Source organism: Aegilops tauschii, chromosome 7, assembly GCF_002575655.3.
Source record: "Aegilops tauschii subsp. strangulata cultivar AL8/78 chromosome 7, Aet v6.0, whole genome shotgun sequence".
Lineage (NCBI taxonomy): Eukaryota > Viridiplantae > Streptophyta > Magnoliopsida > Poales > Poaceae > Aegilops > Aegilops tauschii.
Genome location: NC_053041.3, coordinates 28,583,266 through 28,655,354, shown reverse-complemented (window position 1 = coordinate 28,655,354; position 72,089 = coordinate 28,583,266). Strand labels below are relative to the sequence as shown.

Sequence of the window (72,089 nt, the reverse complement as noted above, 5' to 3'; positions counted from 1 at the left end):
GGAACCGGGTTATCATTCCCTCCAACGACCCGGGGTTCCCGAGTCATGTCACTGTAGCCCCCGAGTCTCAAGATGACTCGAGGAGTTGGCTTGAGATTCTCCATATTTAACCGTGATATAAACCGACATAACTTGTATATCACTGGTGTTGATAACACGATGTGTATCCACAGAAGGTTGAGGTGACTGCGGCGGGTTATAAATGATCCCGTATGAGCCGTGTCAGCAACTCGGCCAATGGTTCCTTCCAACTGGCTGTTTGAAGTTTAACCAAACTGTAGCGATGGCGACTTGTGCGCATGTCCATTGAGCCATCCAGGTGCAGGCGACGGCTGATAACATATGATAATTTGCCTCCAATTTGTTGAAAGAAAACCGGGCTTCCCAAGTAGTGACCTGCTCATACTCAATACGCAGCTCATGCAGATAGGTGCGGCTCGGTGTGTTGATGTAGACCAGGCCGCGAGAGGCGGACGGAAAAGACGACCTCAGCATCAGAGGCGGCTCAGACAGATGAACCGGCCACGGTGTTATAAACCGGCGCGGTCGGGCGAGTTAACCACGTCGTTTTGATGTAGTGAACAATTGTCCTGCATCAACAATATTGCAGACCAAGACAAAGATAAACTGCTCTTTGACAAAATAATATGTACCAAGAAAATATATTTTAGATGGATATCACCTGATGTGCCAGGCCGGAAATAATCCGCCATGAAGTTGATGATCGCTAGGTGAAGTTGAAGTCGCTCATGGGTGAACCGGCCACGGCATGGTAAACCGGTGTGGACGGGTGAGTCGGCCGTGACCTTTGTAAGCCGGCGCGGACAGCGAGTCGGCCACGGCGTTGTAAGCTGGCGCAGACACGTGAACCGGCCACGAGGGCGGACGGGCGAGTCGTCCGTGACATTTGTAAGCCGGCGCGGACACGTGAACCGGCCGCGAGGGCGGACGAGTGAGTCGTCCGTGGCGTTGTAAGATGGAGCGGACGGGCGAGTCGGCCGACGCGTTTGATGTAAACCGGACCGCGATACGCGTGTCCGTGAAGCTGCGCGGCACAACCGAACATGCCTCCGTGGTGTAATACCACCCCTTTTTCTTTTAAAAGCCGTTCTGCATAAAAATATTACAGGCCAGCGTAATTTGTTCTTTTAAAGAATAAAAAACGTATCAATAAAAAATTGATTGTACAGATTTCACCTGATTCGCCTCGACGATCCGTATATAACGTCTATATATATCCTCCAGTAATTTCAATGGTGATTTAAGCCCTTTCTAGCCGGCTTGTCCATACTGGAATATTTGCATTGATGCTTCTAATGTAACACTAGCCGCACCTTTTCTTTTTCTTTTCCTCAGGAGATGAGATGTGGGCCTTGAATACACGCACACGCAATCCTGGTGCTACTGGCTTCTGGCCGATTCGCCGGTGACTACTGACCTCATGCACCAAGGCCACATGCACTGACGCGGGCCCAAAATTGATTTCTTTTCGGATTCGATCGTCTGCCAGGTAACATACGACGGCGTACAAGAGCCGGAGCCAGCGAGGGGCTTGGCGACTTGAAGGTCGAAGCGGACTTGGTGTCGAGTCCAAGGTCGTTGAATCATGGGTAATCCGGCAACAGCAGCGAAACCCACGGGGTGGAAACAGAGGCGCCTCAAGGCCGGGCGGCTCACAAGACTTGAAGCGGGCCGACCGTAGCAGCGACTCGGCACACCGGCGAGGGCGACTTGGAGGCCGCAAGGGTTGCAACGGCTCACAATCCGGCCACAGCAGAGGCGGACTCGTTCAGACGGCGACGGCAACTCAGAGGCGGGAGCAAGGCCGTGACCTAGCGGGTCGAGGCACAGCTGCAGTAGGGACGGAAACCGCAGAGATGTCAGAATCCGAGTCCAATCTGAGTCTTCCTCCACATCGTGGTTGGTTTAATTAATCCGTGTCCGGGTCGTCGCTGGTCTGGAGACCCATGTTGATCTGATCCTGTATCTGTAGTAGTCCTTGATCTCTGTGTTGGGATCGGCACACGCCTTGACGTGATGGCTTGATGGAGCAGTAGATGTAGTGCTCAACAGCCATTGAAGGATTTATAAATATGAAATATAGTACTCTAGTAGGTACTGCCTCCACGTGAGTAGTACTAGTAGATGAACATGCCTTTGGTTTTCACACGATGGGAATATCACAAACATCCACGAATCGATTCCTCGGGACCTGTGGCATGTCCGATCAGCAAAATAGATGTATAGTAGAAACCGTCTCGGCGACTTGATGGTCGATAGTGTTGCAGCGGAAATTAATTAGTTTAGATGGATCGCCTCGTCGCGCATGGCAGTGCACACAGATGCAATCCTAACTCTCATCTTGATCCAATCTCGTATATGACGTCCCGACTTTTCGTCAACAACATGGATCCTTCCATGCCAGCGGCAGAAAATTTCACAGAAACCACATGGAATCTGTTTGCTTGATGTGGAGCTTTCAGTTCCGGCTGTTCATGATCCGGATGACCGCGAACTTCTCGAACCCTAGGAGAGATCCCTCCAAGAACTCATCACCACCGTGCGCCACAGCCCCACGGTGGGCGCCAACTGTCGTGGAATTAACACGTCAGATGTCCTAGGTGTAAGGACTTAGTCGTGAGGCCAGCGCATCTATGTAGTAGCTTGAGAGGGGTTGATTGGGATGAGAGACGCAGGGCGGTCCAACGCACGAGACAAGGGTTTAGACAGCTTCGGGCCCCGGGAAACATCATCCGGTAACAACCCTACATGTTGTTTGTGGCTAGGTCTCATTATGCTTATGAGAGAGTCGCCGGTAAGCCGGCTCTGTGAGTCTAGCCCTAGAGATTGTTTCTTGTTGCTCGTCCCTCTTTGGGGTGCCCTGCCCCTCCTTATATAAGTTAGAGGGGCGGGTTACATGTGGAGTCCTAGTAGGACTAGGACTAGTCTATCTTCTCTTACAAGTTAATTACAAGTTCGGGTCTTGCTTCCTCGTAAAGGAAATATTCGTCATCCCTTTCCTTTTAATCCAGCCCATCATAACGTGAGCCGGCCTTCTGGGCTTTAGGCCTTGTTGTCCATCTGACCCGCCCGGCGGGTTACTAGTGAGCCGCCAATTCCGGCCGGGTCATACCGCGGGGTATATCCCCGACAGTACTCCTAGTGCCTCGACTTAGATAGGTAGGGTTTTGCTTCTCGCAAGGGCAGTGCTCGGATGGATGGCGGCGCTTCTTCTTCAAGTCTGTCTTCCGGACTCTGATCCTCTCAAGTTTGCTCGTCAGGGCGTATTAGACAGAGCACCGACGTAGATTCCTGCCAGCTCCTCGGAGCTGCGAGGTTAGTGTTTCTTATCGTGCGTACGCCACAACAAGATTTGGTGTCAGGTTCTTCAGATAGATTGAAAGATTCAATGGCGATGATTGCAGCCCCTGAACGCTCGCCCTTAGTGCACACGCACGGATACTTCCCGGCTGTCATCGACAAGGTCTAGCCGGCTCCGGTATGGGAGCGGCAACATCAGCGCGTCGGCGGCTCGTTCTAGCCGGCTCTGGTATGGGAGCGGCGCGTCGGCGGAGCAGTTTTCCCTTTCTCTCTCTCCCATGTCATTTTTTCTCCTACGTGGCTGATGTTACTGTTGGAAATGTGAGCAATTTACCGAATGATTTTATTAACAGAAATACTAGATAAAGCATGACCAGAATAGTAGTGATAAAACAAGCCATGCGATTTGACAAAGAGAAGGTAAACAACATCTTCATATATGAACTGTAACTAAACATATCTAGAGCAGACAGTATAGCAAGTTGCATATATGAAATAGAGTGTAACATATCTAAGGCAAATACTAGAACAAGGAACTGTAGCAGGACCTCTAATAGAAAGGAGAAGAACACGTAAGGGACAGCAGCAGCAGAAGCGCTGGACTTGGGGTCGGTGTCGTCGCCTGCCATGTCGTCGAGGAGGTCGTGGACATCGGGGAAGAAGCCTTCGTCGGGGAAATAGTCGTCGGAGTTTGTGATGGAAAAGTCAGTAGTCGCGCGGAGCGCTCCCAAAAACCTTATCATCCTTCTCCCGTACAGGACTCAAAGTGGTGCGGTTTCGGAGGCCTACTGTCCTGACTCGCGGTACACGCTGCAAGCCGGGATGAGGAAGACAGCAGCAGCGCAGAGATTGGTACCGGTGGCGAGAGAAAGAAGAAGTTCTGGTGCGTCTCTCTGGGAGGAGCGACCTCCCTTTTATAGGCGCAAGAGAAGGAGGCGAGAGGGCAGCGACGGGAGGCGGAACGAAGAGAAGGAGACGAAGAAACGAGGCGTGGCGAGGCGGGCGGCGGAGGAGGAGCGCACATGGATGTCCCTCTTGTTCTCATGCTCATACAAGTGGGGAAAGAACCTCTCTTATAAAGAGGTCCAACTCCCTCTAAACTAGCAATGTGGGACTAAACTTTAGTTCCACCTCTTGCCTTGCACGAATGGGCTGCGTGGGCCTCTAGGATTTATTAAGAATTTCTGAAACTGCTATTGGGCTAGGCCCAAAATAGATAAAATTTCAGCAATCCCCCACCAGATCCCAGAGGCACACAAAATTTGCCTTTGGTTCCAAAACACTGTTTTATATACCGGTACTGCAGTGGAGACTATTAAGTTGAACTTCCACCTAGAACTCTATGCTACAGTAGTAAGCAACTTGAACAGTGGACTGGGCCTTGAACTGCAAGTTTTCTACGAATCTAGCTTCACATAAAGCCTTGATCGATACGTGGCTACCATGGGTTTTCCCCGCGGGTGGAGCTTACGCGTCATACTCCATGACCTTTCATGAGTTTACTAGAGAGAACCCTACTCTCATAGATTGCGACGTTTGACAATCAGACTCATATAGGTGTGTTCTTCAAAAGATGTTCTGCAGGATAACATCTCTACTTAAATGAGCCACTTAGAACACATTAAGATATACATCAACCGACCATGCAGATTAGGAGAGTATTGCATCAAATGGAGTGGTATTGTGAATAGTAAGGATACTCTCCTCTCAGTTGACCAACAGCTTGTCTTCCACATCTAATTCATGGGATCTCCGATCACAAAGAATAGGTTACCACTGTGAAGAACTCATATTGTGGGTCTCATACCTATCTCCCTTGATGCATTATCTATCACATTACGTGATAGACCCTTAGTAAAAGGATCTGCCAGATTTTTAGACGTTTGGATATAATCCAATGCAATAACTCCGGAGTTTTTCATTTTCCTGACAGACTTTAACCTTCTGAACGTGTCTTGATGACTTCATGTTATCCTTTGAGCTGCTCACTTTCGTGGTCACAGTTTGATTGTCGCAGTTCATAAGGATACCCGGTACAGTTTTCTCAACAACTGACAAGTCATTCAAGAGTCGGCGAAGCCAATCTGCTTCGACCGTAGCTGTATCTAGTGCTGTGAGTTCTGCTTCCATTGTTGACCTCGTTAAGATGGTCTGCTTGCAAGACTTCCAAGAAACAGCGCCACCTCCATGAATGAATACATAACCGCTTGTGGCCTTTATCTCATCAGCATCTGAGATCCAGTTTGAGTCACTATACCCTTCAAGCATCTCTGGGTGCCCGGTGTAGTGAATTCCATAATTCGCAGTGCCTTTCAAATAACGCAAAACTCTCTCTAGAGCTTTCCAAGGCACATCTCCTGGTTTTGAGACAAACCGAGTCAGTTTGCTAACAGCAAAAGAGATGTCAGGTCTTGTAGCACTGGCTAAGTACATAAGCGAGCCAATAATCTGAGAATATTTCAATTGGTCTCTAGCAATTCTTCGATTCTTTCGAAGCAACACACTAGCATCATATGGTGTTGGAGAGGGCTTGCAGTCACTGTAGCCAAAGAGACTCAAGATCTTTTCCACATAGTGAGATTGAAGCAATGTGATCCCACCATCATCGTCTCTTAACAACTTGATGTTCAAAATGACATCAGCCACTCCTAAATCTTTCATCTCAAAACAGCGAGATAGAAAATCCTTGACCTCCTTAATAACACTTAGATTTGTTCCGAAAATCAGTATGTCGTCAACATACAAGCAAAGGATAACTCCCTCGCCCCCACCATGGCGATAGTAGACACATTTGTCAGCTTCGTTTACAACAAAGCCTGCAGCTGTTAAAGTTCTTTTAAACTTCTCATGCCACTGTTTGGGTGGTTGCTTGAGTCCATACAAAGACTTCAGCAACTTGCACACTTTTCTTTCCTGACCATCTAGTACAAACCCATCTGGTTGTTCCTTTTGGGGAACGTAGTAATTTCAAAAAAATTCCTACGCACACGCAAGATCATGGTGATGCATAGCAACGAGAGGGGAGAGTGTTGTCTACGTACCCTCGTAGACCGACAGCGGAAGCGTTATCACAACGCGGTTGATGTAGTCGTACGTCTTCATGATCCGACCGATCAAGTACCGAACGTACGGCACCTCCAAGTTCTACACACGTTCAGCTCGATGACGTCCCTCGAACTCCGATCCAGCCGAGTGTTGAGGGAGAGTTTCGTCAGCACGACGGCGTGGTGACGATGATGATGTTCCACCAACGCAGGGCTTCGCCTAAGCTCCGCAACGGTATTATCGAGGTGTAATATGGTGGAGGGGGGCACCGCACACGGCTAAAATATCGTATATCAAGTGTGTCTAGAGGTGCCCCCCTGCCCCCGTATATAAAGGAGCAAGGGGGAGGCCGGCTGCCCTTGGCGCGCCAAAGAGAGGGGGGAGTCCTCCTCCTAGTAGGAGTAGGACTCCCCTTTCCTAGTCCTACTAGGAAAAGAAGGGGGGAAGGAAAGAGAGGGAGAGGGAGAGGGAAAGGGGGCTGCACCCCCCTCTCCTAGTCCAACTAGGACTCCTCCTGGGAGGGGGCGCGCCACCTCCTGGCTGCTGCCCTCTCTCTCCCCTCAAGGCCCACTAAGGCCCAATACTTCCCCGGGGGGTTCCGGTAACCCTCCGGCACTCCGGTTTAATCCAAAACTTCTCCGGAACACTTCCGGTGTCCGAATATAGTCGTCCAATATATCAATCTTTATGTCTCGACCATTTCGAGACTCCTTGTCATGTCCGTGATCACATCCGGGACTCCGAACAACCTTCGGTACATCAAAACATATAAACTCATAATATAACTGTCATCGTAACTTTAAGCGTGCGGACCCTTCGGGTTCGAGAACTATGTAGACATGACCGAGACACCTCTCCGGTCAATAACCAATAGCGGGACATGGATGCCCATATTGGCTCCCACATATCCTACGAAGATCTTTATCGGTCAGACCGCATAACAACATACGTTGTTCCTTTTGTCATCGGTATGTTACTTGCCTGAGATTCGATCGTCGGTATCTCGATACCTAGTTCAATCTCGTTACCGGCAAGTCTCTTTACTCGTTCCGTAATACATCATCCCGTAACTAACTCATTAGTCACAATGCTTGCTAGGCTTATAGTGATGTGCATTACCGAGTGGGCCTAGAGATACCTCTCCGACAATCGGAGTGACAAATCCTAATCTCGAAATACGCCAACCCAACAAGTACCTCTGGAGACACCTGTAGAGCACCTTTATAATCACCCATTTACGTTGTGACGTTTGGTAGCACACAAAGTGTTCCTCCGGTAAACAGGAGTTGCATAATCTCATAGTCATAGGAACATGTATAAGTCATGAAGAAAGCAATAGCAACATACTAAACGATCGGGTGCTAAGCTAACGTAATGGGTCATGTAAATCACGTCATTCTCCTAATGAGGTGATCCCGTTAATCAAATGACAACTCATGTCTATGGCTAGGAAACATAACCATCTTTGATTAACGAGCTAGTCCGGTTGAGGCATACTAGTGACACTCTGTTTGTCTATGTATTCACACATGTATTATGTTTCCGGTTAATACAATTCTAGCCTGAATAATAAACATTTATCATGATATAAAGAAATATATAATACTTTATTATTGCCTCTAGGGCATATTTCCTTCAGTCTCCCACTTGCACTAGAGTCAATAATCTAGATTACATAGTAATGATTCTCACACCCATGGACTCTTGGTGCTGATCATGTTTTGCTCATGGAAGAGGCTTAGTCAACGGGTCTGCAACATTCAGATCCGTATGTATCTTGCAAACTTCTATGTCTCCCACCTGGACTAAATCCCGGATGTAATTGAAGCGTCTTCTGATGTGCTTGGTTCTCTTGTGAAATCTGGATTCCTTTGCTAATGCAATTGCACTAGTATTGTCACAAAAGATTTTTATTGGTCCCGATGTACTAGGTATGACACCTAGATCGGATATGAACTCCTTCATCCAGACTCCTTTATTTGCTACTTCTGAAGCAGCTATGTATTCCGCTTCACACGTAGATCCCGCCACGACACTTTGCTTAGAACTGCACCAACTGACAGCTCCACCGTTCAATGTAAATACGTATCCGGTTTGCGATTTCGAATCGTCCGGATCAGTGTCAAAGCTTGCATCAACGTAACCTCTTACGATGAGCTCTTTGTCACCTCCATAAATGAGAAACATATCCTTAGTCCTTTTCAGGTATTTCAGGATGTTCTTGACCGCTGTCCAGTGATCCACTCCTGGATTACTTTGGTACCTCCCTGCTAAACTTATAGCAAGGGACACATCAGGTCTGGTACACAGCATTGCATACATGATAGAGCCTATGGCTGAAGCATAGGGAACATCTTTCATGTTCTCTCTATCTTCTGCAGTGGTCGGGCATTGAGTCTTACTCAATCTCACACCTTGTAGTACAGGCAAGAACCCTTTCTTTGCTTGATCCATTTTGAACTTCTTCAAAACTTTGTCAAGGTATGTGCTTTGTGAAAGTCCAATTAAGCGTCTTGATCTATCTCTATAGATCTTAATGCCTAATATATATGCAGCTTCACCGAGGTCTTTCATTAAAAAACTCTTATTCAAGTATCCCTTTATGCTATCCAGAAATTCTATATTATTTCCAATCAGTAATATGTCATCCACATATAATATCAGAAATGCTATCGAGCTCCCACTCACTTTCTTGTAAATACAGGCTTCTCCAAAAGTCTGTATAAAACCAAATGCTTTGATCACACTATCAAAGCGTTTATTCCAACTCCGAGAGGCTTGCACCAGTCCATAAATGGATCGCTGGAGCTTGCACACTTTGTTAGCTCCCTTTGGATCGACAAAACCTTCCGGTTGCATCATATACAACTCTTCTTCCAGAAATTCATTCAGGAATGCAGTTTTGACATCCATTTGCCAAATTTCATAATCATAAAATGCAGCAATTGCTAACATGATTCGGACAGACTTAAGCATCGCTACGGGTGAGAAGGTCTCATCGTAGTCAATCCCTTGAACTTGTCGAAAACCTTTCGCAACAAGTCGAGCTTTATAGACAGTAACATTACCATCAGCGTCAGTCTTCTTCTTGAAGATCCATTTATATTCAATGGCTTGCCGACCATCGGGCAAGTCAACCAAAGTCCATACTTTGTTCTCATACATGGATCCCATCTCGGATTTCATGGCTTCAAGCCATTTTGCGGAATCTGGGCTCGCCATCGCTTCTTCATAGTTCGTAGGTTCGTCATGGTCTAGTAACATGACCTCCAGAACAGGATTACCGTACCACTCTGGTGCGGATCTTGATCTAGTTGACCTACGAGGTTCAGTAATAACTTGATCTGAAGTTTCATGATCATTATCATTAACTTCCTCACTACTTGGTGTAGGTGTCGCAGAAACTGATTTCTGCGATGATCTACTTTCCAATAAGGGAGCAGGTACAGTTACCTCATCAAGTTCTACTTTCCTCCCACTCACATCTTTCGAGAGAAACTCCTTCTCTAGAAAGGATCCATTCCTAGCAACGAATATCTTGCGTTCGGATCTGTGATAGAAGGTATACCCAGCAGTCTCTTTTGGGTATCCTATGAAGACACATTTCTCCGATTTAGGTTCGAGCTTATCAGGTTGAAGTTTCTTCACATAAGCATCGCAACCTCAAACTTTAAGATACGACAACTTTGGTTTCTTGCCAAACCATAGTTCATAAGGCGTCGTCTCAACGGATTTCGATGGTGTCCTATTTAGAGTGAATGCAGCCGTCTCTAAAGCATAACCCCAAAACGATAGCGGTAAATCAGTAAGAGACATCATAGATCGCACCATATCTAATAAAGTACGATTACGACGTTCGGACACACCATTACGCTGTGGTGTTCCGGGTGGCGTGAGTTGCGAAACTATTCCGCATTGTTTCAAATGTAGACCAAACTCGTAACTCAAATATTCTCCTCCACGATCAAATCGTAGGAATTTTATTTTCTTGTTACGATGATTTTCAACTTCACTCTGAAATTCTTTGAACTTTTCAAATGTTTCAGACGTATGTTTCATTAAGTAGATATACCCATATCTGCTCAAATCATCTGTGAAGGTGAGAAAATAACGATATCCGCCACGAGCCTCAATATTCATCGGACCACATACATCTGTATGTATGATTTCCAACAAATCTGTTGCTCTCTCCATAGTTCCGGAGAATGGTGTTTTGGTCATCTTGCCCATGAGGCACGGTTCGCAAGTACCAAGTGATTCAAAATCAAGTGATTCCAAATTCCATCAGTATGGAGTTTCTTCATGCGCTTTACACCGATATGACCTAAACGGCAGTGCCACAAATAAGTTGCACTGTCATTATTAACTCTGCATCTTTTGGCTTCGACATTATGAATATGTGTATCACTACTATCGAGATTCATTAAAAATAGACCACTCTTCAAGGGTGCATGACCATAAAAGATATTATTCATATAAATAGAACAACCATTATTCTCTGATTTAAATGAATAACCGTCTCGCATTAAACAAGATCCAGATATAATGTTCATGCTCAACGCTGGCACCAAATAACAATTATTTAGGTCTAAAACTAATCCAGAAGGTAGATGTAGAGGTAGCGTGCCGACGGCGATCACATCGACTTTGGAACCATTTCCCACGCGCATCGTCACCTCGTCCTTAGCCAATCTTCGCTTAATCCGTAGCCCCTGTTTCGAGTTGCAAATATTAGCAACAGAACCAGTATCAAATACCCAGGTGCTACTGCGAGTATTAGTAAGGTACACATCAATAACATGTATATCACATATACCTTTGTTAACCTTGCCATCCTTCTTATCCGCCAAATACTTGGGGCAGTTCCGCTTCCAGTGACCAGTCTGCTTACAGTAGAAGCACTCAGTTTTAGGCTTAGGTCCAGATTTGGATTTCTTCTCCTGAACAGCAACTTGCTTACTGTTCTTCTTGAAGTTCCTTTTCTTCTTTCCTTTGCCCTTTTTCTTGAAACTAGTGGTTTTACTGACCATCAACACTTGATGCTCCTTTTTGATTTCTACCTCCGCTGCTTTTAGCATTGCGAAGAGCTCGGGAATTGTCTTATCCATCCCTTGCATGTTATAGTTCATCACGAAGCTCTTGTAGCTTGGTGGCAGTGATTGAAGAATTCTGTCAATGACGCAATCATCCGGAAGTTGAACTCCCAGTTGAATCAAGTGATTATTATACCCAGACATTCTGAGTATATGCTCACTGACAGAACTATTCTCTTCCATCTTGCAGCTATAGAACTTATTGGAGACGTCATATCTCTCAATCCGGGCATTTGCTTGAAATATTAACTTCAACTCCTGGAACATCTCATATGCTCCATCACGTTCAAAACGTCGTTGAAGACCCGGTTCTAAGCCGTAAAGCATGGCACACTGAACTATTGAGTAGTCATCAGCTTTGCTCTGCCAGACGGTCATACCTTCTGGCGTCGCTCTTGCAGGAGGCCTGGCACCTAGCGGTGCTTCTAGGACGTAATTCTTCTGTGCAGCAATGAGGATAATCCTCAAGTTACGGACCCAGTCCGTGTAATTGCTACCATCATCTTTCAACTTAGCTTTCTCAAGGAACACATTAAAATTTTAGTGAGAGATCATCTTATAATGCTACCGTCAATCAAAGCAAAATAAGATGCATAAAGGATTAACATCACATGCAATCAATATAAGTGATATGATATGGCCATCATCATCTTGTGCTTGTGATCTCCATCTCCGAAGCACCGTGCTTGTGATCTTCATCTCCGAAGCACCGTCATGATCACCATTGTTACCGGTGCACCGTGTTCGTGATCTCCATCTCCGAAGCACCGTGTTCGTGATCTCCATCTCCGAAGCACCGTCATGATCACCATCGTTACCGGCGCGACACCTTGATCTCCATCGTAGTATCGTTGTCGTCTCGCCAACTAATTGCTTTTACAACTATCACTACCGCTTAGTGATAAAGTAAAACTATTACATGGTGATTGCATCTCATACAATAAAGCGACAACCATATGGCTCCTGCCAGTTGCCGATAACTCGGTTACAAAACATGATCATCTCATACAACAAATTATATCACATCATGTCTTGACCATATCACATCACAACATGCCCTGCAAAAACAAGTTAGACGTCCTCTACTTTGTTGTTGCAAGTTTTACGTGGCTGCTACGGGCTTAGCAAGAACCATTCTTACCTACGCATCAAAACCACAACGATAGTTTGTCAAGTTGGTGCTGTTTTAACCTTCGCAAGGACCGGGCGTAGCTACACTCGGTTCAACTAAAGTGAGAGAGACAGACACCCGCCAGTCATCTTTAAGCAACGAGTGCTCCGAACGGTGAAACCAGTCTCGCGTAAGCGTACGCGTAATGTCGGTCCGGGCCGCTTCATCTCACAATACCGCTGAACCAAAGTATGACATGCTGGTAGGCAGTATGACTTATATCGCCCACAACTCACTTGTGTTCTACTCGTGCATAGCATCAACGCATAAAACCAGGCTCGGATGCCACTATTGGGGAACGTAGTAATTTCAAAAAATTTCCTACGCACACGCAAGATCATGGTGATGCATAGCAACGAGAGGGGAGAGTGTTGTCTACGTACCCTCGTAGACCGACAGCAGAAGCATTATCACAACGCGGTTGATGTAGTCGTACGTCTTCACGATCCGACCGATCAAGTACCGAACGTACGTCACCTCCAAGTTCTACACACGTTCAGCTCGATGACGTCCCTCGAACTCCGATCCAGCCGGGTGTTGAGGGAGAGTTTCGTCAGCACGACGGCGTGGTGACGATGATGATGTTCCACCGACGCAGGGCTTCGCCTAAGCTCCGCAACGGTATTATCGAGGTGTAATATGGTGGAGGGGGGCACCGCACACGGCTAAAATATCATATATCAAGTGTGTCTAGAGGTGCCCCCCTGCCCCCGTATATAAAGGAGCAAGGGGGAGGCCGGCTGCCCTTGGCGCGCCAAAGAGAGGGGGGGAGTCCTCCTCCTAGTAGGAGTAGGACTCCCGTTTCCTAGTCCTACTAGGAAAAGAAGGGGGAAGGAAAGAGAGGGAGAGGGAGAGGGAGAGGGAAAGGGGGCTGCGCCGCCTCTCCTAGTCCAACTAGGACTCCTCCTGGGAGGGGGCGCGCCACCTCCTGGCTGCTGCCCTCTCTCTCCCCTCAAGGCCCACTAAGGCCCAATACTTCCCCGGGGGGTTCCGGTAACCCTCCGGCACTCCGGTTTAATCCGAAACTTCTCCGGAACACTTCCGGTGTCCGAATATAGTCATCCAATATATCAATCTTTATGTCTCGACCATTTCGAGACTCCTCGTCATGTCCGTGATCACATCCGGGACTCCGAACAACCTTCGGTACATCAAAACATATAAACTCATAATATAACTGTCATCGTAACTTTAAGCGTGCGGACCATTCGGGTTCGAGAACTATGTAGACATGACCGAGACACCTCTCCGGTCAATAACCAATAGTGGGAACTGGATGCCCATATTGGCTCCCACATATTCTACGAAGATCTTTATCGGTCAGACCGCATAACAACATACGTTGTTCCCTTTGTCATCGGTATGTTACTTGCCTGAGATTCGATCGTCGGTATCTCGATACCTAGTTCAATCTCGTTACCGGCAAGTCTCTTTACTCGTTCCGTAATACATCATCCCGTAACTAACTCATTAGTCACAATGCTTGCAAGGCTTATAGTGATGTGCATTACCGAGTGGGCCCAGAGATACCTCTCCGACAATCGGAGTGACAAATCCTAATCTCGAAATACGCCAACCCAACAAGTACCTTTGGAGACACCTGTAGAGCACCTTTATAATCACCCATTTACGTTGTGACGTTTGGTAGCACACAAAGTGTTCCTCCGGTAAACGGGAGTTGCATAATCTCATAGTCATAGGAACATGTATAAGTCATGAAGAAAGCAATAGCAACATACTAAACGATCGGGTGCTAAGCTAACGTAATGGGTCATGTCAATCACGTCATTCTCCTAATGAGGTGATCCCGTTAATCAAATGACAACTCATGTCTATGGCTAGGAAACATAACCATCTTTGATTAACGAGCTAGTCTGGTAGAGGCATACTAGTGACACTCTGTTTGTCTATGTATTCACACATGTATTATGTTTCCGGTTAATACAATTCTAGCATGAATAATAAACATTTATCATGATATAAGGAAATATATAATACTTTATTATTGCCTCTAGGGCATATTTCCTTCAGTCTCCCACTTGCACTAGAGTCAATAACATAGTAATGATTCTCACACCCATGGACTCTTGGTGCTGATCATGTTTTGCTCGTGGAAGAGGCTTAGTCAACGGGTCTGCAACATTCAGATCCGTATGTATCTTGCAAACTTCTATGTCTCCCACCTGGACTAAATCCCGGATGGAATTGAAGCGTCTTCTGATGTGCTTGGTTCTCTTGTGAAATCTGGATTCCTTTGCTAAGGCAATTGCACCAGTATTGTCACAAAAGATTTTCATTGGTCCCGATGTACTAGGTATGACACCTAGATCGGATATGAACTCCTTCATCCAGACTCCTTTATTTGCTGGTTCCGAAGCAGCTATGTATTCCATCATCCAGACTTCTTAACATCCATTTGATGAACGAGAAGACCATGCGAGGCAGCTAGTGAAAGTAGAACTCGAATAGTGGTTAGTCGAGCCACAGGTGAGTAAGTATCAAAGAAGTCTTCACCTTCCTTTTGGGTATAACCCTTAGCCATGAGCTGAGCCTTGTACTTTTCAATAGTACCATCAGGCCTAAGCTTCTTCTTGAATACCCATTTGCATCCTATAGGTTTGCACCCATAAGGACGATCAGTTATCTCCCAAGTTTCATTCGCCAAGATGGAATCCATCTCGCTACGAACTGCTTCCTTCCAATAGTCAGCATCTTCAGATACATAGGCCTCTGAAATAGAACTGTGAGTGTCATCTATGAGATACACAAGAAAATCATCACCAAAGGACTTTGCAGTCCCCTATCTCTTGCTCCTAGTAGGAACTTCATTGTTCTCCTCCACATGACTTTCAAAGTGTTCCATCGAAATGGCAGGTTTGGTAATTGTAACTGGTTCCTGATTCGATGAACTAGGCATCTCCTGATTAGATGAGGTAGCCATATCGTTCATGGGAAAGATATCTTCAAAAAAGTCGCATCATTCGACTCCATGATCGTACCGACATGCATGTCAGGTACCTCAGATTTTACAACCAAGAATTTATAGCCAATGCTATGAAAAGCATATCCCAGGAAAACACAATCCACAGTCTTTGGTCCAAGCTTCCGCTTCTTTGGAATTGGAACATTGACTTTCGCCAAACAACCCCATGTTCGTAGATAAGAGAGTTTTAACCTTTTCTTCTCCCATTCCTCGAATGGAGTTATCTCTTTGTTCTTTGTGGGAACTCGGTTTAGGACATGACATGCCGTCAATATCGCCTCCCCCCACCATGCCTTGGAGAGACCCGATGTGTCTAAGATGACGTTAACCAAATCAGTTAGAGTACGGTTCTTTCATTCGGCCACCCCATTTGACTGAGGTGAATAGGGAGGCGTCCTCTCATGGATTATACCATGTTCCGCACAAAAAGCATCAAATTCTTTGGAAAAATACTCTACCACGGTCGGACCTAAGCCTCTTGATTTTCCGATCAAGTTGATTTTCCACTTCAGCTTTATTCAAAACCTCATCCTTAGATTTCAGAAGATACACACGGCAGTATCTAGTGGAGTCATCAATTAACGTCATGAAATATTTCTTTCCACCTTTTGTCAAAACACCATTCATTTCACATAGATCTGAATGTGTGAGCTCTAGTGGTGCAAGATTTCTCGTTTTCGCAGTCGTGTGAGACTTACGAGGTTGCTTAGCTTGCACACAAACTTGACACTTAGATCCCTTGACCGTGGTGAAACTAGGGATTAAGTTCAACTTCGCTAGTCGCGACATGCAACCAAAATTAACATGGCAGAGACGTGAATGCCACACATTGGATTCACTATTGTTGCAAATATGATTAACAACTTTATTGCAAACGTCTGATAAGGATAAACGAAACAGACCTCCTGACTCATAGCCTTTACCAACAAAGGTTCCATACTTGGATATTACAAATTTATTCGACTCAAAGACAAGCTTGTAGCCATCTCTACACAGAAGAGATCCGCTAACAAGATTTTTATTGACGGAGGGGACATAATGCACGTTCTTCAGCCGCACGATCTTCCCCGAAGTAAACTTCAGATCGACCGTGCCAACACCACGAACAGAAGCACTTGAACCGTTGCCCATCAGCACGGTTGAAGTCCCTGCGGTCTGATAAGACGAAAAGATGGAAATGTCACCGCATACATGCACATTAGCACACGTGTCAATCAACCAATCAGGAGAATGACATACTGAAAGAATAGTGGGAAATATATCATACCCATCATCCTTCATGTCAGTGTCTCCAATGACAACATTAGCGGTCTTGCCACCTTTCCCAGGGTGATGCTTGTCATAGCAATTAGGGCAACTAGGAGCTCAATGATTAGGATCGCCACACACATGACAAGCACCTTTCTTCTTGTCATTCTTCTTCTTGAAGTTCGTGTGCTGCACAGCCATGTTCTTCCCATCAAACTTGCCCTTGTTCTTGAACTTGTGGGGCTGGAAGTTCTTCTTTTGTACCAGATTGGCACTAGATCCTCCCTCAATGCCTCGAGCACGTGTATCCTTTGCTCTCGCCTTTTCTTCCACATCAAGAGTGCCAATGAGATCCGGGACGGAAAACTCCTGTCTCTTATGCTTCAGTAAGGTAGCAAAGTTCCTCCACGAAGGAGGAAGCTTAGTGATGATACCTCCGACAACAAACTTGTCCGGTAGCATACAACTGAGGTGCTCAAGTTCTCTAGCAAATGACTGTATCTCATGAGCTTGCTCAACCACGGAGCGCTCTTCAGATCCTGTAATCATAGAATTGCTCCATGATGTACAGCTCAGTGCCAGCATCCGAGACCCCAAACTTGGCCTCGAGTGCATCCCACATATCTTTTCCATTATCAATTGACGCATAAGCATCAACTATGTTCTCACCAAAAACACTCAAGAGAGCAGCCTTAAACAAAGTATCCATTTTCTGAAAAGCTTGTGCCTGTTGAGCATCAAGCTCTCCTTCAGGTTTGCCGAGAGTGGCGTCATAGCAACTCATGGTTTGAAACCATAAGACTGCTCTCACGCGCCACCTCTGGATACCCTCAAACATATGAGGTCTCATGGAAGCAGCAAAACCACTCAGGGTAAATTGCCTATAATAAGGTTTTTGGATTGTTGGAAATATGGGCAATTTACCGAATGATTTTATTAACAGAAATACTAGATAAAGCATGACCAGAATAGTAGTGATAAAACAAGTCATGCGATTTAACAAAGAGAAGGTAAACAACATCTTCATATATGAAGATGGCAAATACTAGAACAAGGAACTGTGAGCGGGCGACGTAGGAGGAGCGCGTGGATGTCCCTCTTGTTCTCATGCTCATACAAGTGGGGAAAGAACCTCCCTTATAAAGAGGTCCAACTCCCTCTAAACTAGCAATGTGGGACTAAACTTTAGTTCCACCTCTTGCCTTGCACGAATGGGCTGCGTGGGCCTCTAGGATTTATTAAGAATTTCTGAAACTGCTATTGGGCTAGGCCCAAAATAGATAAAATTCCAGCAGTTACAGACTCCTGACTGTACATCATTGTACATGCCGTGAGAGACGGCGTACGTGTGAGATGCCGGAGGGCCGTGTGAAGCGGCTGCTACAGTCAAAGGCCGTAGAGCATGAGAGTATGTTAGCTGCATGGATTAGTTAGTTAGTCGCCTTGTAGGGTAGTTCGTTAGTGCGTGTGCATCGCATGCTAGCCAGGTCCTATGGCCGTAGAGAAGAGATTGACAAGCGTTGAGCATGACGTGCATGTAGCTGCTTAGTGGAGTTAGTGGGACACGTTCTGGGTGCACGTACGCATGAAGTAGATCAGGCTAGTACTGGCCGTGTTAGCTGTGTATATACGGATAACATTGATTAATGAAAAACTTGAGTCAGTTGGAGGAAACAATGTAGCATACGTGTTTCTCACCGGGAGCAAACACAAAGCTAGTTTTCTCCTTAGCGACTGTGCGTGTTAGTTTCTACCATGGTTGTCTGTTCTTGAGAGAAGAGAGAGCTGTGACAGGCAGCGCTAATAAGGAAGAAGAGGCGCTGCGAGGAGGCAGCACCAACAGATGCAACTCCGACTCTCCAAGCTCAAACCAAACGATAGGAAACAAACCTTGTCGTCGATGTAGGAAGCCCAAAAGCGGGCGACGGCGCGGCTGTAGGGGTCAGTGGGGAGGATGGAGGTGCTGTTGCCGGCGAAGGCATCGTCAAGGTACTGCACAATGATGAGCGACTCACAGACGGGCCTGCCGGCGTGGATGAGGACGGGCAGCTTCTTGTGCACGGGGTTGGACGCAAGGAGGAGCTCGCTCTTCCTCCATGGGTCCTCGGGGAGGTAGTCGTAGCTCAGGCCCTTGATGCGGAGCGCCATCTGGACACGGATGGTGTACATGCTCACCCCGGTCCCCGGCCCCAGCAGCTTGAGCCCTTGCTCTTGAGCGCCTGCCATCATCGTCGTTGAAGGATCTCTGTACGTGTTGATTAAGTGTACTATGTATAACGATATGGCACTGCGTCGTCATACGGTGATTGTACATTGATAGCCGTCCATGCGCCTTGAAATGTGCAATCGGCCATCACTTCATCGCGACACCGTTCCACGATCCGTATCCAACCACCTGCCCATTCTGTCTTGGGGAAAGTGTGTGGCGTTTTTAGACTATCTACAATAAAAGTAACGTAGGCAGTAACATCACACATATCTAGATAAAATAGATGATGTGGCAAGCAATCATGTTATTAATCTATGTTACTAGCCATTGTGGCTAGTCCATTGTGGCACAAGGACCAATGAAGATAAGCTGTATATGTTGTCTCAAACATTTCCAAAGAGTAAATCATTTGGATAAGCTACTATATGATGGTAATACACAAGTGATCGTGTTTTGTGCCTGACGAGAGATCTCTAGTCTTGAAACAATGATGAAGTCAACATTTGTTGCAATTTTTTTTTTTTTTGAAATGGAGAGCTAGTGTGATTCCTTCAAGGTGAAACCTCACTACAGGCCAGTTTCGGTCATCTTCTCTTTCCAGCAGGAACTCCTAGACTAGTTCAAGGCTTGAAGCTGACTAGTCAAACACAGGCCGCTGGTTGGTGCCTTTGTCTTCATTTGCAACCGATGGTGAATGCTGATGTTTTTTTTCCAATACAGTGTAGTCTATCAACGAGCGCTCATGAGTTTATCGAAAAAGACTTTCGTCCTGATTTATATATAAAGCAATGATCATCAACACCCGGTATAAACGTACGCCACCACAATACATGCACGCACCCAAAACAGGATACATAGGCGCTAAGCACAGCAATACCACCCCTAGCACTAACACCCCCGCGAGGAGATGAAGCCGCATAGATGAACCATGAGCTCCGAGGCAGTGCCTTCAGGAAGGCTACGACTTACGACACCGGAGCGCCACACCACCGCCCGATTCAAGGATCAAAGTTTCCCCCAGAGCAACACAACGAGCAATGAAAGCCACGACGACGCCTTCAAGAAGGGAACGAGCTTCGCCGCCGCCGGTCCATCTGAAGATAGAACATGTTTTCACCCCGACTAACACTCACCGCCACCGAACGCCGCACCCCGGCTACCATGTCGCCCACGCGGCCATGGCCACCAGGGCAGCACGAAGCCACAGGTTCTGCCCAAAAGCACCGTGCTACCACGACCAGGGCCGCCACCCCGGCATCCCAGACCTAGACACCACCTCATCCGAGATCCGCCGCTACCCCAACCAAAGAGACAAGCGGAAAGGTCCCACCTTTCGCACCCCTGGGCGACCCCCAGCGCCTGGTTTCCATCGACCCGTCCTGCGGCACCTGACGCGAGACGAGCTCGGTCCTGCATCACTGTGAGCGAGACGAGGTCGGTCCTTCTGCACCGCGCGCGAGACGAGGTCGGTCCTACTGCACTGTGCGCGAGACGAGCTCGGTCCTGCTGCACCAGGCGTGAGACCAGCGATGGGCCGCAGTTGGGACAGAACCAACCCTTCGACAAAAGTAATGGTCGGATGACGAGGAGTAGGATCGAAGGCCGACACAGACCGCTTACGAGCGAGCCAACGCCGAACAAGCCAGCCGCAACTGACCCGCCACCTCACGAGCCACTCATCGACGGCCGACGCCGACGTAGACCAGCCGCCGCCGAGGAACGACCCGAACCTCCGCCATGAGCCACCACCACGCCGTGGTAGCCCACATCCACACCGTGACCCTGAGGGCCAGCCCCGAGCCACCCGCCGGCGTCCATGGGCCAGATTCGAGTTGATCTGGCCGGCACCGCCGCCGCCAGCAGCAACCGCTGGCTCGCCGCCAAGGACCACGACCACCCGCCCCCGCGCCGCCGACGCCCACGAGCCCCGCCACGACACAGCCAACCATGCCACCGCCAAGCCCATGCCGCCGGGCCCTGCGCACGGCTGACGCCTTCGACGAGCAGGCTGCCCCGCGCCGCCCGTGACCGTGAGGAAGAGGAAGGAGTCCCCGCCGCCAGCCACCACCACGGGCTTTGCCCATGCGGCTCCGGGCTCCGGCCGGCGGTGGCGGGGAGAAGGGAGAGGAGGGGGGCTTGGGACGGGAGGTGGCAGCGCCGCCTGAGCCACCCGCGGGGAAACGGCGCTCACGAGTTTAACGAGCTTTAAACAAACAAAGAGCTGAACTAGGTTAACGAGCTCAGGAGTGGAATTTGTTTTTACTGTTACACGTGCTCGGGGAAAATATGCCAGAAACGTGATTAAGAAAATTCAGTCTCACAAACACCACTCTCGTCGGACATGGGCTGACCAATAGAGTACGCATCATGAAGTGATGATACCTTGCAAATTGGAAAAACTTCATCCGCTTGCTTAGCCACCATCCACTGACTGGGTATCAAGAGTAGATGCAAATCAACATGTCAGCATTGTCGAAAGGCATTACTCCATCGAGACAACACTGCAGACACAAATATTGCTGGCTGATATTGTGCTACTCCCTCCATTTTTATATATAAGGCCACTATGGAATATACATTTTGCATCTATATAAGGCCACCAACAATAATCAAAGCAAAATTAATGATATTTTCTCGTACTAACAACCTGTTTAATACTTGCATGCATGCAGTCATAATGACAGTCAGCTACTTCCTCCATTCAGTTTCTTTGCATGCATGCGGAGTATTAATGATCCTAGTAAACAAGAAGAAAAGTTAACTTGTAAAGCAGGCATTAAATTTTACATTGGTACGTGTAATTCGAGTTTGTGGCCTTGTATAAAAAATGAAGGGAGTATCACTGTGAGGTGTTCTACCAACACCATAGAAGCACATTGCAAAAACGAGTTTCCACCGAACTGCACGAACCATGACCGCGAGTTGTATCATGGGTATGTCGATAAAAACTTTACGAGATGAGGCTGGCCGCCCACGCCTTCAAAGGGCACCTATCAATCGAGACTATACCAAGATCACAAAGCTCATTACATCACACCACCTGACGGAGTTGAGCATGGATGGCAGAACAATTAGAAGAAAATCAGGGAACCACATAACCATCCAATCTTTGGGATCTATAGGATCAAGACAGGATGCAAGTTGGCGCAAACGTCACTGGGGTGGTAGTTGCTTGAGGTTATCAGCAAGTAGCCAACCCCCCACTGGGGTGGTACTTGCCAAGCAGCCTAACCAATGCACCAAGTCTCATTTCAGTGCACATATTGGGCACACAAAGAAAATTCTTCCGAGATATCTGTCGGATTCGGTCTGTCCCTCTCAGGCTAGCTAGCTACTTGCAGTCTTGCATACGTTACGGTATTGTGTGGCGTTGAGTACACTATCCAGAAGAGAAGCAGCGACAGGCCAGGATGGTGCACCTCAATTTATGTCGACGGACCGTGGGCCAACACATCGAACTGTCTTTTTCTCTTCATCTAATACCTTTTCCCGTGCCGCGCGGCGGTAAGAAAAATAATTGGCCTCTAGTTAGCCACGTTTCAGCGGCACCTTCTTTTCTCCTGCCATATAGCTGGAACGTATGTACACTTGCTCAAAACAAGGAAGGAAAATGATCGACAGCTATCGGAGATGCCCTAAGCCCGGGTGCATGCATGCATGCTACTCCCTCCGTTCCTAAATATATGACGTTTTAGATATTTCAATAAAAACTATATACAGATGTAGATAGACGTATTTTAGACTGTAAATTCACTTATTTTGCTCCGTCTACGATTATATGTAGTCCATATTGAAATCTCTTAAAAGACTTGTATTTAGGAACAGAGGGAGTAATACAATGTAGTTTTATTTTAGTCGGTGATCCACTTTTGCCGGCAAGTCTGACTGATTTTTTGTTTTCGAGGCTTGACCGACTTCATGCATATTAGGCTGGCCATAGTGGTGGTAATTTAGTCGGTATTATACACTCGAAAATAGCAAATACGCTGATGTGGTAGAGAATTAAAGAAGAGAGAGGGTTAGAGTAATATAGGTAGATCATATACTATTATCATATGCATGATACTAGCATAAGACACTCCCCACTATAAGTAGCCTTACACAGCTGCATCTGAAGTCATGCTGCACTCCATAGACTGAGTCACTACTGTAACCATCTAAACTACTCCAAATTTTGGGGACTAGCCTCTTCTTATATAATATGTCACTTATCTGAGAGTTGGTTAACCATCTAAACTACTCCAAATAGCAGGATTGTCTTTGTAACACTTTTGAGCAATATATTATGGTAAGGTTTTCCTAGTGATTTCTCAAAAAAAAAAAAACAGTTATATCCCTAGTAAAATCCATCCCTTAGCAATCAGTACGCACAGAGCTCGGGAATAATCTGCTTGGTAGAACATACTGGTAATTAAGATACGACGTCTTAAAAGAGCTCAACAGAAAAACATTGCATTTGGAAACGTTCTTGACAGAGAGATGCTAGATCGACCAAGCTTCAATTTATACACGAAACAACATGTCAGCAACTCAGATCGAAGAGAGTGCACGCCTGCGCACCATCTTTAGTTAGTTGCCAGCTGTGACCGCGACGTTCCACTTTGGATAAAGCACTTTAGTGATGTACTCCTCCACCTTCTCCACCGCAGTCAGCAGCGCAATGACCAGCTCGACGTGTCTAGGAACGGCGACGCCAGCAAGGTGGCCTATCGCTTCGAACCAGTGAATATAGCACCCGAGCGCGATGTCCAGGAACCCGATGGAGCCGCCACCGAATAACGGAGCCTCCGCCTCGCCTTCTTTGGAGCACTCCGCCTAGGTGGCCTCTAGGAGCCCGAACGCCGCCAAGGTCTCCTCCACCTTGTCGGTTCTCTCCTGCTGCTTCGCCGTATTGAGAATGCCGATGCACGAAGGGAACATCTGCGTCAAGAAAACGGCACCCGTGGGATGCAACTTCAATTATTCAAGCTCAAACTAGCTAGATCAGAGGGAAGTGAACAAACCTTGTTGTCGACATAGGCGGCCCAGAAGCGGGCGACAGCACGGCGGTAGGGTTCGTTGAGGAGGATGGAGGCACCGTTGCCGGGGAATGCCTAGTCAAGGTACTCCATGATGATGAGCGACTCGCATACGGGCCTGCCGCCGTGGATGAGGACGGGCAGCGTCTTGTGCACGGGATTGGACGTGAGGAGGAGGTCGCTCTTGCACGCGGGGTCCTCCGGGAGGTAGTCGTAAGCCAGACCCTTGATGCCGAGTGCCATCTGGACGCGGATGGCGTATATGCTCACGCCGCTCCGTGGCACCAGCAGCTTCAGCCCTTGCTCTTGATCGCCGTCCATGATTGTCGTTGAAGGATGTACGTATGTACGTGCTAATGGCGTGTATATGAAATGCCTCTAGCACACGGACACACTAGTGCACAACACGCAGATGACAGGAGTGTCAACGTAAGTTCCAACTAGTAGCTAAACTGCACTAATACTGAAGCTAGCTCACGGACACACACTTGAGACAGGAGCACACGTTGGAGTACTAGTTTTGTGAAGCTCAAATGGATGCTTGCTGCTACAACGCTGGACAGCTGTACAAAAACGATTGTAGCACCTACCTTGGGCAGCAAGTGGTGGAAGACCTGCCAGTCAAGGTGACGTGCATCGGTTATGACGTGAACTGCAGTAGATATCTCGGATGAATTTTCTCTGCGCGCCCAGCATGTGCACTGAAATGAGACTAGGTGCATCGGTTAGGCTGTGCTTGGCAAGTAGTACTTCGTTCTACACCAGGGGGGCGTTGGCTCCTTGCTGATAGCCTCAAGCAAATGCCTCAGACGTTTGCGCCGACTTGCATCCTGTCTTGATCCTGTGATGCTTCAAACTAATTGGAGGCCAATTATTTTTCTTGCCGTCCGCGGCACGGGAAAAGGTATTAGATGAAGAGAAAAAGACAGTTCCATGTGTTGGTCCACAGTCCGTCGACAGAAAATGAAGGACAGAAAATTGAGGTGCACCATCCTGGCCTCTCGCTGCTTCTCTTCTGGATAACGTATGCAAGACTGCAAGTAGCTAGCTAGCCTGAGAAAGACAGACCGAATGCGACAGATATCTCGGAAGAATTTTCTTTGTGTGCCCAGCATGTGCACTGAAATGAGACTTGGTGCATCGCTTAGGCAGTGCTTGGCCAGTTGAGCATTGGCTCGTTGCTGATAACCTCAAGCAAACGCGTCAGACGTTTGCGCCAACTTGCATCCTGTCCTTATCCTGCGATGCTTCAACTTGCCAAATTTTTTGCAACTTGACAACACAAGGCTGCTTCCAACTTTTCTTTAGAAGATGAGGCTTTCCGCCCCATGTTTTATACTCCCTCCTTGTTCCCCCCACTACAAGTATTATGGTACAGAGGGAGTAGAAAGCTTTTCTTTTTTTGCAAAAAATATTTTACAGAAAGCTATCCAATTAGTGCTGCTGCCATGGTAAGCTGGAAGACGCTTACGTCTGCCTTGAAGCCACAACCATACAAAAAAATACAACAATGGAAAGAAAGTAAAATGCGACACTGCGATATCATAAAAGCAGCGAGGCAAGAGGTTTCCACAACCCGTGAAGAACATCACCCTACACCGCTTCTTGCCAGCCAGTCACCAAGCTAATAAAGGATTTGTATTTTAGAGATCAATCCCCGTGACCGTTCAGTAGTAGAATTCTTTTCACGAATACACAAGGAATTGCGCATATTTTCATTGATAATTAGGAGAGAACAATACGAGGCGCCATAACAAGTGTGGGTAAGAACACAATATAGGAAAATACCACAACGCTAAACTCGCCTAGCCCAACCTCCAGCCAAGGAAGGCAAGGAGATAAGACACATCGCACCTAGACTGCGTCACGACCAACGGGAGGACCTCCGTCGTGCCGCCAAACTCCAGCACGTACGGAATCAACGTATCCCCCACCCTGGGCGCCTAGAGACCATGGAGGAAGCGTCGACGATTTCGTACATTGCGCGCCGGATCTCCAGGCCTTGAGAAGCAGCCCAAACCAAGCATGGCGACCAACATCTTGTATTCCAACACCGAGGACTTCACGAGCAACCAAAACAACGCCTTTAAGAAGGGGATGACACTACAACGCTGCCGTTGTCCAATCCGATGAACCAGACCTATGGTTCCAGGTGCGTGAACTGGGGCACGGGGAAAGGCTTTGGCAACGCCTCCAAGAAGGGGACGACACCCGTAGGTCTTCTCACTGCCAGCATCGGCAAGCCGAGCAGAGATTTTGCTCCGACCTGTGAACGAGCATTCCCAAAAATCAACGAATCACGATCCAAATATGTGGAAACCAAATTGCCGACAGGAACAACCACCGCAGGGAGGAGAGCACGACTGGCTATTTTGCATATTTAAACAAGGAGTACCAAGACTAACTAGGGAAAGTTTTGTATATAGATATCAAATCTTACTGTTGTACGCATACAACCAAACTTTAAATAACAAGTACCATTAATTTGATTGAGGTTACAAACTTACAGGTCATAGAGTTTGGAAGAATTCCAAACGAGAGCTTATCAGCTTAGCATCTTGATTTAAAATATTGCATAGTGTCACTACATGACATGCATCTAGACGAGCAAGTTTGCACCTACATCATGGCGGGGATCAAAATAATACACGTAACTTTCTTATCATTTGATAGCTCAATTATCGGCATCAGTTGCCGGCATTTTGAATCTGGCCTTTTTACTTGGATGTTGTTGCCGAGTGTCAGTAATTAACTGATTTAGTAGACATTTTCCTCCTCTTATCTTGTATTTCTATTTTATTCCACAGGTTGCCCTAGTTATATATGTAGTGACCGACCAGCGTGCCACCTGGACGGAAGCCATATCACAAAATACTAGCAAATAATTCCTGGTGATGTGATGAGCTTCGTGTTCTTGGTGTTATCCCCGTTGCACTGTCTTGGCTCACGTGGACTATTTGCTACTCCCTCCGTCCCAAAATTCTTATTTTAGATTTGTTAAAATACGAATATATCAAGTCACGTTTTAGTATTAGGTACATCCGTATCTAGACAAATTTAAGACAAGAATTTTGGGACGGAGTGAGTAACATTTTGTGATACACACACATTTTTCTCTTTTTTAGATACCTAACCACTTGTGCATATTTGCAGCCAGTCATGTCATTCCCTTTTCGAGGAGACATTGCAGGGGAACCCCGTCCTTTACACTTCTCGTGGATCATTGCGTTCCTCGGCAGCGGTGCTTTTTAGGGTTTTGGCGGCGACACTCCATTCACATCATAGTGCTTCCATATGCTCCATCTCAGGGTATCCATGCTCAACTCCGTCAGGTGGTGTGATGTAATGAGCTTTGTGATCTTGGTGTAGTCTCGGTTGATAGGTGCCCTTTGATGGCGTGGGCGGCCAGCCTCATCTCGTAATGTGCTTATTGGTATCCCCATGGTGGAGCTTACAGTCACGGTTCATGCAGTTCGATGGAAACTCATTTTGCAACGCGCTTCTATGGCGTTGGCAGAACACCTCACAGTGATAGCACGATATCAGCCAGCAATATTTGTGTCTGCAGTGTTGTCTCGCTGGAGTAATGCCTTTCGACAATGCTGACATGTTGATTTGCATCTACTCTTGATACCCAGTCAGTGGATGGTGGCTAAGAAAGCGGCCGGGTGAAGTTGTTCCAATTTGCAAGGTATCACTTCATGATGTCCTTCAAAAATGCCAGTGGCACTCCTTACTGCACTTCTTCTTCCTGTCTCCTTGGTGATGGCAGTCATGTTCCAGTCAAGTTGGTTTTCTCGATACCATTTTTTTTGGGTAGGAGCCGGTAGAACCATCGGTTTTGTAGAACATACTGGTAATTAAGATGCGACGTCTTAAAAGAGCTCAACAGAAAAAGATTGCATTTGGAAACGTTCTTGACAGAGAGATGCAAGATGACGAAGCTTCAATGTATTCACGCAACAGCATGTCAACAACTCAGATCGAAGAGAGTGCACGCCTGCTCCGGCAATGGCAGAGTAATTATTGGATCGACACAATCCCCCGCCGGCAATGGAAAGACACCATCTTTAATTAGTTACCAACTGTGACCGCGACGTTCCACTTTGGATAAAGCACCTTAGTGATGTACTCCTCCACCTTGTCCACCGCAGTCAGCAGGGCAATGACCGGCTCGGCGGCCCTGAACCGCCCCGCCCACGCAGCAAGCTTTGGTGTCCTCGTTGCGTCTAGGAACGGCGGCATGCCAGCAAGGCGGCCTATCGCTTCGAACCAGGGAATATAGCACCCGAGCGCAATGTCCAGGAACCCGATGGAGCCACCACCGAAAAACGGCGCCTCTGCCTCCGCCTCCCCTTCTTTGGAGCACTCTGCCAGGGCGGCTTCTAGGAGCCCGAACGCCGCCAAGGTCTCCTCCACCTTGTCGGCTTTCTCCTGCTGCTTCGCCGTACTGAGAATGCCGATGCACGAAGGGAACATCTGTGGCAACAAAACAGCCCCTCTGGGATGCAACTCCAATTCTTCAAGCTCAAACTAGCTAGCTAGACGAGAGGGAAGGGAACAAACCTTGTTGTCGATGTAGGCGGCCCAGAAGCGAGCGACGGCGCGGCGGTAGGGGTCGGCGGGGAGGATGGAGGCGCCGTTGCCGGGGAATGCGTTGTCGAGGTACTCCATGATGATGAGCGACTCGCAGACGGGCCTGCCGCCGTGGATGAGGACGGGCAGCGTCTTGTGCACGGGGTTGGACGCGAGGAGTAGGTCGCTCTTGCACCCGGGGTCCTTGGGGAGGTAGTCGTAGGCCAGACCCTTCATGGCAAGCGGCATCTGGACGCGGATGGCATATATGCTCACGCCGCTCCGCGGCACCAGCAGCTTCAGCCCTTGCTCTTGAGCGCCGACCATGATTGTCGTTGAAGGATGTGTATACGTGTTAATCAACGTGTATATGGAGTACCTCCCGAGAGAAACGGTGCTGTAGGCTACTAGCACACGGACACACACTTGAGAGAGGAGCACACGTTGGAGTGGTAGTTTTGTGAAGCTCAAATGGATTGCTTTGCATTGGTTTGCTTCTACAACGCAGGGCATCGGCCCTTTCTATAGCTGTACAAAAACGACGGTAGCACCTACCTTGGGCAGCAAGGGGTGGAAGGCCTGCCAGTCAAGGTGACTCGACTTTGGCAGCCATACTATGTCACGCATGACGTGAGCTGCAGTAGACACTACTACAAGATTTACTACCTACACTATCTAGTCAGAGAGGGACAGACCGAATCCGAGTAGCCGACATATATATTTTTTCGATAAAGGGTGATTTTTATTGACTCATAATAAAGCATCGAGTGATACAATTACAATGAGAGACACCCGGCCTCTGCATAGGTAGAATGCACACAGCCAACACAAGCACACGCACACAAAGATCTTGCCGGCAAGGAGCTAAATCATACTAGACCAAAGCTACGCCTAGGCAGAGAGAAAAAGGAAAAAAACAGTCCCAAAGCGATAAGAAGAGCGACTAGCATGTACAGCGACAACCCTTGGCTTCAACTATCTCATGACATCATACATACTATGAGAGAGGTTCTTCAAAAACGACGCCTCCAAAAAGGGAACGACACACAAGTGACGCCGTCACCGGATCCAACACCCAAAGGTCGGATCGAGGATTTTCAACCTGAAGATCAAGTCCGAGCAAACTCCAAGCAATGCCTTCACCAGGGAAACGACGCTCAAAGCGCCGCCATTGCCAGGTATAGCCAATAAGATGACAGACCTAGGGTTTTCACCCCGGAGCTCAAGACCGGGTACTCGAAAAGCACCACCCAATCGAATTCATATGCTATCTCCTCCACTTGCCATGATCCCAGTTGTTGCAAACATGCACAAACTTGACGACATATCCGCAGCACGAACCATTGACGAGGAAGAAAGCTCACCGGCACCACCGAAATCCCAAGGGGACGCTCCGGACGCCATGCACCATCTCCGAGTGGCAGTCAATGGCTTATCATTATTAGACGACACCACCATGCGCCGCCACAAGCTTCGTCATCATCGCCGTCAAAGTCATCATGGCCAGATCCATGGCGCCACGCCACCATCGATCCCGGCTGCGCGGGCGACATCAACGACAACCCGCTGCATGTGTACCGCCACATCCCATATGCCCCTGCACCAAAGAGGCGCCCAGGAGCAGCGCCGGCCCTAGGGAGCCGACTCTCGAGGTCGGGATGTGTGGCTGTGGCAACTCCCTTTCCTCCGCGTTGCAGCGTTTGCAGCCTGTGATGCCGACGGCGCTAGGGAGGGGAAGGGTCACGTACACGTTGCAGCAAGCCAGCCATCTACCGGATCAACGTCGCCGTCGCAACAACCACCTCCGCTGCTTTAGGTTGCCGGCCGTGCAGAGCCATACGCCACCCATCACGCCTCAGGAACGGATCCCCGCCGCCGCCGCTAGCCGCGAGGGCAAGCCCGACGGAGCTGGCCGGTGGCAGCGGCGAGGGGCAGGCGCACACAGAGGAGGGCCCTGGAAAACCGGATCTTATCGCCTCCCGTGTCGCCCACACGGACGACGCGGGGGCCGTCTCAGCCGACAGATATCTCGGAGGAATTTTCTCTGCGTGCCCAACTTGTGCACTGAAATGAGACTAGGTGCATCGGATAGGCAGTGCTTGGCAAGTAGTGCTTCCTTCCACCCTAGTTGGGCGTTGGCTTCTTGTTGATAACCTCAAGCAATTGCGTCAGACGTTTGCGCCAACTTGCATCCTGTCTTCATCCTGCGATGCTTCGACTTGTCAAATTCTGTGCAACTTGACAACACAAGGCTGCTTCAAACTTTTCTTTACAAAATGAGGCTTTCCACCCCATATTTTAGGTACTGCCATGGTAAGCTGGAAGACACTTTCGTCTGCCTCGAAGCCACAACCATACAAAAAATAATAATACAAAATTGAAAGAATGTAAAAGGAGGCGTGGCACCACGCTGTCACAAAAGTAGCGAGGCAAGAGGTCTCGACAACCTGTGAAGAACATCATCCTACACAGCTTCTTGCCAACCGGTCACCAAGCTAATAAATAATTTGTATTTTAGAGATCAATCACCGTGACCGTTTAGTAGTAGAATTCTTTTGGCGAATACACAAAGAATTGCGCATCTTTGCATTGATAGTTAGGAGAAAACAAAACGAGGCGCCATAACAAGTGTGGGTAAGAACACAATAGAGGAAAACACCACAACCCTAAACTCACCTAGCCCGACCTCTGGCCAAGGAACACAAGGAGACGAGACACATCACACCAGACCGCGTCATGACCAATGGGAGAACCTCCGTCGTGCCGCCAAAACTCCAGCACGTACGGAATCAATATACCCCCCCCCCCCCCCTTGAGCGCCTAGAGAGATGGCAAGTGGGTTGCAGGACCTGGTCAGGCGGAAGCAGGCGACCATGGAGGAAGGGTCAACGATTTCGTATGTTGTGCCCCAGATGCCCAAGCCTTGAGAAGCAGCCCAAACCAAGCATGGCGACCAACATCTTCCATTGCAAGACCAAGGACTTCACGAGCAACCAAGACAACACCTTTAAGTAGAGGATGACGCTACAACGCTGCCTTTGTCCAATCCGATGAATCAGACCTATGGTTTCCCCCGGTGCGTGAAGAGCCACACGGAGAAATGCCTTTACGAAGGAATATGGTAACTCCATGAGGAGGTGCGCTAGTTTGATCCCTCCGATGGGCTGGGGTGCCACGAAATATTGTCACTTAAGATAATAATATGTGTTGTGTTGTACTAATGTGTTTAATGAGTTGCCTGAGAAACTCATTAGCTCGTTTGTTAAGCTCGTTACGTTATGCGAGCTGAAATAAGTGATTGCCTTTGTTCATTAGCGTCAGTTGTACAAGCTTAACGAATTGAGCTAGCGCTCATGAGCTATGAGTTTTTGGTCCAGCCTTATGTGCGGAGCAGAGGAGTCCATCCCATGCTAATGGTTGCATGTGAATACTATTTGGTACCTTTTCAACGTTCAAATTCAAAATCATCCGATTTTTTTTTTGACAATAGCGAAAAATTCTCGAGGCAAGGGTCGGTAGAACTTCAAGTGAGGTGTAGCAGAGGCCGGCGGCCAGAGAAAAAACCTTTGTTTGAAGGGTCTTTTTTGTTGTTGTCGTAATTGATTGGTTATGTTTATCACTTCATGTATCCTGTAAAGAAAATTAGGAGCAAGTCCTCATAACACTTTTGAGCAATATATTCGGATAAGGATTTCCCAGTTATTTCTCAAAGAAAAAATCATATCCTAAGTAAAATCCACCCCTTAGAAATCACTACCTGCAGAGCTCGGGAATAATCTGCTTAGTTGAACATACTGGTAATTAAGATGCGAGGTCTTAAAAGAGCTCAACAGAAAAAAAAAAGTCACATTTGGAAACGTTCTCGACAAAGACATGCAAGATCGACGACGCTTCAATTTGTTCACGAAACGGCATGTCAACAACTCAGATTGAATAGACTGCACGCCTGCACACCATTCATGAAACGACAACAGTTCAACAACTCAACAACTAAGAAGGCAATGGAATTATCGGTGCGACACGATCTTTAATTAGTTACCAGTGACCGCAACGTTCCACTTTGGCTAAAGTACGTTAGTGATGTACACCTCCAGCTTGTCGACCCCAGGCAGCGGCACCTTGACCGGCTCAGCGATCCTGAACCACTCCGCCCAGGCTACTAGCTTCGGCGACCTCACCGGGTCGATTAGCAGCATAATTCCAATTGTTCGGAATTTAACTTTCACGTTTTTTATTTATATTTTTGAAAACATGTTGAACGATGCTCAAAACTTCAAAAAATGTTCACATTTTTCAAAAAATAATCCAGAATATATGAAAATAACTTAATCTTAAAAATTGCTAGAATTTTTAAGAAAATTGTTTCCAAATTTGTTCTCCAATTCAAAAAATGTTTTCATTTTGGAAAAATGTTCAGACATTTTGTGTTTTCCAAAAATATTTACATTTCAAAAAAAGTCTGGAATATAAAAAATACTAGTATCTTTCATGAAATGTTCGGAATTTCAAAATGTGTTGCCATTTTATAATATCATTCAAACTTTAAAAAAATCATGTTTAAAAAAAGATAGGGGATTTCTAAAAGTGTTAGTATTTTTTATAAATTGTTCATGTTTTTAAACTTTGTTCAAACAATAAAAAATGTACATTTTTGGAAAATGTGTGTGAATTTAAAAAATCATGTTTTATTAAAAAAAATCAATAGTTGTTTGTCTGTTTCAAAAAAGGGTTTTTATTCCAATTTCATTTCATTTTTGAGAAATGTTGATAAATTTTAGAAAAGTTGGATTTAAAAAAAATGTATTCTGAAAATGGGCAGCACATGTACAGTGGCCTGGTTGCGACATTGTTGTGCTCGAATAGTTCAAAAATCACATTTCTAAAATTACAGTGGCTTGCTCGCATCCTCTAATGGGACGGCCCAATGGTGGTCGCCAAGTGCATCGTAGCTCTGTTTGACCTTTCTAAAAAAAACTCTGTTTGACACAAATTGCGTCAAATAGGTGTTCCTGACTCCTACAAGTAGTGCCGGCAAATCCTATTTGGCGCGTGGATCGCTGGTTCGCGACCACGCCACGCCGGCACGTCGCCAACGGTGTAACCCGGCCCCTCCTGGGCGGGTCACACCTCGGGGTATATCCCCAACAATGTGAGCATTGGTCCCGGTCCCCGTGGACCGCCTTTTCAGTTTTAGAAAAAACAAAAGAAAATGATGGAAATGTCAAAAAATAAAATAAAATAAGTTTCCCATGTGATATGTGGTCTAGTTGTTGGGAAAATTAACAAATATGAATTTCGACTTTATTTGCAAAATCTCTCTGAAATTTCTTAAAATGGGCATAACTTTTGCATACAAACTTGGATGAAAAAGTTTTTTATATGAAAAATTATCACCTCGAAAAGTTACATCCAAATTTAATTGGGGGAACCCCGTTAAACATTTTCAGAATCCTCAAAAACCTAACAGAAAAAAAGATACGGGGCTTTTAAGATCTGAAGAGGATAAAAAATTTAAAAAAAATCAAATTGTGGTCAAACTGTGGTCAAACAATGGTCAAACTAATTATTCTAGAATATTAGTGTTACTAAATAATTATTTCAGTTTTTTTGAATTTTGGTCAAATCTGGTCAAACTGTGGTCAAACTGTGGTCAAACAATGGTCAGACTAATTATTCTAGAAATATTAGTGTTACTAAATAATTATTGTTTTTTTAAAAAAATAGTTTGAAACTCAAACAGTGAAATGTGTCACTTCATGCTCAAGCTAAATTCCTAAGGGTTAATAGGATTGACATCTTACTATTGTCAGGAAAACAACCAGTGCAGACTTGGAAACGAGGGAGAATAGAACCCGGAAGTTAAGCGTGCTCAGGCTGGAGTAGTGAGAGGATGGGTGACCATCCGGGAAGTTAGATGATTTGGAATGATGAGGGGTGATTAGAGATTAGAGGATAAATTGAGCAGTGATGAGGGGTGGTGATTAGAGATTAGAGGTTAAAATAATTCAGAAATTTGAAAATAAAAAAATTCGCAAATTTTTTTTCAAAAAAAATATCATAAAATTTCCTTTAGTCCCAGTTGGTAACACCAACCGGGACTAAAGGTGGAGCTCCAGGCTGCGTCCACGTGGACGGCCTTTAGTCCCGGTTCGTGTAAGAATCGGGACTAAAGGGGGGAGGCATTAGTAACGACCCTTTAGTCCCGGTTCAAAAACCGGGACTAAAGGCCCTTACCAACCGGGACAAAAGCCCCCTTTTCTACTAGTGTGACTGAACCGGGACTAATGTGAATCTTGCCCTGTGACCAAAACCCTGTTTTCTACTAGTGACCAGTCATGGGGAGGTCCCCGTCCTCCATGACGCGCGCGAGGGAGGTCGTCGGCCGGTGGCTTGCAAGACGGCAGACGGCGGTGCTAGGCTGCTAGCCGAGGTGTGAGGTGCGTGCGTGAAGACAGAGGGGACAGAGATGCGATGAGGTTTGTGCGGCTGAAATTGAGAGGAGATAAGGTGAGTGCATGCGGGGGGAGAGAGAGAGAGGAGTTTGGCCTATCCCATGACGCCACGTCACTGATCTGTGTGCTGTGTGCTCATTGGTGGATTATGTGTTTCTTTGCTATGTTTTGAATATACTTTAAATATAGCAAACAACCACTGAAAAATATCAAATTTTGTCACGGATCATGTAATGAAGTATATTGAGTGTACAAAAATTTCAAGCCCAGTGGATGTGTATATTTAATATATAGAAAATTACAAAATACACCCTTTTTTACACTTAGAAAATAGAAAATGATATTTTTATACAAAAAGGTTCAAAACTCTATTGGCAACATTGTTTATAATGTCAATATACACCTATGTGTCTAATTTGGGCATATTATAATAAACTATGTAATGAATATGGTCATCACCTTGGTCATTTCACTTGAAAGCCATGAACATTCATACACGATAAGCCGTGTTGTGTAGATTATTTTTCAAATTTGTCATATTGAAAGTTTGGTATTTTTCCTTGCAACTAGAACATGTAAAAGGACTCCACGCGAAAGGATTACATTTTTTGAACATGTATTCCTTTTCTTTCATTTTTCTAAAATGGGGTCAAAATGGCCGGCATCTCTATTCATGGCAAGGGGTTGAATCTATCAAAACTCTAAGTGGTTATCCCATATAATGATACTTGTCTACCTAAAAATATTTTTTTTCCTAATTTCACGATAGAGCTATCACATACTTGTAGTTCAAATTGGAATTACTTTCAGAAAATCGGCATAAAGTCAATTAAATGTGCGAAATTTGCTAGAAAACTAGAAAATCCATGAAAATGGGGAACTGTGCATAAAATATGGTCTACTTACTGTGATAATTGGGGTGGTGCCATTTTGCACCCTGTTTTTTGTACTTGCTTCACAAAAAACCCATTTTTGACACTTCAAAAATGAAAAATGATTTTTTAGTACAAAAAAGTTAGAAAGTCTATTTGGAAACATTGGTTGTAATGTCAAGATGCACCTATGTGTCTATTTTGGGAACATTAAAGTAAACTATGCAATTAATATGCCCATCACCTTGGTCCTTTGACTTGAAAGCCATGAATGTTCATACACGATAGTCCGATTTGTGAACTTTTTTTTTCAAATTTGTTATATTTAAACTTTGTTGTTTTTCCTCGCAATTACTACACATAAAAGGACTCAATGCGAAAGGATTGCATTTTTTAAACCTGTATTCTTTTTCTTTCATTTTTTCTAAAACCGGGTCAAAATGGTTGACATGACTATTCATCACAAGGAGTTGAATGTCTCAAAACACTAAGTGGTTCTGCCATATAATGACTACTCGTGTATCTAAAAATATTTTTTGGTAATTTTTATGATTGAGCTATCACACACTTGCAGTTCATATTTGAATTACTTTCTGGAAAATTGACATAAAGTCATTTAAATGTGCGAAAGTATCTAGAAAACTAGAAAATCCATGAAACCGGGGAATTGTGCATAAAATATGGTCTACTTACTGTGATAATTGGAGTGGTGCCATTTTGCATCCTATTTTTTGTACTTGCTTCACAATAAATAACCATTTTTAACACTTAGAAAATGAAAAATGAATTTTTTGTACAAAAAAGTTGGAAACTCTATTTGCCAACATTGTTTCTAATGTCAGTATGCACCTAGGTGTCTAATTTGGGAGCATTATAACAAACTATGCAATGAATATGGCCATCATACTGGTAATTTGACTTGAAAGCCATCAATGTTCATACATGATAGCCCGTTTTGTGAAGAATTTTGTTCCCAATTTATAGTATTGAAAGTTTGGTATTTTTCCTTGCAACTAGTACACATAAAAGGACTCCATGCAAAATGATTGCATTTTTTGAACTTGTATTCATTTTCTTCAAAATGGGGTCAAAATGGGCAGCATGGCTATTCATTGCAAGGGCTTGAATCTCTCAAAACTCGAAGTGGTTCTCCCATATAATGCCTATTTGTGTATCTAAAAATATATTTTTCTAACTTTTAGGACGGAGCTATCACACACTTGTAGTTCAAATTTGAATTACATTTGAGAAATCAACATAAAGTCATTTAAATGCGTGAAAGTAGCTAGAGATCCAGAAAATCCATGAAACTTGGGCATTGTTCATAAAATAAGGTCTACTTATTGTGAAAATTGAAGTGGTGCCATTTTGCAGCCTGTTTTTTGTACTTGCTTCACAAAAAATACTCATTGTTGACACTTAGAAAATGGAAAAAAATATTTTTTTTCGAAAAATTAGGGAACCCTATTTGGCAACATTGTTTGTAATGTCAAGACACACCTATGTGTCTAATTTGGGAACATTATAACAAACGATGCAATGAATATGATCATCGCCTAAGTCATTTAAGACTAAATTTTTACATGGCAAAAAGTGCAATTAATATGGCCTCAAATGAAAAAGTTGTCAACATCAAAGTTATCCGTCTCGTGAAAATGAACAACTTTTATGTTTGGACCATCTTCATCCAAGGCCGTATGCAATCTGTACAGCCAAAACCATTCGGCATAGTGAAGACCTCCTTTTGCCGAGTGTGACACTCGGTAAAGACCCCCTTTTGCCGAGTGTAGCACTCGGTAAAGTCCTGTTTGCCGAGTTTTGTTGTTTTACCGAGCGTTTTGTCCACGACACTCGGCAAAGTATCTGTTTGCCGAGTTTCATATTTTTGCCGAGTGTAGCACTCGGTAAAGATACTATTGCCGAGTGCCCGACATAATGCACTTGGCAAAGGGCCTAACACTCGGCAAAGGGAAAAATTCTAGTAGTGCATACACGTCGAAAGTCTGGCACACACGATCTAATGTATCTGTCATATCTGTTCCATTGCCCATTTACTCTTTGTATGGCCTTCTGTCCACCACAAAACCAGTGCCCACGAGAACTCAATCATGTTAAAATCTTGCATACTGGGATAAAAAGGAAGGGAGAGCAGACGAACACGCTGTACGCCCAAGAAGCAAGCAATCAGCTACCTTAATTAATCAGTAGGATCTTTATATGGGACTAATTACCAGCAGCTCCGTGCTGCAGATTGGTCGTGCCGCGGCGCCCTGGACGTGAGGATCGTGGCGGAAATGCGGCCAGTTGACGATGAAGAAGACGGGCTCTCTGGTTCAGACCATGGCGTGAAGCTGCAGAGGTGTGGTGGCCAGTGCGGCTGCATCAGGGCGGTCGAGTCTGCGCGAGTGGCGCCCCTCGTGCAAATCATTGTTCAAGTCATGGCGGCGGCTAAGCCAGCACTGCGGTGGCGGGTTCCTGTCCCGGCAGCCAAGCCACGGCCGTGTTGACTGTTGAGTTGCTGCCCTAGACGGCCTCGGTGTGCCAACGTCGAGTCCTTGTGCTGCATGGTCCTCGTTCGTGGCTGCTCGATCTCCTCATCTTTCTTGCCATCTTACCCGGTCACAGCCTCCTACTGCCCCATCTTGAAGACTTGGACACGGATACAATCAAGCCTTTTTTTAAGGAAACAACCAAGCTTTTCTTGTTGTATACGACCTGGACACACAGCCAAGCGCACGGACGGACGAACGAATGCGGGGACGAAATTTCTGAACTGTGTCTTTTAAATCTCAGTCGTTAATCTTTATGATTAACATAGAATCAATAGATATAAAGAGGTGACGTATGAAGAATTATGAAAGCCTCCGTTCTTTATTATTAGGTATAGATATAGATTTAGAAAACTTGCAGGATCAAGGAAATCAGATGTAACATCGAATAATGATTCTTGTGCACCACGTTCATGTGCTTACCTGGGATGTCCTTCCGAGGGTGGTGGGGCTATGACACTGCGCTCTCCTGCAAGGGTTGCCCTTACAGACGTTCGAGGCCCTTACCGCTCTATTGGCCCTTGCCAGTTGGCCTACAAACACTTATAGATGTACAAGACCACAAGAACTATTTCTCGCTTTAAGCGAGACCGCGTTAAGGCTACAGTAACAGACCAGCCCAATAGAGGACACTTGAAAGAAATAGGAAGAGAAAGAAAAGAGAGCGCCGCGCCCCGGTGGACTCCCATTCGTCACTAAATAGTAGGCCTGGCCTTCTTAAGTCAAAACGAGCCGTGTTTTCACTATTTATTTTCCAGGTTTTTTTGCTTTGTTTTTCTTTTCTTTTTTCATTGGTTTTTCTTTTCTTTCCTTTTTCTTGTTATTTTGGTTTCCTTTATCACCTTCTTGGTTTTCACTGGGCTTTTCCTTTTTTTCTTTTTTCTCCGGTTTTCTTTCTTTCTTTCTTGTTTTTCATCAGGTTTTTTTTCTTCTACTGGAGTTGATACAAGTTTCTGCTCCGCGTCCACTAGTTCTGCTTATTACACTTGCTGGTGTATGTTAATGAATGGGGATAATTTTGGCCGCACTTTGTATTTATGGAATTTGCACGCTCTTGCACAATTATTGCCATCATTATTCGCAAAATTAAAAAATAAACAATTATTGCCCATCGATGCACATGCTGGCTTCAGGACCGTTCCGACCTAACGCTCCCCACCCCCGCGTCGTCCCTCTCAGGCGACAGGGGGGGGGGGGGGGACTCCACCGGCGCCGGCACCTCCCACCCTCGTCCTCCCGCTCACCTAGCCGCCGCCTGAGGAGCACGCCAGCGAAGCCCGGACAGGTTCCAGGGAGGCTGGCGGCGGGGCATCTCCTTGAGAGGCGAGCGCTCAGATCTGGCGAGATGGCGTCTCGGCGGCTTCGTGGTGCCTGCGGCAGGCCGGCTTGAACCGGATAGGCGAGGTGATCTGGTGGCGCACGGTGGCTGCCGCTGAGGTTGGGTTCCATCGGCGACAACCTGTCATGGGGCTTCTCTTGCGCAAGACGACGGCGGGTCTGGTGCATGCGGATGCTGGGACGGCGGCCCCAGGGGATCTTGGCGGGGTTGAGCCACTATGGTTCGAGGGCAGCGTGGGGGCCAGCTGTGGACACCGGTGGCGGTGGATCTCGGGTTCTCCCTGCCCAGATCCGTGTGCTGCGGTCGGTAGCGGCTCAGATGCCGGTGGCTCACTTCGCCGGCGTAATTGAGGCAGGCCGCAGGTCGCGGTGGATGTGGTGGTGTCCTGTGGGCGCGGTGGAGGTGGTGCTGTGGTGGCAGGATCGATCCGGGCAGGGCTGTGGTGCCCTGTTCTTGATTTGGTTCATGTGGTGGCGGTGGATGCGGTGCTACGAGATGCGCGCTCTCCTCCCGTTGCGGTGGTCGACCCGTTCGAGAAACTCCGATGGACATAGGGATTCGTGGTCTGGGGTTGGGAGAAATCCCTGCTTCGCGTTGTCCGAGGCTGACAACGGCGACGCCCGCGGGCGTCGTCCCCTCCTTGGAGGCGTTGTCTTGACCCCGACCTGACTCCCTCCCTCATGCTCGGGGGAAACCCTTGGTCCGACCTTCGGACCAGGCGATGGCGGCGTCATGGCAGCGTTCCCTTCTTGGAGGCATCGTCTTGTTGCTTGAGGAGTCTCGTTGGTGCGGCTCGAGTCGGTGTTGGCAACTGCTCTGGGCGTGAGCCTCAAGGCGCAATGTACATCAACGCTGGTGATCTCTCGACGGCGCCTTCTCTAGGTCTGCCCGGGCCCTGCCTTCCACCTGCTGACTTCTTCTTGGCACAAATGGGTGGGGGTACGTTGGTTTGTGCTGCCCTCGGGTCTCGGTCATGTTGTAGAGGTCTTCGGCGTTGGTTGTGACGCGGCTTGGTAGCTCTGTGATTTGCCTCATGGCCATGGGCTTGGGCTTGATCTAGGTGATGCATGTTTCGTAGTTCGCATGGGGTGTGTGTGGCTGCTAATCCTCGTGATTGGTGTTGTAATGGCCAAAAGGCGTTTTACCCGGCTTCTTTGCCGCTTCCTCTCTAATGCGATGATACGCATGCTTGTGCGTATTCGAGAAAAAAAATTATTGCCCATCACTATTCTCAAATTTGACATATTGCAAGAAATAAGTGTGATCAGTATTGCTGATCACTATCAAAGATATTTTGGAAGGCGGGAAGAATTAAGTAGCCTACCACGTGCATCGCGTGGTACTCTTTATTATTTTGAAAGGGAAAAGTATATTTTTCATCCTTGAATTCTCTTTAAAGTATAGAAATGGTCCCTCAATTTTGAAACCCGCAAAACTTAGTCCCTTAACTTATTAAACCGGATGAGTTTAGTCCCTCGTCCGACTAGGACGGAGGCATGCCGCTAGGAGCAGCGGACATAGCACGTCATGTGCTCGACAAAATGCCTACACCTGTGATAAGATGAAAGGATAGAATAATTTTGCCACATGGACGAAGACCGGTCAAAACCATGCCACGTCAATTGAAAAACCACTTCAAGTGAGTAGAGGGACTAAACAAATCAGATTTGATAAGTTGAAGGACTAAGTTTTGCTGGTTTGAGAGTAGAGGGGCGATCTGTATACTTTCGAGAGTTTAGGGCCGAAAAATATACTTATCCCTTTAGAAAACTTGTGGGATCAAGAAAAACCAGACGTAACATCGAATAATGATTCTTCTAGACGATTGATCATGATAAGCAAAGGGTTGCGTGGCCTATCACGCACATGGGAGTGGGCTGCTCCTAGGGCCACCCTGCCTGAAAAAGCCTTGTTCGCGGACTGCTCTGTTAGGCCATGACACAGGAGTCTAGCTCCTGCTGACTTGGTGCCCATATGAACCGGTACGCAGACGTCCGATGCCCTTACGGCCCAAATGGCCCAGGACAGTCAAGTGGCCTCAGATCCAGAGGTAGGTTTCCTGCCTCTATATCAGAGATTAGGCGGCAAGGATTTGTGGCAAAATACTTGGTGCCCACCTCAGATCTGCCACCTGTCACACTGTCCTTTGCCGAGGTGGTGGCAACGGGCTGGTGCGACGAGCGCTGACCGAGCAAGAGGCCGATGCATGCAGCCCTACGATGAGGAAGTAGAGTATCGCCAGGAGCGGGATCTCTGTGTGAAGCTCCAGCACAAGCGCCGCCTGGAGCATGAAGCGGACTAGGGGCTGCCGCCTCCGTGGTGGACCAAGGAGTAGGCCAAGAAGGATGATGAGCATTGCTGGTGTAATAAACTGGCATATCGGGAGGATGGGCTTGTATTCTATTTTGTGGTTTGAGCATGAGGAGAGCACCACTTTAAAAAAATAAAATTACATGGTGATGCCTCTGTGCTTATCATCTCCAACTGGACAAGAGCTCATAGAAAACTCAATGGTTACATGCACTGATTGGGTTATTTGGGTGCTGAAGATGTCTGTACATGTACTAGTATCATTTTCCTCAACTGGACTACAGTGGGCAGCTATACATGTGTATACACGAACCCATCTTTTTCCTCACAGTGGCAGCAGCGTCACACCCACGAGACTTCTGGTCCGCTGGTTAGAGGTTTACACAATAATTGTTCAATTAATTCATAATTATTGCCCGTCGCTATTCTAAACATTAAGGGCTCCTTTGATTCAAAGGAATTCTATGGGATTTCTGGAAGATTGAAATCCTTAGGAATTTTTCCTATGTTGGCCCTTTGATTCATAGGATTGGATCCCATAGGAATTTTTTCTATGGAATCTTTTATACTACATTTCATGGGAAATCTAACATCCACTCCAACCTCTTTTTATAATTCCTTTGTTTTTAATGTGGCATCAAACACTCCTTGCTAATCCTATAGGATTCAATTTGGCATGCCACCCCAATCCTATACTTTTCATATTACTACATTTTCAAAATCCTGCGAATCAAAGTGGCCCTAAGCGGAAAACCTATATTGTGCACGTATGCACAGCCGGGTTCCTGTGCGTACAGCATGGTGAACTGCTCGGTACAGTACGCGGAGTCTGGTCGCTACTGTATGTGGGTACTTTTCAATACAGGAAAATGTCGCTGTTCCCTACTACTGTAGATAGCACTGATTGCTATAGGATTGGAATGTACACTACACTGATCATGTTTTGCCCGGAAGCTACCCTCGCTACCGTGCTTTATTTTCCACAAGTACACCCCTTGATGTAACCTTTCATGAAACTAATGGCTCTCGAGTTGATCCAATTGTGACATGCACGAAATAACTTCCAAGTGCAACGATTGAAACCATGACAATTTGTGACGTAAGACCACAAGAACAATCCAATGTTGCTTATTCTCTTACTCCTGAAAGGCTGAAACACCTTCACATTCAAGAAGCACAGTTCAAGATACTGATATGGATGCATGGATCAAGATGATGAAGAATCAGACGTAATATCAAACAATGATTCTTATGCACGGCGTTCATGCTATGTTTACCTGGGATGTCCTTTCGCACCGTGTGGGCGAGTGTTCACTACTATACGTGTGTAGACAGAAGTGATTGCTATTGGGCTGGACAATACACCACACTGACCATGTTCATCTCTGGCACCAATTGATCCATCGAGATAAGAACAAGGCTAACCAAACCAGCAATGCCATGTCCACCGTAGTAGATTTCCAGCTGAGAACTCTGTAAGTCTGAATTACCAAGTGCGTTGCTGTAGAGGTTCCCAAAAAGAGGCACTCAAAGATGTAATCATCAGCAATTTTTCAGTAGTCATCAATCAACTAGTAGGAATGCAGATGTTTATACATCGTCCAATTCAAGTGTTTCTCACATGTATTCTCCAATCACTACTGGAGTTGTCGGCGTCTTTGCCCAGAGCCAAAACACAGGCACTCGACAAAGTAAAGAACGCCGGAGTTGCACTCGGCAAAGGGAGTAAGTCGGCAAACACACGACAATGCCGACAGTATTGCTCGGCAAACAGGGTATACTCGGCAAAGACACTATTTGCCGAGGGCCATCCGGCCACACAAGGCAAAGTTTTGCCACGCGGCACATTCGGCGGCGACTAACGGCACGGTTACGGTTCCAACTCTTTGCCGAGAGTGGCGTCGGCAAAGATTTAGTCCCACCTCGCCTGCCGACTAGCAAAATGACCTGTTTAACCAGTAAGCTTCGGTCTTCTATCATTACTAAGAGTCCATATAGTCACTATGAATCTTCTAGTGGCTGTTACCCGAGAGTGGCTCTCGGTAAATGAGAAGTTCCCGAGAGTGGCTCTCAGTAAAGATAAGGCCACCATCAAAGTTTAGTCCCACCTCGCCCCCCGAGCAAGTCCTACACCTGCTTAAATACATTCATCTATTAGATTGTTAGAAGTATGGGTCTTCCTTGCACTCTATATGGAGGATATGAAGGATGAATATGATTTATCATCTGTATTCATCATGTATATTCTTCAACTGAAGAGCATGGATGACTGATGTATTTTTTTGGATTTATCGGCTATACTCGGGTACCCGAGAGTGGCTCCCGGTAAAGATAAAAGCACCATCAAAATTTAGTCCCACCTCTCCTACAAATGACTATTTGTGATGTCGATGGTAGGATTGCTCGGGATCCAGCACGGTGTCATCACAGGGCCTCTGTAGGGTGTGGTAAAAATTTGGACGCGTTTCGAGTAAGCTCCCCTGAGGCCGCTTGTAAACCGCAACGTCTCTGAGCTAGTATCTGGGTATTGAGAGGGAACGTGTCCGGTTTGCGCAGGAAGTGCTGGTCCTGTTGCTCCGTTGGCCTCGAAACTTCTCATGCTTAAGAGGGGGCAACCGCATGGCACGTGGCACGGTCTTGCATTTTTCGGGAACGCGCGCAATATTTGAGAAATTTATTGCTCTGCTAGGGTTTCATCGCCGAGAATTGCAGATCAGCAAGGTGGCACATGAAATTATGCCGGGTAGCGGCATGGGGATTCATTTGTGATGTCCTTGTGGCATGCCTACGCCTTGCACCGACGAGGGAGGGGCATGCCCTGCCACCGGGTTACCAAAAGTACATCGGTGTCATTCCAGATGCAACTGTTGAAATCCTCAGAAAATCGTACGATGGTAGTATTGCTTGGGATCTGGCACGGTGTCATCACACGACCTCTGTAGGCTGTGGTAAAAGTTTGGACGCGTTTTGAGTAAGCCTCCCCTGAGGCCGCTTGTAAACTGCACCGTCTCCGAGCTAGTATCTGGGTATCAAGAGGGAACGTGTCTGGTTTGTGCAGGAAGTGATGGTCCTATTGCTCCATTGGACTCGAAACTTCTAGTGCTCTGAGGGGGCAACCGCATGGCACGTGGCACGGCCTCGCATTTTTCGGGGACGCGCGCAATATTCGAGAAATTTATTGCTCTGTTAGGGTTTCATCGCCGGGAATTGCAGATCAGCAAGGTGGCACATGAAATCATGCCGGGTAGCAGCATGTGGAATCATTTGTGATGTCCTTGTGGCATGCCTATGCCTTGCACAGACGAGGGAGGGGTGTCATTTCCGAGCGTGGCTCTCGGTATGTTTGCCATTTCCGAGTGTGGTATATCCTTTGCCGAGCGTTTCTCTCAGAAATGGTGTAAAACCTTTATCTAGGTCTCATTCCTTTACCGAGAGCCGCACCGACAGATGCTTGGTAAAGGGTCGGCGAACACTTAACCCCCCGCGTGGTCTCTTCTCTCTCTCTCGCTCTCTCTCTCTCTCTCTCTCACACACACACACACACACACACACACACACACACACACTTTTCTCTCTTTCTCACCGGTGCCCCCCCCCAGCACACCCCACCGACGCCCCCCAACCCCCCCGCCCCGGCCGGCGTCCTCTCCACCGGTGCCCCCCGACCCCACCGGCGCCTGCCCACTGGCGCCCCCGCCCAACCGGTGCCCCCCTCCCAACTCCGCCGGCGACCCCGCAAACCCGTCGGCACCACCTCCCCTCTCGGTGAGCTTCATCCCCCCTCCCCGATCTTGTATTTATGCATGAGTGTATGTATGGATGCATGGATAATTATTTGGATGCAAGGATTGATGGATTTTTATATGGATGCATGGATGTATGAATGTATATATGTATGTATTAATGCATGGATTGATGCATGAATTGATGCATGAACTATTTTTTGTAGTAATATTTTTTTTAGTTTTTGTTATGTATCAATATAAAGATGGATGGATGTATGTATGTATGCATGAATGCATAGATGGATGCAAAGAAATATGGATGAATGTAGAAAATTGTTAATTTTTTGTATAGATAATTAATTGTTGATGCATCTAATAGTTCTTGTTGTTCGTATGGATGCTATATGGAGTAAGAAAACTTTCGATGATGGCGGTCAATCTGGGCGAGTTCTTCTTGTGATATACAGTTGTCACGCACGATGGACTCGCCCAGCTTGACCATCACCGAAAGTCGAAATATCCATGAGATAGTGTCCACCATATATACCACCACCAGAGAGAGTTCCAGCATATATACGTGAGAGAGATGAGAGTTGTTCTTGGAGAAAGAAAATCGTCCTTTGCCGATGGCGGTCAATCTGGGCGAGTTCTTCTTGTGATATACAGTTGTCACGCGCGATGGACTCGCCCAGCTTGACCATCACCGAAAGTCGAAATATCCGTGAGAAAGTGACCACCATATATACCACCACCAGAGAGAATTCCACCATATATACTCGTCCTGTGAGATAGTGTCCATCATGATTAATTTGCTTAGAAGTAATCTTTGATGTTTGATTCTTATGCTATTTTTCATTGTGTGATGAAAGGTGTTAGCACCGATCGATTTTGTGGCTATGGCTTCCTCCGACGACGCATCTTCCATTAGGGTCAACTCCGCGGTAAAGGAGAAGCTCGCCGAGGACCGCTTGGCGGCGCTCATTGAGAAGGACCCGCAGCTGATCCTAATAAAGTATTTTGAGGATCTGGCCAAGAAGAGTCCCCCATCCAAAGAGAAGAAGGCCCCACCACATAAGGAGTGTGACGGCTCGATGCCATTGAGTCCACCGACGTACATTCCCGACGACGCTTGGTCCTCCACCGTGGGGGATGCCCCGATGTGCTCTGACTCCACGATCACCGGTTTCACGGACTACACCTCTGAGTAGTCCACCTAGATAGTTTGGCGTTGATTTAGTGATGTAGTCATGTAGGTGCTGATATGGACTTCTTAGATTGCCATTTGCGATGCTTTTGAATGTCTGAGTGATGAACGCTTACGTGGATTATGTATGATGTGCCATTTTTAACCTTTGCATTATTTCTCTGCCTTTTTTCTCTATCTTTGTAGATGAAGTGGTATGCGGTGTATAGAGGTAGAAGTCTAGGAGTCTAAGATTCATGGTCTGAATGCAATGAACAAGTGATTTATTATGAAGGCAGCTCCCACGACTCGTTCAATAGCAGAGAAAAGGCAGAGTATGATTACAATCAGTATGTGCTTAAGCAGAAGAGAAAATCTGTATTAGTGGGTTCAGTGGATGGGTTGACTGGATGTGCTAGCCAGAAACGGCTTATCGAGTTTAGTGGATGGAAGAACTTGATAATTCTTCTTCAGTTTGTGATAATTGTGGTGTTGCTTTTATCTTGTGGTCGCATGTAGAAATGCATTATTGACTACTTTATTGTTTAGTAAGTAGGCATTTGTACTAAAGAGCTACCTTGTGATCTCAAAAGAAGTTCGTGTGAACGATTATATGTAATGGTTATGTGAGTTTGTTGTTAGACATTGAGACTTGAAATGCTTGTCTGTGTATTGTATATAAATTTTTGCGGCAGGGATAAGGGGGAAAGCAGTAAAAGGTTGTCTAGAAACGGATCTTTGCCGAGAGCTTGCTCTCGACAAAGTGGCACGCTAGCAGTTGGCTGTGGCAGCTTTGCCGAGAGCCACTCTCGGCAAACTGGCATGCGCCAGTTGTTGGCTGTGGCATCTTTGCCGAGAGCCACTCTCGGCAAACAGCTGACAAAACCAGGCGATGTGAAAGTCACTTTATTTTGCCGAGTTGTACTGTTTAGCTCACGGCAAATTCCTGTTTGCCAGAGAGGTGTACGCCGGGTGGCCTTTGCCGAGTACAGCACTCGGCAAAGGCTTTGCCGGCGGGTTTTGACCCTTTGCCGAGTGTCCGTGGCACTCGGCGTCTAACTCGATTCCAGTAGTGAATCGGTCAGAAAGTGTTTCCGTAAGCAGAGCAGAGTTTGTAATAACAAGTTAACTGGTCTGTTATTTGTCATCGTAATAATTCAACTGTTGTTCAAATGCGACGGGGTGCTAGATTAGATTGGCCAAGGTACAAAATACACAACGAGTTCATGATGCAGAAATAAGCAAGGGCGGGAGAAATCAGATGGAATATAACAAACAGAAGGCCGGAGAGTTGTACTACTATCCAGCATGGTTGTTTGGAAGCACATGGTAGAAGTGAAGAAGCCAAGGAAACGAGCAGATAACCTTTGCTGTAGGAGATGAAAACGAGGTGAATACTAGGTACTCCTAGCTAGCAGTAGCAATATAATTAACTTCTCAGTGAATTATATCTGGAATTTGAATTTGTAAGCTAACTTCTCAGTTAATTCTAGGTACTAGCTAACTGTAGCAATATGATTAACATCCACCTCAGTTGATAGTTTCTACTTTCTAGTAGTACTGAACAAATTACGAAGAAGTTAAGTAGCTGACCAGATAACATTCGGCTAGGGATGGACAGATTTTGGAGTCCTGGGCCAGATATGTCTCCAGGTCATGGCACCTCTGTTCCATGTAGAGAGTCGCAACATGGGATGATTCTCTCCACCTAGTAGCATACCAAGATTTGTCACTACAAAAATCACAACTTATCTATCTATTATATTATATTATATTATTAAAACTATAGAAAACGGATGGTGGAGATTCAAAATTATAGAGTTATAATAATTGAACGGTGTTGATTCATTGACCTCGACTTGGGAAGGCAGAGAGAGTCCATACGGCCACCTATTTCTTGGGCAGAGCCAGCGTATAGGCACAAGGAAAAAAAAGGAGTCACATATAGTTATCTCCGGAAAAACAATGAGAGTCCATAGTCAATACGGCTACCTATTCCAATTGGCAAGGCCAGCATATACGCAAAAGGAGTCCATAGGCGGGCCAACTTATTCCCAACAGAAACAAAACAGATTACTCTTGAAGTCCAATTAGTACCGGAGCAGATTACCATGTGAACAAGATATTTTAGCACGGAGAAGCAAGACATGATATAGCTTAGACGTGCATGGATGTGCACTGTATCAAGGAACTCCACGGGAGTACATTGAAGTGAGAAGTCAAGGTAAGTAAGAATATTGCTTGCAAATACCATGGTTGAAACCTGTTTGAAAATTATCTTGATTGATGGAACGAATGTGCCGATCAACAATTCATAGAGTATACATGTGAAAATATGAGAAAATATTTTTCACATGTAAACGCATATTATTATTTATTATTTGCATGGCATGACATGACATTCCTTGAAAACGCCAGATACGAACTTAAGCATGCAGACCCACTCACACCACTATTCATAGACTCACACAACGCCTGTAAATGACAATGAAACAGAAGAAAAAAAGTGATAAATATATTGGTTCTCACAAGAAACCATAGTTATTTTATAAACAGAACCAAAACAGCAATAAATATAAAATCTAGCCACGTAAATGGAAGTGGATTTATTCCTTTATCAAACTAATAAGGAAGGTCAGGAAAGCTATGTTCGTGTAAAAGCAAAAAAATAAATCTGCGTCAACCAAGTTTATGTGTAGGATAACTGCGTGGACTTTATTTTTTTAATGCAATACACAAGTATCGACATCTAGAATAAGTGCGGAGGGCCAAACAAGTTCCATGGACAAAATTCAATTGGTTGTGAGAACCTCGCAGGTTCCACGTTCATTCATGTTGACAGATTAATTAGCTCAACTGTTGATCGTCACCATTATTGTGCACCATGGTGTATATGAAATTATGAATTGGATTTTTTTAGTTTAAACTACGGTAATATAACTTTTAATAGTTGGATAAATAAAATAAATCTCTTATTTAGTAAAACATAAACTGTTTTGTTATTCTATGAACTCCAATGACATTATATCTAATGAATCTGCTATTCGTTGAACTTAGAATTAAACAAATTATGTATGAAGCTAGAAGTCGGGATGTGCAAGGAAATTAGCACTTTAATGTTTAATTAGCCAGTGCATTCAACCATCCATTTCCAATAAAAACGCATGTATTGTATAGCATCCATATTACTTTTTTTGCAGCAGTCCATATAACTAATTAGAAACTAGCGACCGAGAATATGATGTATCGTTGTCCATTATTTTATATAGACCATACCACACTGAATCATTCCATAAAAAATCGTATAAAGAAGACAAAAGAAGGAAAAGTTACGGCGAGAAGACTTACATTTTTCACACGCTACCATTTGGTATATCGAGAGGAATTAGTATCCTAATTAAGTGATGAAACTTGCTAATACAATTCTTCAAGGAAAATAAAAGACCCGTGCAATAGGATTTTACATGTGCCGTGAATAAACTGAAATAAAAGGCACACCAATATTTATAAAATAGAGCACTACCGCACACATATATTATTTAGTTTCTTTGTCAAATACATCCACATGACAAAAGTTTAACGACGAGCCTATTTTAGTCGTTATTGATGAATACACATGATTATTTTTATTATTCAGAGTGATATTAAGTTTGATTAGAAAGTTTCTTATTTTGGCGGATAAGAGAGACACCAATTGAATAGAAGAATAGGAAAGTTGAAAGCTAAAAAAACTATCCAACCAGAATCTTTGTAGATTGGCATGACATGCGTAGAGCATAGTGCTTGGCATTAGTTGTCACATACCAAATCTTTTGCCAAAAACTTAATATACACAATAAAACAACGATAAAGTATTTCCTCATGACCCCACATAAAAGTATTTCATCATGATATACATATTGACTATAATATTTTTATTTGAAAGATATGTCAAAGATGATCGCCACATAGGTTAGTAAATAAAAAGCTCCTATCTAAAGATAACTAAGAGAAAACGATGGCAAACAATGATAATTGAGTTTCATGATATGTATTTGTCTATAAGATTTTCCATAATTCTGCATGACCAGCAGAACATCTCATTGCTATGAAAACACATAGGAAATCTAGCCGCGCAAATGCGCGGGTCACCCTGCTAGTTACGCATGAAGAGAACAGAAATAAGGAACTTGAAGAGAGAAATATGCGTTTACCAAACAAACAGTAATGAGGGGAAAAGCAATGGCCTGGAGGCGGTAGTCACTGCTGCTGCTTACACCACTCAGGTTCCTCCATGCTACGCAAAACATAAGAATTTCTGAAAACAATTGCTCCAGTCATTTGTTTTTCTTGATACAATGCTAGACGTCATAACTCAGTCTTGCGAAAACTGAACTACTAGAATGGTAAAATCGCATTTCGTACATAGACCACACCGCCACCTCTACTTGGCGCATCTTATTAATTTTCCTACCTACCTTCACATGTGTAAATAGCACTATCGCTCCTATATATTTGACCCCATCTCAGCATCCAGAAAGCCCATCATATCTTATTGATACATAGTTTACACTTCCACACAATTCTAACTTGAACCTTTCATATGATAATTCAGTTTCAATAAAAAAACACAGAGGGATGACGGTGAACCCGAAAATAACACAATACTAGAAAATATGTATGACTGGGAGGCATAGGGAAAGAAACAAGTGCCTGCATGATTCATGTAACTAGAGCTGTCATGTTGCTGTGTCGGCGCTTTTGGCATACACAAATGTGTTATATGGAACAAGCTGGGCTTCCGCATCATACTGCTTGTTCTACCTAGGCCTCCGCGCAATCAAAAAGGGGCACATGTAGGTTACTCTGAAGATGGCAAGCGGCCTAAGTACAACAATTCCACCATCTCGGCCAAGGATAGCGGTGTCCTTGGCGACTTATGACATGGTGAGGCCAACAAGATGGCTCATGTCGGTTTGCCTTGTTGACATGCCACGGCGGTGTCCGTTGCCTGATTGCAGGAAATGCTGAAATAGATGATTTTCTATTTGCAGTTCTGACGAACACGGCCAACAATGTTCGTAAGTTGTTAATATTATCGAGACAAATTAATTAGAGCATTTCAAGTGTGAAGAAATTGAGCCTGGGACCCTCTCGCTTGATATTCTCAAACCTAAATACTTCCCACACTGCAGTCCTCATGGCCGAGAGCTGCCCACACTAGTAGAAAAAGAGGCTTCCATACGCCCCCATTAGTCCCCAAAACAATCGAACCGCGACAAAAGGGGCCTTTAGTCGCGGTTCGGGAGGAGACCCGCGACCAACTATCTGGGCCCAGCGCGCTCGGTCGACAGCTGGCGGACGGGAGGGGCTTTAGTCCCGGTTGGCCTGGCCAACCGGGACTAAAGGTCCCCGAAAGCCTTTAGTCGCGGTTGGCCAGGCCAACCGGGACTAAAGGCCCATCCAGCTGGCGGACGGGAGGGCTGGCCAACCGGGACTAAAGGTCCCCGAAGGCCTTTAGTCGCGGTTGGCCAGGCCAACCGGGACTAAAGGCCCATCCCTATATATAGGACTCAGCTCACTTCACTTCACTCAGCTCACTTCACAATTTTCAGAAGGGGGTGGTGGGTTTGCTTTTGGTTCCTCCTATGCACACAAGGTGTTCGATGAAATGCCCGAGAGCCTGAAACAAACATGATATGAAGTGTCCGAGCCACACTTGAGCTTTCTCATTTATTTTTCCTCTGCGATCGCGGTTAGCAACTTGAACCTTTCATGTGTCATTGATAAAATATGCATGTGTGTAGTTCATTGTTTAATTTGTATTATTTCTAGCTAGTTAGTTTAACAAATGCATGATGGTTAATTATATACTTTATATAATAATAATGCAGATGAATCGGCAATGGATGTACGGTCCCCGACTCTCCGGCGAGTTCACTACGGGTTTGAAAGATTTCCTCGTAGTGGCAAATGCGAACAAGCAGCAAGGTTTTATTATCTGTCCATGTGCTGTCTGTAAGAATCAGAAGGGTTACTCCTCCTCAAGAGACGTTCACATGCACCTGCTTCGGCACGGTTTCATGCCAAGCTATAATTGTTGGACCAAGCATGGAGAAAGAGGGGTTAGAATGGAAGAAGATGAAGAAGGGGATGATATCGATGACAACTATCATGATCATTTCGGTGATACTTTCATGGAGGATGATGCTGAAGGTGGGGAAGGGTTAGGTGAAGGTGAAGAAGAGGCACATGATGAGCCCGCTGATGATCTTGGTCGGACCATTGCTGATGCACGGAGACGCTGCGAAACTGACAAGGATAGGGAGAATTTGGATCGCATGTTAGAGGATCACAAAAATTCGTTGTATCCAGGATGCGATAATAGCCTGAAAAAGCTGGGCTGCACACTGGATTTGTTAAAATGGAAGGCACAGGAAGGTGTAGGTGACTCATCATTTGAAAATTTGCTGAAAATGTTGAAGAATATGTTTCCGAAGAATAACGAGTTGCCCGCCAGTACGTACGAAGCAAAGAAGGTTGTCTGCCCTCTAGGTTTAGAGGTTCTGAAGATACATGCATGCATTAACGACTGCATCCTCTACCGCGGTGAATACGAGAATTTGAATGAATGCCCTGTATGCACTGCATTGCGTTATAAGATCAGAGCGATGACCCTGGTGACGATGTTGAGGGCGAGAAACCCAGGAAGAGGGTTCCCGCCAAGGTGATGTGGTATGCTCCTATAATACCACGGTTGAAACGTCTGTTCATGAACAAAAAGCATGCCAAGTCGTTGCGATGGCACAAAGAGGACCGTAAGTCCGACGGGGAGTTGAGACACCCCGCTGATGGAATGCAATGGAGAAAGATCGACAGAGTGTTCAAAGATTTTGCAGCTGACGCAAGGAACATAAGATTTGGTCTAAGTACTGATGGCATGAATCCTTTTGGCGAGCAGAGCTCCAGCCATAGCACCTGGCCCGTGACTCTATGCATCTACAACCTTCCTCCTTGGTTGTGCATGAAGCGGAAGTTCATTATGATGCCAGTGCTCATCCAAGGTCCAAAGCAACCCGGGAACGACATCGATGTGTACCTAAGGCCATTAGTTGATGAACTTTTACAGTTGTGGGCCAGACCTGGTGTAAGTGTCTGGGATGAGCACAAAGGAGAGGAATTTGACCTACGAGCGTTGCTTTTTGTAACCATCAACGATTGGCCTGCTCTCAGTAACCTTTCGGGACAGACAAATAAGGGATACAATGCATGCACACACTGCTTACATGAGACTGAAAGTGTACGTTTGGTTAATTGTAAGAAGAACGTGTACCTGGGTCATCGTCGATTTCTTCCCCGAAATCATAACGTAAGAAAGAAAGGCAAGCATTACAACGGCAAGGCAGATCACCGGCCGAAGCCTGCGGAACGTACTGGTGCTGAGATATTTGATATGGTCAAGGATTTGAAAGTCATCTTTGGAAAGGGTCCTGGCGGACAATCAGTTCCGCGGGGAGTTGACGGGCACGCACCCATGTGGAAGAAGAAATCTATATTTTGGGAGCTAGAATATTGGAAAGTCCTAGATGTCCGCTCTGCAATCGACGTGATGCATGTTACGAAGAATATTTGCGTGAACCTGCTAAGCTTCTTGGGCGTGTATGGGAAGACAAATGATACAAAGGAAGCACGGCAGGACCAGCAACTTTTGAAAGACCCAGATGACCGGCATCCGGAATGGTTTCAAGGTCGTGCCAGCTACGCTCTTACCAAAGAAGAGAAGGTCATTTTTTTGAATGCCTGAGCAGTATGAAGGTCCCGTCTGGCTTCTCGTCGAATATAAAGGGAATAATAAACATGGCGGAGAAAAAGTTCCAAAACCTGAAGTCTCACGACTGCCACGTGATTATGACGCAATTGCTTCCGATTGCTTTGAGGGGGCTCCTACCGGAAAATGTTCGAGTAGCCATTGTGAAGCTATGTGCATTCCTCAATGCAATCTCTCAGAAGGTAATCAATCCAGAAGATCTACCACGGTTACAGAACGATGTGGTCCAATGCCTTGTCAGTTTCGAGTTGGTGTTCCCACCATCCTTCTTCGATATTATGACGCACCTCCTGCTCCACCTAGTCGAAGAGATTTCCATTCTCGGTCCTGTATTTCTACACAATATGTTCCCCTTTGAGAGGTTCATGGGAGTATTAAAGAAATATGTTCGTAACCGTGCTAGGCCAGAAGGAAGCATCGTCAAGGGCTATGGAAATGAGTAGGTAATTGAGTTCTGTATTGACTATGTTCCTGACCTTAAGCCGATTGGTATTCCTCAATCGCGACACGAGGGGAGACTAAGTGGAAAAGGCTAGATCGGAAGGAAATCCCCGATATGTTTGGACGGTCATTCTATGACTGAAGCAGACCACACAATTCTGCAAAATTCCAGCTTTGTGGCTCCGTACTTCGAGCAAAACAAGAATATTTTACGCTCGGACAACCCGGGGAAGCCTGAATCCTGGATTAGAAAGGCCCACATGGAGACTTTCGGCAGTTGGTTGCGAAAACATTTAATGAATGACAATGATGTTGGAGATCAGCTGTACATGTTGGCCAAGAAACCATCTTCGACTATAACGATTTTCCAAGGGTACGAGATAAATGGGAATACATTTTACACCATCGCCCAAGATAAAAAGAGCACCAACCAAAACAGTGGTATCCGCTTTGATGCAGCAACCGAGAATGGGCGAAAGGTCACATATTATGGTTACATAGAGGAGATATTGGAACTTGACTATGGACCCTCCTTTAAGGTCCCTTTGTTCCGGTGCAAATGGTTCAAGCTAACAGGAGGTGGGGTAAAGGTGGACGAGCAATACGGAATGACAATGGTGGATTTCAACAATCTTGGTTACCTTGACGAACCATTCGTCCTTGCCAAAGATGTCGCTCAGGTTTTTTATTTGAAGGACATGAGTAGCAAACCGAGGAAACGGAAAGATAAGAAAACGATCAGTACATCATGCGATGATCCAAAGCGTCACATTGTTCTTTCAGGGAAAAGAAACATCGTGGGAGTGGAGGACAAGACAGACATGTCAGAAGATTATAATATGTTTGGTGAAATTCCGCCCTTCAAAGTGAACACTGACCCAAGCATTAAGTTAAATGATGAGGATGCTCCATGGATACGGCACAATCGTAAGCAAGCAGGGACACAAGGGAAGAATTGATGTGTAATAATTTATTGTACCAAACTTTGTTGAATGGAGCATGTGAATTAAAACGTACGATGGCGAATCCGGATGATTTGTATTTGGTCGATGAACTGAATGATGTATCAAACCTTTTGTCAAACCTTCAAGGGATCGATGAACTGATTTTTTTGATATATTATTTGTATTTTTAAGATTTTAAAATGAATTAGTTTTATTTTCCTGATTTTTTTTGATATATTATTTGTATTTTCAAGATTTTAAAATGAATTAGTTTTATTTTTCTGATTTTTTGATATATTATTTGTATTTTTAAGATTTTAAAATGAATTAGTTTTATTTTTCTGATTTTTTTTATATATAATTGTATTTTTAAGATTTTAAAATGAATTAGTTTTATTTTTCTGATTTTTTTGATATATTATTTGTATTTTCAAGATTTTAAAATGAATTAGTTTTATTTTTCTGATTTTTTTGATATATTATTTGTATTTTCAAGATTTTAAAATGAATTAGTTTTATTTTTCTGATTTTTTTGATATATAATTGTATTTTTAAGATTTTAAAATGAATTAGTTTTATTTTTCTGATTTTTTGATATATAATTGTATTTTTAAGATTTTAAAATGAATTAGTTTTATTTTTCTGATTTTTTTGATATATAATTGTATTTTTAAGATTTTTTAATTTGGTGTGGCGGACCGCGACTAAAGGTACCCTTTAGTCGCGGTTGGTGTGGCCAACCGCGACTAAAGGGTACCTTTAGTCGCGGTCCGCCTCCCCAACCGGGACTAAAGGTATGTCTATATATACTGCACTTAGCAGTTTCCGCCACTTCTCATTCTCCTCTCTCGACGCCGAAGCCCTGCCCCGACGCCGATCGACGACGAAGCCCTGCCCCGACGCCGACGCCGACGTCGAAGCCCTGCCCCGACGCCGACGCCCTGTGCGCCGCCGCCCCCGTCCCCAGTGAGCGCCGCCGCCGCCCGTGCCCTGCCCTTAGCGCTCCGCCGCCGCCGCAGCGTGCCCCTGCCCTTGCCCGCCGCCGCCCCTGCCCTTGGCCGCCGCCCGACGCCCTGCGCGCCGCCGCCCCCGTACCCAGTGAGCGCCGCCGCCGCCCGTGCCCTGCCCTTAGCGCTCCGCCGCCGCCGCAGCCCCCTGCCCTTGCCCGCCGCCCGCTGCCCGCTGCCCCTGCCAAAGAAACCAAAAATAAAAAGGAAGAAGAAGAAAGAAAAAGGAAGAAGAAGAAAGAAAAAGGAAGAAGAAGAAAGAAAGAAGAAAGAAACCAAATGAAAAAAGAAGAAAAGAAAGAAGAAAGAAAGAAGAAAGAAAAAGGAAGAAGAAAAAAGGAAGAAGAAAGAAAAAGGAAGAAAAAAAAGAAAACAAAACAAAAGAAACCAAATGAAAACCAAAAAGAAAGAAGAAAGAAAACCAAATGAAAACCAAAAGAAAGAAGAAAAAAAAAGGAAGAAGAAAAAAAAGGAAGAAGAAAAAAAGGAAGAAGAAAGAAAGAAAGAAGAAAGAAAAAGGAAGAAGAAAAAAGGAAGAAGAAAGAAAAAGGAAGAAGAAAAAAAGAAAACAAAACAAAAGAAACCAAATGAAAACCAAAAAGAAAGAAGAAAGAAAACCAAATCAAAACCAAAAGAAAGAAGAAAAAAAAGGAAGAAGAAAAAAGGAAGAAGAAAAAAAGGAAGAAGAAAAAAAGAAAGAAGAAAGAAAGAAGAAAGAAAAAGGAAGAAGAAAAAAAGAAAGAAGAAAGAAAGAAGAAAGAAACCAAATGAAAACCAAAAAGAAAAACAAAGAAAACAAAACAAAAGAAACCAAATGAAAACCAAAAAGAAAGAAGAAAGAAAACCAAATGAAAACCAAAAGAAAGAAGAAAAAAAAGGAAGAAGAAAAAAAAGGAAGAAGAAAAAAGGAAGAAGGAAAAAAGGAGGAAGAAAAAAAGAAAGAAGAAAGAAAGAAGAAAGAAAAAGGAAGAAGAAAAAAAGAAGAAAGAAAAAGGAAGAAGAAAAAAATGAAAACCAAATGAAAACCAAAAGAAAGAAGAAAGAAAAAGGAAGAAGAAAAAAAGAAGAAAAAAGGAAGAAGAAAGAAACCAAATGAAAACCAAAAAGAAAAACAAAGAAAACAAAACAAAAGAAACCAATGCAAAAGAAACCAAAACAGAAGAAAAGGAAAAACAAAATAAGAAAAGGAAAAAGAAAAGGAAGAAGAAAAGGAAGAAGAAAAGGAAAAACAAAATACTTGGCAGTGCTCAATAATCTTATTTTTTTAATTCCTCCTCCTCTATGTCCCCTTAATCTTATTTTTTAATTCCTTTATACTTAAAGAATTTTTACTACATGCAGGAGTGACATATGGCGGAAGATAGAGCCGAGCCGCTTAGGGATCCGGAGGCTGAACGTTATTTAATGGGCATCATCAACAACGAGATTCCTTATGTGCCGGGCTCAGAATATGAGCAAGAAGAGGATGTAGTCTCTTCTTTTCTGAACCTTGACGGTGGAACAGAGATTGTCGATGATCAAGAAGGTGAAGGAACGGACATTGTCGATGGAGGTCAACCGTCAACAAACGACGATCTCGAATTGCAAGTAGCAACCACCTCCGGCGAGGTATATATATACATTGAGCCTCTCGTGATACAAACTTACTGAAATGTGAATACATATGTATTAACGCGCGCGACTCTCTTTCTTTTTTTAGCCCTCCGGATCGAGTACGACAAAGCGTGGCAAATCCAAGGCGATGAAAACAGGAGAAACATATGCCATTGAGTTTGTCAGTGAAACCGGCAAGCCCCTACAGCACACCTCAAAGTTTATTAACCAATGCGGAGTCGTTGTTAGAGACAACGTCCCGATCACCGTCCAGGAATGGAAGGAGCCAAAGAAGGCACGTCTTGGTTTCAGTTTTGTCGACAAGAGAACGAAAAAGGATTGCTGGAGAAAGCTTATGGAACATTTCATTCTACCTCCGGAATACAACAAAGTCGATGAATTCGGTAACGAGGTTCCGGGTGGACGTGAGAGGAGGAGGCTAGTTAAAGAGTTCGCTCTTCAGAAGATGGGCGAAGCATTCCGGAACTTCAAGAAAAATTTAACCCGTGACTATGTCAACAAGGGCAAGACTCCGGATTTCAATGGACAACATGAGAAACTGAAAGATGATTGGCCAGAATTTGTGAGGCAAAAGCAATCGGAGCATTTCAAGGAAATATCGAAAAAATAAGGATAATGCGAGTAAGAAAAAGTTCCATCATATTATGGGGCCAGGAGGATACCGCCTTTCGGAGCCTAGGTGGCAGAAGATGGATTAGGACCTGAGGGTGCGAGGAATCCCTCTAGGTACAGAGGGATGGGACCCAAGGGCCAAAAGCTGGTGGTACGGGCATGGGGGATTGCTAGACCCGGAGACAGGGGTGTGTGTTCACCGGCAGAGACAGTTTGCTCCCACCCAAGCCCTTATTGACGCAATGACCCAAGCTCAAGAGGGCTTGATCAAGTTCAACAGAGAGAAAGACGCACTGACAACAGCCCTTGGGAATGATGAACACGGAGGACGTCTACGAGGCAAAGGCAAAGTTCCGTGGAAAGTAGGGTTTTCCCAGGACAATGACCCGTACTGTTACAGAAGCCGTAAGAGAAAGACGGACCGGGATGCAGATCTTATGACGAAGTTTGCATCGGAACTCCATGAGTTGAAGCAGACCGTGCATGAACTAGTAAAAGAAAAATCGGCTGCAGGGCCGCATGAAGATCATGAAGCGGATCGCGGAAGCCAGCAGCGGAGAAGCAGCGTGGCTTCCACGGATGCCCCGCCTGGTGCTAGTGCACCGATGATCGAGATTCGTGCACCAGAGCCTCACTACCCCGTGGATGATGTAAAGGAGATGAAAGAATGTGATCTGCATTATCCCGTGGGGAACGTTTCCACGAAGGTAGCTAGCGGCAGTGCTTTACCCTGTACACCTGGAGCACTCCACCACAACAACCCCATTGCATATGGCTATGCTCGTGTCACGGTGGAAGACATAGTCCAAGGGTTTGAGGACCTGGAGATTGACAAACCTACACCCGAAGGAGAGAGAAGACTTGGAGATGTCAAGCGCCAGATCATTCTATGGAAAAAGAAGTACATAGTGTTTCCAGGCGAGGCGCCAAGGCTAGCAAGTCCACCCCCCTCCGATGGTGGTGGTGGTGGTGGTGGCGGTGGTGGTGGCGGTGGTGGTCGTGGTGGTTCACCTACACCTCCTTCACGCCATTCGACGCCGTCCCCCGATCCACAACCTCCGGCGGGTACGACGCCCCCCAATCCTCCTCCGGCGGGTACAACGCCCCCCAATCCACCTCCGGCGAAGAAGCAGAAGCAGGCGGACAGCAAGGAAACCCGCTCCTGGACTATTAACCTGGACCCTTATGTACCTAAGACCACAAGGGTACCGGAGCCATCACTGAAGCCTCTCCTCCCAAGGCCTTGGGAACTTAGTGAAGCTGAAACCAAATTGGCCGCGTCTGCTGATTATGAGAAATGGAAGGCGGATATGAAGGCGATAAAAGAGCCTGAGCCCAATCAAGTATTCACTGAGAAGCAAAAGAAGTGGGCTAAGGATTTTTTGACGACACCGTCCCAAGCCGAGCTGAATATGCCTGACGACTATGGACATGAACTTCGTAGGCAAGCAAAAATATTGAAGGAGGAGAAAGAAGAAAGTAAAAAAAGCGGGAAACAAGTTGACCAGCTCGGGATGCAGAAGAAACAATCGATCCCCCCGCTCATAGTGAAAGCCGGTCCGGAAGAGGACCCCGAGATCATAGCAGCTGCGGCAGCACTTGGATTGACTGTAGCGAGTGCCATGAAACAAGCGTCCGAGATGGGTTTGACTCTTCGTGCCTTCTTAGGCCTTGAGGATGCGCCAGTATGTGAGATAGCATTACAATATGTGCGGAATGGGCCTCTCGTCGAGCCTGCGCGGGAAAAGAGTCTACCACCACAAATGCGAAATCTGCTACGTTGGTACAAGCAATTCATAACATGGGCCGACAAAGAATATGTTTGTGCGGATGTTACAGATGAGCATCACACCAAACGGTACTCTGTACAAGTTCATATGAGTGAATTGTTCCAGCTGTTCAATCTGCGCGACCTCGACAAATCTATGCTGAGTTGCTACGTTCTGTAAGTGATTTATTTCTACCTCATCTCGTTCTTCATTGCCTGCACTATATATATATATATATATATATATATATATATATATATATATATATATATATATATATATATATATATATATATATATATATATATTGTCCTAACTATATTGTTGCGTACGCTATTATGCAGATTGAAGATTTGGGAATGCAAAATAAGAAACATCCATGATGTTGGATTCATTGACCCACATATCGTTAATGGACATGTGTTACAACATCACCCCGAAGACGTGGAGAAAGACTTGTACAAGTTTCTTAGAAAGCATCAACTCAAAAGTCATATTCTATTTCCTTACCATTTTGGGTGAGTGTTTCTCTCTTGTGCCCATTCTCTTTTGTTTACTCCATGCATGGTATGTCTAATCGATGAGTTATGCATGACTATGCATGTAACGTGTCCGCAGGTTCCACTGGATTCTGCTAAATATTGAACTTCACACCTCCAGAGTTCTAATCATGGACTCTATGGATTCGGATCCAAAGCGTTGGGCCGACATGAGAAAAATGCTGCAAAAGTAATTATTTTCAATCATTTGAGCTCTATATCGGTCGGTCTCTTTCGTTCATTTCCTAATATCAAGTAACTAATAACTCCCTTGTTCATTTAATTTTCTTTGCCCTGTAGGGTTTGGAGACGGTTCTCAGAAGAAATTGTCGGTGAATTCAAACATGAGCTAGATTTCAGAAGGTTAGTTAATGTGGATAAGCAGCCACCGGGGACCAATCTATGTGGATACTATGTTTGTGAGAACATCCGGAGACACACCTCTGAGCGGAAGGCATCGGATAGCGTGCGGAACGCGACGGATAACTTGCGGAGGAGGCTTAATCCAGAAGCTCGCGTCCGACCAATTCAAGAAGAATTAGCAGGATTTTTCATGAGGGAAGTCATCAATCCTAAAGGAGAACACTATACCGAGGACGAAGAAATTTATATGCATACCCGAGATTGAAACTTGTTCGAAGTTGTATATGGTCATCCATCCTAATTGTGTATGGAAACTTGTTCGAAGTTGTATATGGTCACCCGAGATTGAATATATATTATATATTCCTCTTGAATTCTTCTTGTTTGAAATTTCATATGCATGTATATAGTAGCGTAGAATATGTGTACTGAAACTTCATCAAAATTAAAATAAAACACAAAATAAAATATAAAAGAAATAAAACACTACAAATTAAAAAAAACCAGGTTTAGGGGGGCTAAAACCCTAAACCTGCGGAGGAGGCCTTTAGTCCCGGTTGGCCACGAGAACCGGGACTAAAGGTCCTCCGCCCCGACGGACCACTGGCGCCCACGTGGACGGGCCTTTAGTCCCGGTCAGCCACAAGAACCGGGACTAAAGCCTTTAGTCGCGGTCCGTAAGAGGCGCGACTAAAGAAGGGGTCTTTAGTCGCGCATATTTAGTCCCGGTTGCAAAGCCGGGACTAAAGACTGTTGCGAACCGGGCCTAAAGGGCTTTTTTCTACCAGTGCCAGTGGCCGACGACCGGCTTGGGAGGAGGCAGGTCGAGGACTTGCAGCTCCATCTCAAGGCAGCGGAGGACAGGGGCACGCGGGGCGCCAGTGCACTTCCCGCTACTCGTGCGGCTATCGGTACGGGGTTTCCCTCACGGCGTGCACCAACACCGTGGTGGCCACGCTCGAGGTCATCCATCTCCACTCCGTGTCCATCACCGGCGCCACATTGCACCAGGTCGTCGCCTCCTGCCCTTGTCTCCCTGGAAGGTCGAGGCTGGCATTCTTGGCGATGCTCGGTGCCATGCACGCGGAGCTCCATGCATGTCGAGCAGCATCGCGTGTGCCTCCTCCTGCCGCCGCTTGAGCCAGGGCAGCGGGTCTTCCTGATCTGATAAAATGAGTAAATGAGTAAGGAGGAAAAAGAAAACTAACTCCAATTTGTCTATGTGGCATTGTTTTTCTGCCAACTCAGCCTAACGGGTTGGCCCGGCCGATTAGTGATGTCATCCAAATGCTTACCATCTCCCAAAAGTGTTTTTTACCATTGTCAAATTTTCAGTGCGGTGCAAAATGCCACGAATCGTAAAGTAGTCGTTTTCCATTAATCGTGACACGAAATGTGGTGGTTCTGTGAATTTAACTCTGTTAATTTTTGTGTTTCTCACCTAATGAGCTGGAAATCTCTGCTGTGTGGGCATGCTTTTTCTTTTTCCGTTTAATCTGATATGATTTTACGCCTGCCTCTTTGAAGTAATTATCGATGATGGTAATGCTATATCAGCACCAGTGTAGTCTGCAAAAAATTCCATCATATCAATGTCTTGCTGATCTGTTGTATCACCGTGTGTTATTTTTGTGTGTTGCAGTTTACTGTATATTTTGTGCCTACCACCCGTCTCATTCAGAAACCATACATGCACTATTTCACCTGACTAATGCATTGCCGGGCCAATTAATGCATACCATAATTAATAATCACTTTCTGTTTACGCTAATTAATGCCTGGCAGCAGGTTTTGTGTGCCATAATAATTTGTAGCAAAGAGGCTTTTTGGTTTAACAAGAACTGAGATAGAAAAGCTTCTCAAGGGAATTTTGTGAATGATGTTAGTTACTCCCTCCATTTCAAAATATAGCTCACACTAATGTTTTCCTAAGTCTGCATTTATAAAGTCTGACCAAAATAATAGAAAAAAATATCAATAGACTGAAAAAGAGAAAGTATGAACGGATTCAGTTCAGAAACTTAAGAAACTGTCCAGTAAAGAGTCTAGAAAAAGTACCACACTTCGTAATAGATAAAGTTAGATCCGTGATGATACAATAGTGTATACGGTATTTACATGATATTGCTGATGTTGGTATTATTCTGTAATATTTTTAATCCTTCTAAGGTTCAACTTTTGACTAAACTAATATACATGTCAAACCGGGCCTTATCTTGGCTCAGCACCTTTCAATTTTGTCACAAAGCAATTATAATAAAAATCCAGTTTATATCTCAGTCATCCTAATTAGATCAAGAATACAATAGCCTATGTAGAATTTTAGGTCGGTGTTTGGTTTCCTCCAGTGCTGCCGCCCCCACTTGACACTGCTGCTATTGAAAGTTATCAAACACCTGCTGACTCCATCGCCTTCAAGGCCCCCTCCGCCTTACTAATAGACTAAAATCATTATCTCTCTTTACTTACAACTCAGGGGAGCTTTTCCCCTCTGCCCATGTTATTTATTTCTTGACCATGACTACTAATTCAAGGTATCATTCGCGACCAATTCAAGGTGTTGCTTAGTTTACAACTTGCGGTTCTCTCAAACAATCAACGCAGTCCACTTTAAACACTATGATGGCATACAAGATTTATAATATACCCCAAATGACGACGGGCGTGCATATAAAATGGAAGTCTATCAAGACATGTAATCGGAATACCCAATATGAATATCGGGTATCAAATCCTTTAGGTCTGTACAGTTAAGTCTAATCACATAACTTTCAATTCTGTAGCCTACAAAGTTCATAACCTTTATAATTATCATATCATACAAGCACTAGCTGGGAGAATAGAGAGAGAGAGAGAGAGAGAGAGAGAGAGAGAGAGAGGGAGAGAGAGAGAGAGATGTCCAAGAAATTCTTGAAAAGATGCAACACCTGACCATCAATCTGGTGGAACCTCCTATGACCATGTACAATAGGTATCTTAATAAATATGTCCTAGATGTCATAATTATACATAAACATCATTCAACCATTGAAGTTGGGGCTGATCACCATCGTCTCTTCAATCTCTGGCCAGCTCCAGTTAATGCGGGCGATTAAAGCGGATCCGATCACATGTAATAGCTCGAGTCTCCAACATTTGGAGTAGTTTAGATGGTTACAGTAGTGATTCAGTCTATGGAGTGCAGCGTGACTTCAGATGCAGCTGTGTAATATGCGTGATGTCGGTCAAGCCTCGGAAACTGTCGACTTGCCGGCAAAAGTGGATCACCGACTAAAATAAAACTACATAGTATTAAATACTGACATAGTGAGACATGAAGTACTGTGATTAGTAAGAGACCAGACTAGAACATCTACTTCATTACTCTCTTCGTTCCTAAATACAAGTCTTTTAAAGGATTTCAATATGGACCACGTATAGTCATGTACAGAGCAAAATGAGAAAATCTACAGTCAAAAATATGTCTATATACATCCGTATGTAGTCCTTATTGAAATATCTAAAAAGTCATATATTTAGGAACGGAGGGAGTAGCGTGCATGCACCCGGGCTTAGGGCATCTCCAATAGCTGTCGATCCTTTTCCTTCATTTTCTTCAGCAAGTGTTTATACGTTCTAGTTATATGGCAGGAGAAAAGAAGCTGCCGCTGAAACGTGGCTAACTGGAGGCCAATTATTTTTCTTGCCACGCGGCACGGGAAAAGGTATTAGATGAAGAGAAAAGGACAGTTCAATGTGTTGGTCCACTGTCCATCGACAGAAAATGAAGGACAGAAAATTGAGGTGCACCATCCTGGCCTCTCGCTGCTTCTCTTCTGGATAGTGTACTCAACGCCACACAATACAGTAACATATGCAAGTCACTGCAAGTAGCTAGCTAGCCTGAGAGAGACAGACCGAATCCGACAGATATCTCGGAAGAATTTTCTTTGTGTGCCCAACATGTGCACTGAAATGAGACCAGGTGCATCGGTTAGGCAGTGCTTGGCAAGTACCATCCCAGTTGGGCGTTGGCTGCTGGCTGATCGCACTACCGGAACAGGGCTCGATGCCGACTGCCAAAATAATGCCGACGGCCCCCGTTGCCCTACTTTGAGATATGTCGACAGCTAAGGTCAGGCCGTCGGCGTACCCATGCCGTCGGGCTATCCCCAGGTTTGCCAACGGGCGCCGTTGGCATGACTCTGCGTACTCCTACAGCAGCCGTCGGCATACCTGGCCCGTCGGCATAGAGGTGGGCCCGGCATGTGACGGGCGGTGCACGCCGTCAGTTCTATACCGACGGGAGGGACGGCGGCCGTCGGCATAGCTTGAGTCCACGTCATCGATCCGCCGCACCTGCCACGTCATTGATCCGAGGCACGCCTATCAGCTACCCCTGCCGCAGCCTATGCCGACGGTAAAGGGGCCTATGCCGATGGCCTGCGGCCGTCGGCATCGAGCCCTGTTTCGGTAGTGATGATAACCTCAAGCAAATGCGTCAGACCTTTGTGCCAACTTGCATCCTATCTTGATCCTGTGATGCTTCAACTTGCCGAGAAGACCACTGTTGAAGCACTTCACATTGGCGGAGGCAGAGTAGACCACTGGCACAGAGGATGAGCCGGAGCTGGCTGGGCCGCCCCTGCCCGTCCCTGACCGCAGCGCTTCTTCTTCTGCCCAAGGCGGCCACGGGGCAATCGAGGCAGTAGTAGAGGCCACATGCGGTCACTGGTAGCGACGGGGGACAAGAGCAGCCTGGGAAGCCGGGCAGGGCGGTGAGGGGCGAACGGGGAGGGTAGTGGACGGGTTGCGCTCCCGCTGAAGCGGGAAGACAGGGAGCGGCGCCATGAACCGCGGCGGTCAGCGGCCGGCTGGGGAGAGCGCGACCGGCCCCGGGCCGAGTTGCGGGCAGGAGAGCAGCGATTCGGGGAGCGGCGCTCGTCACGGCCAGGGGAGTGGCGACTAGCGCTAATAGTGAAGCGGCGGGAGTACCGGGATGAGAGTTGGTGACAAAGGTCCACTACTAGAATCTACAAATAGCCCTAGGGCTGAAATGGTTCCTTAGAGCCAAAAAGGGCAACCTAGGAACATAAAGTTTACCTAGGGCCTAACTTGACAACCCAAGGGAGCGTATTGTTTCCATAGGGTTCGCTAGCAGACCCAAGGGGTATTCACTGAGTGGGACCATCCTAAAGCCACGTTGGCAACATTCCCTAGGGCTTACAGTTTAAACCCTTAGGAAATGGCTATACCTAGGGTAAGGAAGGGCAACCCTAGAGACAGAAACATACGAGCCTAATAGCGGCCTTCCACTCCCACTAACACTGTAATGTATCCCTAGGGCTTCTGGTCTTAACTATAGGGAGATTTGCACACAATTGATTTTCCAATATAGATACATATTTTACCTAAAAGTTACTTTCTAAATATTCCAACCAAAGATATATAATTTTAAATTTAAGGGAAAAACACAAGTGGAAATAACATGGAATTGGGTGAAAAATATAAGTTGATTGATCGTTTTTTTCGAAATGTAAGCTGATCAATTTCTTTTTGTTCACATACTTGATGGAATAAAATATAAATATGGTAGTGAAATAGGTGAAAATAAGTGCATACTTTTTTTGTCGATTAGATATACAGAATATCGTACTAGTTATTTTTTTGTGCAGATGCTAGTTCAGTAGTGCTAAAATTGAGACGTACGCGCGCGGAGTTCATTGGACGCGCCGTATCCTGTTCCCCAAATTTTTCTCATTTTCACGCGAGCCCGCGCAAATTGGTTGTACGCGCGCATTTCTCCCCTGCACAGGCGCGAACTTTTCCCCCGAATCCCAACCCCATGCCGAGAGCACCGCTAAAATACCACCAAACCCGCAGCTCACAACTCATCCATCGCCAGGCTGCCCGTGCCCTCCTCAAGCCGTCACCGTTGCTGGCGGACTCCGCCGCCGCTGCAGACGCAGGGTGCCGTCGGCACTGCTGCAGATCTTGTTCCCGCGGCAGCTGCTTCAGAGGCAGCCGTCGCCGTTGCTGGCAGACGCCGCCGCCGCTGCAGACGCAGGGTGCCGCCGGCACTACTGCAGACCTTGCTCCCACGACAGCCGCTGCAGAAGAAGCCGTCGCCGTCGCTGGCGGACGCCGCAGCCGCTGCAGAAGCAGGGTGCCGCTGCCGCTGCTGCAGGCCTTGCTCCCGCGGCAGCCGCCGCCGTCGTGTACCTTACAGATCTGCCGCCCTCAACATCTTCAGACGCAGGCGGGGGCCTCCGCCGCTGTAGACACAGTCGCTTCTGCCGCTGCGGTCCTCGACCGACCCTGCCGCCCTCGACCGAGACGTCCTGCAACCTGCCGCGTCCGCATACGAGCTTCAACTTCAGAACCAATGCTCGATTAGGTGAGCTCGCATGGCCTTCTTCCCTCATGTTTCTATATGCGTCTGATCCATGCAGTTTAGGGGTCAATTAAAAATTGTCTATCTATCTCGTGATTAAACAAAGATGAAGATTTGTCCTTTGCATTTAGTTAATTATAAGGAGAAGTAAACCTATTGGCACATATAAAAATAGGCTAATTTGCTAGCATGTGCACAGTTCTCCGAACTGGTAATTTTCTTAACATTTTTTTTTGTGAAAAACCATTGCTTTAACCGTGTCTAATGTAACAAAATGAAGTTTGTTGGTCCTTTGACGTCTGCACTGTGCTGCCAACTATTCTACCAGGTCTCTAGAAGAATAGCATAGTTGGATGTACAGTTGGTGAAATGAACAGTGGAAATATTCTGAAGAGTGGGTGCGCAACACAACAACTTTTCTTGACCATGTTATTCAGATTATGCCTAATGCAGACCGGTTTGGTGTGAGTTGACCTTGTTTCTGGCTGTTTCCCTGTGTCGAACTTAAAGTTGTATCTCGGGCAGTTATGTTTTTCTCTAGTTGTTTTTTGACCTGATGCACATTTTTCTACTGCTATATATACATTTGCCAACTCAGAAATGTGTAATTTTATTTATTTATTTTTCTGAACCTTACTAATGCATTTTATTTCAATTTACAGGAGGACTTTTTGTGTTGATTAATTGGTAGCAAATGGTTGTTACCAGGAGCAACCATGACAGTTAGCTTTTTGGCCGTGCACCTGGCGATGGTTGTGATTTGTTGTACTAGTGACTTATATATCATGCACGGCCAATGTATTCGAGGTTACTAATTGGAAAATCCTATGTAGATGGCATTTTGTGAGGTGTAGGTACTGAGTGGAGCTAGATGCCATCTTTTGTAAATTGTGGTAATATTGTGTGCGCTAATGGATGTTGTCATGTGTAATGATGGTTGAAATATATAATTTACATGCTTTTGTGTCTTCAACCTTTTGCAGGTATTGTGTACATTTATCATTAGTAGTTACATTTGTGCAAATCAAATATTAAGTTGTGTAATTCATTGCAATACTTATAAATACTGATTTATAAGGTTCATAAACCCAAGGGCTGGATGGACTAATGATTGTTGAGTCTTTCCCTAGGGGGTTGAACTAACCCAAAGGATATCTACTTTACAAATCAGCAGCCATGCCACCTGTCGCTTGTTTCCCTAGGGTACAAAACACAAGGGAAACTAAACAATGCCTAGGGTATCCCTTCGAAACTCAAGGGAAACCAAGATTTCCCCACCACTTGACCCCTAGGGCGATTTCTCTAGGGTATACACTAGGGGAACCACTTTCCCTAGTGTTTTTGCCCTTTTGCTTAGGGTATCTGGCCCTAGGGCTATTTGCAGATTCCAGTAGTGGTCTTCCCCTCGGCGCATGGCGTCCGGCGAGGGGCGAGGAGGGTCCCTTCGCTCCTCATAGTGGTGATATACCGCGCGGACCCATCATCCTAGTCCCTCGTCATGGCAGGGGGCGGGCTCTGGGAGGAGGGGGGCTCGCGAGATGGCGGGAGGTCGCCGACGGGGGAAGGCCGAGACGGCGCGCGGGGAGGGGTTTGCCCAGGTTTGGTAGTAGCGGTTGGGGAATGAGGGGGCGAGGGAACCCTAGGGCGGCCAGATAAAACCGCCTCTTGGGCCGATGGTGGGCCGCACAGGCGGCCTGGTTAGAGAGGGGGGAGGACAGCCCGTAGCAGATGGGACCACAGACCCGCAGGCCAGGTCAAGGTCACCAGCCCGACCCATAGGGGGGCAGCCCGACTCGGGGAGGACCAACAACGAGCGGCTCAGGGAGAGGGGGCGGCTTAGGCTAGGAGGGTTTCTCCTCCATGAGCATTAGCCGCCGCCGCTACGCTACAAACAGGGCAGGCACGTCGGCGAGCGCGAGCCAGGGCCGACGAAAGAGGAGGCCGAAAAAGGCCAATCCCGCTGGCGAAGGACGCGATGAAGGGGCGAAACGGCGAATGTCGGGCGATGGGAGACGAGGAGGCCGGCGGTGGAGGGAGGGACGACAATGCGGGGAGGATGGAGGAGCCGGTGGCTGGGGACGAAGAAGGAGCACGCCATGAGGACCGTGTCGGACCGAGCTCGGAGTGCCCGGAGACCCCCCAAGAGCGCCAGCGGCGTCCACCCCCGGCCCTCATACCCGAACCCGTGCGGCAAGGCGAGCGGCCAGGGCTCGCCGTCCTTGCGCGCCGAGGCAACCGCGAGACAGGGCCGAGGCCATCGTCCGCGTAAGTCACCGCCTAGGGGGCAAGGGAGGGGGAGGCAGAGCAGCCAGGGCGCTCAGGTAGGGGTCAGCCTCAGGGTCGGTGTCGTCCAGCAGGTCCGCCCATCAGGGTCGTGCGGGAGGATCCGGGACTGGTGGCACGGCTGAGGAAGGGGAGAAGAGGAGCTGGGGCCGCGGCCGGGAGCACCCCGGCGGCGGAAGCCGGCGAGGAAGCAAGGGGCGCGGCGCCCGCCGGGGCGCCCAAGGAGTTGCCAGAGCCTACTCCATCTATACATCCTCTTATGGATTGAATTTGAATATCGGTCGTGCCTTGTTTTGTCTTGTACTCCGAGCTGATCATTGTACGTCTATATATATGCCCACGAGGCTCAATCAGTAAACATTGATTCCAACAATCCTCTCTATTCCCTTCTAACATGGTATCAGCCTAACCGATCCAACCTTAGTCGTCGCCGCCACTTCCGTCCCGCGCGCTGCCCCTGGGGCGGTCGGCCTCCATGACCGCCGTCGGGGGCCGCGCCGCTTGTACCTAGGGTTTGTCCGCCGGTCGTGTTGATTGGCTGCCGTAGAGAGTCTTTTTCCTGACCCTTAGATCTGTCCATCGGCCCAGGCGCTGCGCCACACATGATGCGAGGACCAGCTGTGTTCTGATGTGTCACTTGCGCCCCTCTCGGGCATGGGCCGCGTGCACGCGCAGGCTGTTCACGCGTCCCTCGCGCGTGGCCTCAGTGGCTCGGCCACCTCATCATCCTCCATCGACCCGACCTTGCGAGCGGCCAGATTGATCAGCTGGTCGCCGCTTCGCTTCATCCATGTCGCGCGACCGACCTAGGTAGTCACTTGTGCGCGCCTCCGCGGGTCCTGTGAAGATCATCCCCGATTAGAGCGCGCCCCTCCACCAATTGAGCATCGGGGTGCCGCAGTGTCGCCCCATCGGGCCGCAGCGTTGCCGCCAGTGGTTCTTCACGCGGATGCACGGACTTGCACGTCGCCACTGTGTCGCCCCTTCGGGCTGTAATGCCGCGGCATGCAGTCCCCGCCGCCGCCTGAGGCCGTACCCGTGGCTGCACCGACCCGCGCACCATCACTACGCCGCCCTTCGGGCCGTAGCGCCGCGGTACGCGGTCCACGTCGCCCCCCCCCCCCCCCCCCCCCAAAGGTCTTCCCGCCGTCGCCCGGACCCGCCTGTTGCCACCGCATCGCCATTCGGGCCGTAGCGCTGCGGCCCGCAGTCCTCTCCGCCGTCCCCACGTGTCGACTTCCCAT

The 72,089-nt window shown here is 46.3% G+C and overlaps 2 protein-coding genes and 1 pseudogene across 2 annotated transcripts; all 3 read right to left on the bottom strand.

The window, feature by feature from the left end:
* Nucleotides 1-18,456: 18,456 nt before the first annotated feature.
* LOC109732467 (probable glutathione S-transferase GSTU6) lies at nucleotides 18,457-19,090 on the bottom strand. Its single transcript, XM_073503539.1, has 2 exons — nucleotides 18,752-19,090; nucleotides 18,457-18,480 (listed from the first exon to the last, which is right to left on the bottom strand). Exons 1-2 carry the CDS (start codon nucleotides 19,088-19,090, stop codon nucleotides 18,457-18,459), a joined length of 363 nt encoding a protein of 120 aa, XP_073359640.1.
* Nucleotides 19,091-23,381: 4,291 nt separating this feature from the next.
* LOC109732440 (probable glutathione S-transferase GSTU6) lies at nucleotides 23,382-24,616 on the bottom strand (annotated as a pseudogene).
* Nucleotides 24,617-28,024: 3,408 nt separating this feature from the next.
* LOC109732449 (probable glutathione S-transferase GSTU6) lies at nucleotides 28,025-30,740 on the bottom strand. Its single transcript, XM_020291626.4, has 2 exons — nucleotides 28,655-30,740; nucleotides 28,025-28,567 (listed from the first exon to the last, which is right to left on the bottom strand). Exons 1-2 carry the CDS (start codon nucleotides 29,174-29,176, stop codon nucleotides 28,163-28,165), a joined length of 927 nt encoding a protein of 308 aa, XP_020147215.3. The 5' UTR covers nucleotides 29,177-30,740; the 3' UTR covers nucleotides 28,025-28,162.
* Between the last annotated feature and the right edge of the window lie 41,349 nt (nucleotides 30,741-72,089).

Excerpts from the sequence above, each read along its gene's own strand:
- LOC109732467 (XM_073503539.1), bottom strand. The coding sequence starts at position 19,090 with ATGATGGCAGGCGCTCAAGAGCAAGGGCTCAAGCTGCTGGGGCCGGGG. Across the intron at positions 18,481-18,751 it reads CTTCCTACATCGACGACAAG|CTAACACGGCCAGTACTAGC; the intron begins GTTTGTTTCCTA and ends GTATATACACAG.
- LOC109732449 (XM_020291626.4), bottom strand. The coding sequence starts at position 29,176 with ATGCCCTGCGTTGTAGAAGCAAACCAATGCAAAGCAATCCATTTGAGC. Across the intron at positions 28,568-28,654 it reads CCGCCTACATCGACAACAAG|ATGTTCCCTTCGTGCATCGG; the intron begins GTTTGTTCCCTT and ends TTGTTGCCACAG.